This window comes from Clarias gariepinus, chromosome 23 (assembly GCF_024256425.1).
Source record: "Clarias gariepinus isolate MV-2021 ecotype Netherlands chromosome 23, CGAR_prim_01v2, whole genome shotgun sequence".
NCBI classification, from domain to species: domain Eukaryota; kingdom Metazoa; phylum Chordata; class Actinopteri; order Siluriformes; family Clariidae; genus Clarias; species Clarias gariepinus.
In genome coordinates, this window is record NC_071122.1 from 4311097 (window position 1) to 4364093 (window position 52997).

The 52997-nt window shown below is 37.8% G+C and overlaps 3 protein-coding genes across 4 annotated transcripts; 1 reads left to right on the forward strand and 2 right to left on the reverse strand.

The window, feature by feature from the left end:
- Positions 1-10488: 10488 nt before the first annotated feature.
- LOC128511557 (probable nuclear hormone receptor HR38) lies at positions 10489-15980 on the reverse strand. Of its 2 annotated transcripts, XM_053484471.1 has the most exons (7): positions 15825-15980; positions 13005-13834; positions 12645-12774; positions 12066-12220; positions 11753-11955; positions 11482-11660; positions 10489-11155 (listed from the first exon to the last, which is right to left on the reverse strand). In XM_053484471.1, the coding sequence occupies exons 2-7, from the start codon at positions 13824-13826 to the stop codon at positions 10896-10898; spliced, it is 1749 nt and encodes a 582-aa protein (XP_053340446.1). In that variant the 5' UTR covers positions 13827-13834; positions 15825-15980; the 3' UTR covers positions 10489-10895. The 2 variants fall into 2 exon arrangements, with proteins under 2 accessions (XP_053340446.1, XP_053340445.1); XM_053484470.1 differs by lacking the exon at positions 15825-15980 and having other exon boundaries at positions 13005-14384.
- Positions 15981-21398: 5418 nt separating this feature from the next.
- On the forward strand, positions 21399-26487 carry nabp2 (nucleic acid binding protein 2). The gene is made up of 6 exons (XM_053483509.1): positions 21399-21739; positions 22681-22819; positions 23381-23452; positions 23958-24033; positions 24138-24195; positions 24299-26487. The coding sequence occupies exons 1-6, from the start codon at positions 21661-21663 to the stop codon at positions 24442-24444; spliced, it is 570 nt and encodes a 189-aa protein (XP_053339484.1). The 5' UTR covers positions 21399-21660; the 3' UTR covers positions 24445-26487.
- A 5069-nt stretch (positions 26488-31556) lies between these two features.
- Positions 31557-49515, reverse strand: ankrd52b (ankyrin repeat domain 52b). Its single transcript, XM_053483966.1, has 28 exons — positions 49400-49515; positions 48489-48572; positions 48315-48393; positions 47105-47175; positions 46817-47020; positions 46649-46736; positions 46320-46462; positions 44189-44401; positions 43619-43697; positions 42864-42978; positions 42670-42752; positions 42317-42434; positions 42134-42202; positions 41699-41839; positions 39932-39982; positions 39567-39678; positions 39076-39147; positions 38574-38775; positions 38165-38252; positions 37939-38056; positions 37472-37691; positions 37141-37228; positions 36970-37053; positions 36634-36779; positions 36463-36545; positions 36264-36346; positions 36070-36161; positions 31557-35772 (listed from the first exon to the last, which is right to left on the reverse strand). Exons 1-28 carry the CDS (start codon positions 49424-49426, stop codon positions 35579-35581), a joined length of 3147 nt encoding a protein of 1048 aa, XP_053339941.1. The 5' UTR covers positions 49427-49515; the 3' UTR covers positions 31557-35578.
- Between the last annotated feature and the right edge of the window lie 3482 nt (positions 49516-52997).

Genomic DNA, 52997 nt, shown 5'->3' on the forward strand with positions numbered 1-52997 from the left:
ATAATTTATACATATTTCATAATTTTGTAATTTGTTTCTATAATGTTCTTTTTTATTCTGTTAAGAAGTTTTTTGACAATTATATATGTTATTAGGATTTACCAATTACCTATTGTTACATAGAGTTTGTGTTCCCCTTATGCCACTGGAGCAGCTCTGGCCGCTTGGGGTGTGGCTCCGCAGGATGTCTATGAGTGTGCTGTGGTGTCTGGCAACAAATCTTTTTGGATGTTGTGAGTTGAGGGTGGGGACTTTGGGGATCAGACTTGTTTATCCATCACATACCAAGGGTGATTGATTGGATTGAGATCTTTGGAGTTTGGACTGGCCTTTGCTCTTTGCTGGCTGGTCCTTATTTGTGGTGGGCTGTGGTGCACTGGGTGTTTAGGTGCCTTTCTGTCATGACCAGGATTTACTTTCTTGCCGATTTATACTGCATTGGCTTTTCTATGGGATCAGATTGGAAAAGGCCTGGCCTTTGGTCCCTGAGTGCATGGTGAGCCTTGGGTCCCCATGACCCTTTCACCAGTTTACTGGTGTATAATTGATAGTCAGTCAATTCACCTGGTTAAATTATGGCTGGTTTAACCAATTCACCTGGTTAAATTATGGGTTAAATAAATGTGGATTAAATATTGGTTTAGCATGGCTAGCATGTTACATATTATCTGTCAGGTTGTGTGTTAATTCTTCTGACTTGAAATACTGAAATGGAACGCATCACATCATACCAAAAATAGCTCCACGTGTTCAAAATTTGGTTATCTCAAACTGTATTTTCCTTAATACATTTGACAATAGGTTAAAAACAGTGGTCTAGTTTTTATAGTCTTTATCATCTAAGATTCTTTACAATTAAACAGCAAACGCTTTTGTATGTGTTCATACAACAACACTGACTTGCCCCTGACTGATCCCTGCTTCAGTGCCAGTTCAATTGGGAAGTGACTGAAGTTCATGTTGTCTTGTCTCACTGATCTGGCATGTAAGTGGGCGTGGCCCTAATCGCCTCAAGTAACTTCCAACAGTACAGACGTGCTTAGTCATGTTCTGGTACAAGCTGATCTGAGACCTTTTTGCGGAGAGAGGGGCATTAATATACAGTAGTAAATCAGATAGAGAGTTGACAGCAGTGCCAGATTATTCAGCTTGACCTGTTACATGCTATCTCCTTCCTTTGCACCATGGCATCTCAAACCTCATAGTTTAAAGACATCATGGTAACACAACCTGCTGGCATTGAGGATGTCATACTGGGCTGGCCTGCCAAATTTGCTCTCACTGCCTCCAAGTTTTGAAGACTTTTTCTTCTTTTGATGGCTCATGAGGCAGACTTTCCTGTCTAGAGTTCCTGTTTATGTGCACCAAGAGCCAAACCGACGGCCATGCCAGGATGGCTCCATTGCCACGTACTGGCCCAGCTGCCTTTACCAATCCAAGCCCAGTCTCATGACAAGTCCTGCCCTAGAGCCCATGCCCTGTTCAGTCCCAGTATGAAGCACCATTACAGCCCCCAAACCTGGTACTGGTCCAGTGCCTGCGCCATGCTTCTGCTATCTTAGGTCTCAGGGTAAACTCTAACTGTAAATTATATTATTCTGAATAGTTTAGCATTATATTGCTTGACAAATTAAATATTCACAACAGTTTTTGCGAACAGTTATTTAGGTTCTAAGGAAAAATCCGTAAAGTGAGACCGCAAACTCTGAACCGACTGTATGGTACATAATTCACTTTGTATTCGATGGTTTTGTCATCATGCTTATTCATCTGGGAGTCAAACCTCTTGTTAAAAGATTTGGTAAGTGTTACAGGAGTGGCATGAGTGCCATAGACCCTATTCCCCAAATTCTGTCACTATAGGGAATTAAGTTCTGTATTGATGTATATTGTTATGAATTGAAAGGCCTTTAATGAATCCAGACTGGGTTTCACAAATTATTTGTAAGAGCCCCTGTTTAAAGCAGTAGTTAAAAGTGTAAGCGAATAGTTTATAATCGCTTATAATTATAAGAAATTGGTTAAAGATTATACAAGATTTGACAGTCCTTTTTTTTTTTTTGGTTTGGGAATCCGAATAATTGTTGCTTGTTTCATAGTGATTAAAAGGCCTCTTTGAAAACTTAAAATAAAATTTCTCTTCATAAGCTTCAGAAATCTTTATAAAGGCCCCAAAGTGGCACAGTGGGTAGTCCAGGTACTGGAGAAGCAGATGCGTCTGGAGTCGTTTTTTCTTCCCCATTTTGTAATACTTAATATTTTTACTAAAGCTCATTACTAAAGTTTCTTATTTTCTATTTAATACTGTATATTCTTACTTTTAGGTTTCTGATATAATTCATTTTTTGCCTTCACAGAATTTTTCATTATTTAAGAAGCTGACGTTAAATTTCCAATAGCCTTTATTACGTATGCATTTGTTTCCTTCGTCAAGCTGTAAACCGATAAGACAATGATCTGTAAGAGGAGTGAGTGATATAGTGGAATAAGTTGATAGAGGCTGAGAGACTAACCAAAAATCAATTCCGAATTTAATAGCGCCATCAGGTTGAAACTAAGAGTATTGTTTACAGTGCAGATTAATGTCCCTCCAAGCATCAGAAATATTTTGATAATTGCAAAACTATACCAGGGTAGGGTCAAAATAGATTTAAAAATGTTGTAGGTGATTCATCCATCCATTCATCTTTTACTGTGTTAAAATCACTAGATCACTACATCTCAAGATGATACAGTACACTATAATAATGTCATACTTTGCTTGTGACTATTGCAACCATAAACGTTCCCTAAGCTTGTAAACAGGTAATCTCTCTGTAGAACATTATTATCATTCTTATGAAGTATTAAGTCATTTGTAAAAGAGAAGGGCGACATCTGCTGATCTTGATTTGCCATGTGAAGATAAAGTCTTATCACCCCACTGATTGAACCTGAATCTCTCATTATTTACCAGTAAGTGAGTCTCAATGGTAAGACAACAGTGTGCTTTCTGGTTTTTACAGAATATGAACATAGTCTTTCTTTTGATATTGTCTCTAAGACCTCTGGCATTGAGGGAAACAACAGAACAAAATCAGTTTTTAAAGAACACATAAAGATATAACAGTGGAAAAAATTATTTTAGGAAATTCTCATTATTTAAGAATTTGTCATTATTTAAGAGGCTGAGTGTAAATATCCCATAAACAAACAAAGATATCAATTAGAATCTTTTTTTATTATTTTGGTGACCCATTGCTTTCAAACCCTACAGACAAATCAGAACGTGAAAACAGTATTTTAGAACAATTTTATTTTTGGTGACAGGTGAGAACGAGACCATCAGTAGGAAAAAAAAACAGTTCCCACTTTACTTATAACCAGACCAGCTTATTAATGTTCATGTTTTTTCTCCCCTGGTGGTGAATTTCCATGAGGGTAAGTCTAAAACTTACTGAAAGTTTTGCTTATTTTGAAATTTGCCAGCCACATTTTCCTTGACATTTTCCGTGAAGTCCATCCGTGTATCCCTGGAAGTCAGTTTGTTCACTGTTCACAATATCTCTCAAAATATTTGCAATGTGAGTTTTTTTCCCCCCACACAATTTTTGATTCTTTTTTTTTAAGGTAGGTTATGTATGTTAAGGCTCTGTGTTGTTTGTAGAATGCTTTTAAGATGAAATCAACTTACTGTTTTCCCAAGAGGGGGTTTGGAGCTGTTGAGAAAGCCTCTGGGCTGAACGCCAAAGCTAGCTTGACTGGTTGCTGAAACCCAATCTATCCCTTCCCTAGTCGTGGAAATGTCTCACTCTCATATTCCCTGTCTGGACAGGAGGGAAGTTTCCAATACAACCATACTTGTGCAACTGTGTGTGTGTGTGTGTGTGTGTCATATCGTTGGTGTTCTTGAAGGTGTAGAGATTATTGTAACATTATCTTACCTACTGACACGGCTCAGTGTGAGAAGCCATAACAGTAAAGTTTACTGTGTGCCAATTATATGTAATATTTGTAGTTTGCAAATGTAAAGGTCATGAATACCTCCATTACTCCTCAATGCTCACAAATGGCATGTCTTGACACTCCTCAGTTTAAACGTGTCACGGATAGGAGAAAAGGGATAGCCGATTTGGTGTACAGTGCACCGGTGGGTCAGGCAGCTGGTGAAGGTGTGTGCCAGCCTATTTATCAAGCGATCTGTGAAAGCAGTACTCAGGTTACTGAGGTTTCCAGGCCTTGACAATAGCCAGGACTAAAAATATCACTCCAGACAGAGGGTTTTCCACTTGCCTATGGCGCAGCCTGAGCGATCAAGCGTATGAGCATGCATGCCGACATGCACGTATGAACGTAATGTCAAGGATGATATGCGACCCGCGAAGTCATGCTGTGCAATAATAAAATGCAACAATGTGTCATACACACATAAACACCGACATCAAACGAGACTGATTCTTTTGCTTCATGGAGACGTGACATGTTTGTAGAAGTAAAAACCAGGTGTTATAAATAGTTATGCATGACATTAAACAAACATGTGAGACTGGGTGCAATAATATACATTACCCCAAGTGATCAGTGTTACATTTTATACATATGTTCAATTTTAAAGATGACTAACTGTGTGGTGGTGTTAAAGAGCTGAGGATGGAAGAGATAGATTTTTTATATATAAAAATATATATATATGGCATATATATTTATATGCCAAACAGCAAAAATAGCATTATTAATATTACATTACAAGTCAAATATAAAGATTTAACATCTGGAAGATCGATGGTGTTGCAAAGTCAAAGCGAAAGTGTTTTATTCGGCAGCGGCCAACATGTCTACCTTCAGGCAGTTTGCTAGGACATGCTTCCCACTTGTGTCTGAGCTCCTGGTATTACAGGCTAAGCGCCATCCAGATTTACCTTTACTTTGACAGACAACATTTCACCCTATTAAAAACTACAAATACACCAGTGATCCTGTTTCCTTTTGTGTCCCTCTGGGCTCTCCTCAAGGACTTATATTACAGCATTTATTTAGCATTGTTAGTCTTTTTCATGAATAACATACAAAGACGCAGAGCAAAATGACTTCCAGTAAGCCTTTCCAGTTGTTATGTATAATATGTTATACCTGAACACGTTATGATTTGGATCTGCAATTAAGGATTCCACGCTAGAGGATATAGATTCTATAGTAAATTCATTCCCAGGTATGAACTGATGATCAGTATCTAGACATGAATTTCCTTGTGGCCAGTTTACCAGCCACATTCATCACCTTTACAAAGTGGTAAGGTTGTGGGTGATTTTAAAGAAAAATATGAAAATTAAAGAAAAATATGAAAAGTTAAAATAATCTCAATGGTAATGCATGTTCTAATCAAACCTATAGGCGATCTTTCTGCGTTAGCACCAGTCAGCGTAAATGAACATCTTTGTCTATTTAGAAGTCTTCTAGTTCGGTTCGATGTGTGCTCTAGGCCATTGTTTAGTGTTAATAGTGCATTTTTTTTATTCACTACCACATAATATCTAACAAATATATAGAAAATAACTTAAAAGTTATTTGTCCTACAGGTTGAATGGAAGATGAATTGTAAAGTAAATTGAGAATAGCACACATGGCACTTCTTTGTTTACAAAAACACAAATCATGTAGACAAGTATCTCCTTAAGAAAAAGTCATTATTCAGGTCAGACTATACATGTGTATCCTGATGATGTTCCTGTGCAGTTGTGTTCTTACTAACGGCACAAAGGGACACTCATGTTCTTATCTTCCTCGTGCACTTTGTCCACATTCTGAGAATAAATAAACATCTAAAATTGGAGACCTGGCTTAATCAGACTTGATATCCAAGCATAAATGTGAATGTCTCAGATTCACTTAATTTGGTCACACTTACAATTCTATTTAATCATTGCAAGCTTACAGCCTGTACGAGGGGCATTCAAGTCAAAGCGGGATTTCTGATTGTGCAGGAAACCAGTAAAAACTCCCTGTATTTCTCTATATAATCCCCTGCTACACTAATTCACTAATCCCAGCGTTTCACTAGTGCTTGAATATCATCAAGGTAGAAAGTTTTCTCAGTATATTTTTTTCCATTTAAATGTAAATTTAACTACAAAAAATGACTATATTATATACATGTAGATATAAATATGTATAAATATTATATTAATTTTTTTATTTGTATAGCACTTTTAACAATTGGCATTGTCCCAAAGCAGCTTTACACAATCAAAAGAATTATTTAAGTTTGTATGGAATTTGAATGTGTATGAATCAAAATGGTCAGTTTGTCCCTGGTGAGCAAGCCGAGGGCGACAGTGGCAAGGAAAAACTCCCTGAGATGGTAATAGGAAGAAACCTTGAGAGGAACCAGACTCAACAGGGAACCCATCCTCATCTGGGTGAAACAGAAAGCAGTAAATGATCTGCATTTATACAGTGTGTTAGTTGGCAGGCAGTTCAGCATAACAGTTGATGTTAATTGATGTTAATATGGAGTCCAGGTAGTTATTGAAGACCCAGGTAGACTTGTATAAAGTTCCAGTTCTGAACTATCGAACTGTCAAGTCCTCAGAGAAACAGTTGCCAACACCAGTCAAGGCCAGAACCATTTTCTAGGTAGAGAGAATCATCCCCAGACACCAGACGCATCCCAGAGAGACACACGGGGCATCCATGTGACGAGATCTTCAGCCAGAAGCGGGGCACCAGGATGGGTCAGACAGGTCCGGAGGGCAGAGGGAGTCTGGATCACTGGCAGCTCAGGAACGACATGTGTAGCTCGACAGAGAGAGAGAAAGAGTGAAAGGGGGAGACAGGAGGAGAGAGGAAAGAGAAAGAGGGGGGGGAAGAGAAGAAGAGGAGAGATGGCAGTTAGGTATGGTCACAGTCACACAATGTATAATGTGAATGTATATTAACTGTAGAGTGCAAGCAGAGACTCCGGCAGGACTAACTATGACAGCATAACTAAAAGGGAGAGCCAGAAGGAAACACAAACATGAGGGCTTCCTGAGATGTAAAGCAAACAATCACCTCACCGTCAGCAAACCTGAGTGATCAATGAGAGTGAGGAAGACAGCATCCAAACATTCCAGTTCACCATAATACTCTACGTCCATGAGTCCTCCAGATCTGCTCCTTTACCTATGGCAAATCTATTTATAAAAATGCTTGGCTAAATAAATAGGTTTTTAGCCTGGACTTAAACACTGAGACTGTGTCTGAGTCCCGAACACTATTTGGAAGACTATTCCATAATTTTCGGGCTTTGTAAGAAAAAGTTCCGCCACCAGCTGTATTTTTCATAATACGCGGTACTGACAAGCAGTCTGCATCCTTTGATCGAAGTAGGCGTGGCGGTTCGTAAGACACTAGCAGTTCGCTCAGGTACTGCGGCGCGAGACCATTTAATGCTTTATATGTCAAGAGTAGTATTTTAAAATCAATGCGAAATTTATATAACTTTATGTATATAAATGTACATATTATATAAATGAATATCTATCTATATTTCTATCTATATATCTATCTTAGTATATCTATCTATCTATCTATCTATATCTATCTATCTATCTATCTATCTATCTATCTATCTATCTATATATATATATATATTTATCTATCTATCTATCTATCTATCTATCTATCTATCTATCTATCTATCTATCTACGACAGCTGGACAGTTGTTTTAACCTTTTGGAAAAATGAGAAGATTTGCATAACTTAGTTAGCTACTGCCTTTTCATGTCTCTTCTTCACTGGTACCATCCAAGGCAGAAATAAGTGTTGGGGATTTATTACTTTGATTTTTAAGAAGCTTGTCTATTCTGGGACATGACATGAATAGTCAAGGACATGAGTGATCACTGTCAGAATGGCTTTAGATCTGTACGGTACCTTGATACGTTGCTAACCATTGATACTGTTTCTCATGGCATGGTAGCAATATATAACGCAATGAATGCAAAATAACAGACACGGCAGTACAATAAGGTTTCTAGAACGAGGGTGACCTGAGACGATCAGTGTTCCAGGGATGATTCCTAACTGGTTAGACATGTGAATTGAAAATTATCTGAATGGTTCCCTGTTTCTGTAGGCTTTCTCCTTGGTCTTGTGTGGATAATGAAAAAATCTTTCTTACAGTTTTTTTAAATAATTAAATATTTAACAACCTCATTAAAAAGCTTTGAATAACATTTGCTTTGCTTCACCTTAAAGGGTAAGGATCCTTCTCTTCTTCTGTTCAATAAAAATGCATTTCTATAATCCATCTGTTGGACTCCTTGGTTTTCTCCAGGGAAGGACTGTCTGGTGTCAGTGCTTTAGAAACAAAGTTGTAACATTAAGCTTTCCCACATCTTTAGGACAGAATTGAAGCTTCTTTACAGTTTCTTGACAAGCTCAATTTCAATGTAATCTGTGTAGAACCCTACACTTAATTGGTTACATTCTGAGCAGCTTTTAAGCAGAAGCTAAGATTTATAATTTCTCAAACACTCCTTAGTTCCAGATTGAATAGTGTTCGTGTTCACAGATTAACAGATTTTGACGTGAAACTTTACCATCTGTCCCCGTTTTATAAAAAATCCCAGCATTTAGTTAACACCTGCCCTGTTGATTTAACTGTTTATTTCGTGTCCAACAGAGTGAATATAAACACTCCAGGTGTTAATGGAGCATTGCTCTGTCCATCGTGCAGACGTATGCAGCCTCTCAGCCATGAAGCCTAACTCAGCACAGCACCCTGCCAGAGCTGCTTCAGCTATTCAGGAGCTGATATTGAATTTTATATCTGCGTGTTCTTCCAAGTTTACAGATTAAGTGGAGCAGGGGGATCATTTACCGCGGAGCTCACACTTGCTCGGATAACTCCTCCTGCTCTTATGTTTTTTTTTCCATTGTGCCTGCCAAACCAGCTCAGAAAAAGAATGTAGATGACTTCAGTGTGTTCTGGCTGGCACTGTGATTTTGATCAGATTTTCGAACAACACTGCAATTTATTGACGTCAACCAAAACCTGTTTTTTTAGGGTTCTCCCTTTGACAAACGGAAATGGGAGGAGTAACGCAAGAGGGCTTTATTTGGGCAAAACCAAAAAAATGAGACGAGGAAATGACGCCAAAATGTAAAGGTTAGAATCGCATGGTTGGACTTTTGACAGGGTGCAGACAAAACAATCAAACCAAGAACTGATGAGAAACAGGTGTACACACAGGTGTCAAAGAATGACGAGACAGAAACAAAAGCAATATAATGCGAAAACCACAAAGAGGAATCTGCGATACTACTGAACTTACATAAGTGAAAATGTGGAATCAGCGTTTTCTTTGTGAAAGTAAAAATTTGCCATGAAATGCAGAAAAATCCTAAATTGATGCACACCACACATGAGCTTGAGGACATTTTGGGCCAAGGTGAGCTATAATTCTGCATATCATGAAGCTTGTTAGCATCTAACATAAACAGCACATGCTGGTGGTCCCTGTATCAGGTCTTGATGTGGGATGTTAATGTAATGTAGAGGTTCTGTTTATGCCAGTGAGTTTAAACAGATTCAGCACTACCCATTCGGAAAAAATTGCCAGATTTGACAAAATCTGTAGGTTTGAATGAGTCTTCTGCAAAGAAACAAAAGCTACATTACTACATTACAAGCTTTTGAAAGATTTTTAGGTCAAGGCCAGTTTACGATTACCGTGTATACGGTTATGATTTCTAGTATCTCCGGTGACTGAAAAGTGTTATTTGATCTGGTTATTATATTTAGATCTGTTATTTTTCTATAGTCTATAAATGCTGTAACTGTTTGGAGAATTGGCCCATAAAAAATTTGCCAAAAAATTTGCCTAGAACTTTATTAATATCAAGCTTATCTAGAATTTAACAGATTAATCGATAAATTTGTTTTGCAATATATTTTTCTGTAGCTCATGTCTCCATTAACTTGTACACCACAGGAGGGCGCACTTGCATTTCTGGGATGTGCAGTATTAAACAGCGTATTTTGATCAGCCTTGTTTTCAACAGCCTTAATTTAAAAAATTTTGATTGTTTAAACTATTTGGGCTTCATTCATTTGTTGGGATTGTGCCACTTAACATTTTAAATAAAATTGAAAAAGTGCTTTATTTATTGTTAATTATTGATGATTACTTTAAATTGATAACGTTAAGGTAAGAAAAATTCTCAAAATTTGCCACCCTAGTGTGGGGTGCTATTACAGCAAAAATAATCAATGATGAAGGTGGCATTATTGTTATAGCAACACCACAAAGTTCAACTTAAATAGTTTTAAAAACATTAAAAGTATTCATAATTTTTAATCCATTTGTAGGAACATTTAAAATTACAGCTTAGCGCAAATGTGTAAACTTTTATGTCCTGAAAATGAGCATAAAAATCTTAAAGTGCTAATCAAAACAATGCTTTTATAGTAATCACTGTTCTGACATTTAAAACTAAAATAAGTTTCAGTCTTTTAAAGAAAGGTAGAGAAAGGTGTTTACTTTTTTGCTTTGGGGGAAAATAGTTAATAATAATGAATATAAAATCAGCATCACATATTGACAACGAAGCTGTGTATAAAATCCTGCTAATGCTAAAAATCTACATCAAATATATAAAGATATTTGCATAGCAATAGAGTCAAACCCTAAACACAGACAAACACACCCACACACGCACAATAATTAAAGTATAGAAAATACCCTCTAATAAAAAAAACAATACAGTATTTATTCATTGTGTAAGGAAGGATGTGTTTTCCTTAGTGTTCTCGATAGAACACTATTAAAGTCACATTAATTAGAACAGCAGTCTGTAACTGTGCATCTTTCAGAAATGTTGTGGATTTCTGTCATGTCAAGTATTCCTGTTTTACATGCAATTTTCCTGCTTAGAACGGAAGCGTGTCCATGAAGATTTTCTCCACGATGGGCGGAGGAGGAACCAGGTCCTCCAGCTTGAGGTAGAAGATCCGCTGCAGACCTTGCGTGCATAAAGTCCTCAGTTCTGGCAATTTGCTCAGTAATCGAGAGAGACATGGCTGAGATCTGCTCTGGTCTGCGCTGCTGCTGGTGATGTGGGTTCTCAGACAGGAGATCAAGCGGTTCTGAAGTTCTTCCACACGTTTGGGTTCCTTTAAACCGTGCCGATCTAAATAGAACATAAGATTACCAGATGTTAAGTAACGCAAGTAAAATTACCACTGAACAGTGACTTTTTGGAGGGGGAAGCTCTATAGACGGTTTTATTTGTCGGTTTTGCATGGGTTTCCCCTAATGAGCAGAAAAACCTTTAAGGTTTAAGAGGGCCTTTTCTTAATACCCTATGGTTGTGATTAGCTTTACAAAGTTTTTTTTTTTTAAGAAACTAGAAACTGATTATTCAAGGAACTCATAAAGAACCTATTAATGAGCATAGGTTGACCAAATATCTGACCAAAGTATTTTCTGGTCATGGTTTCCTAATATTACCCTCACCTGTGATGATGACAAGTGCTGCTAAGCAGGAGAATGATGTTTCGTCCAGACGCATGCGATGGAGACTCTGGGAGAAATCCATGATAGAATCAATCCAATCCCCAAACCCCCGTACACACTGTGAGCGGTGTAACACTACACCATTACAGAAGATCAGTCTGTGGTCCTTGGGATTCGATCTAAAAAACACAATGAGATGAGAACATTGTCTGTCCAATTCTCCTCTCACAAGCCAAAATAATCTTCAGGGTACCTTCACATGGATCCCTACCTGTACGCTAGTCTCAGAATGAAGAGCTCAACGAATGCGGCCTCCAGCAGGAGCTCCCGGTCCTCACAACAGAAGGCGCAGAACCCAGGAATAGCTTCTGCCCATTTCTGGAGAACCTCCATGGTCCCAGTGAGGAGATCATAAAACTGCTTGATGTCATCGGCATCCACCTTTTCAGACACATTCTTCACATTTTCCTGATACTGTATATAGAAAAGAAAAAACATGTGTGAGAAAACTAATGGTGAAAGCGTTGCTTTAGAGTCTGTGAGTCTGAAGTTCTTAAAGATATCAAAGATATTAATTTTCTTACTTTGGAGTAATCCAGTTTTGGCAGAGCGGGATTGGAATTAATGTGAGCCCTAACAAGCGAGGCAGTAATATTTCCAGGAGTCACGTTTTCAGGAAGGTTTTTAGCCTTTGATGGAAGACGTCCTCTTCGACCTTTAAGACTGTCAGTTCTCACAACTAAGAACATAGACGATACAGAAGGTTATTAGCATGAAATCTTTCCACATGTTCTCATGCTTAAAAAAAAAGGAGTGTTCTTTGGATCTTGTTGAACCTAAAGTTGTGTCCATAAGTATTTGGACAGTGACACCATTTCCACCTTGCCTTTGTACAAAACCACAATGTATTTAAACTGAAGCAGTTACTATGTGATTGAAGTGTATCCTTCCAGCATTGCAAAGTCCCTCCATTGTCACGGGCTCAAAAGTAATTGAACAAACTTTCAATATGAATCTCTCAATATGAGAAAGTGAATGTCACTTTAGGGTTTTGAACAGGGTTTTCTTTTTTTCTTAATAGCATACTGTATATTGTGGTTGTTTTTTTTAATGGCTCTATTTGGAATATTTTCTTAAAGTTGGCATGCTTCACCCTTATTTACCTTCTTTGACCATTCCTACTGCAAGACACTTCTGAAAACGGCAAAACTGGCAACGGTTCCGCCGTCGCTTGTCAACCGGACAGTCCTTACTGGCAAGGCAGACATATTTCGCATTTTTCTGAACAGTACGCTGTAAAAGAACAAAATAACAATTAGGCTTTAAAGTATGTATGAGCCAATAAAACATACAGGAAAAACAAAACCACAAATGCAGCTAAGAAAACCTGGAGGCATTTTTTTTTTCACTTTTCTAGACACCTGGCTTCTCTATTTACCCTAACCGACCCAGCTAATTTTTTTATAGTACCCTTATGGAGAACAGTGTCTTGTCAATTCATTAACGGTTATTGAGTAGCTTACCTTGAAGAAGCCTTTGCACCCTTCACAGGTGCGAACCCCATAGTGCTGACAGGATGCATTGTCTCCGCACACTGCACAATGTCCTTCATTGGGACTTCGTGGTTTTGCAGTAGGGTGAGCTTCAGCCCTTTCAACCTTTAGTACCGGATTGTCCAAGCACCTGTGCTCAAGGTCCAGTGATGGGAAATGCAATGGAGATGATTGAAGTTGACCAAAAACGTCCTTGTCTCCAAGTTGCAGTTGGTGCTCCTGGATTGGGGACTGCTGAGTGTTGAATGTAAAGAAAGAAGGCTGCTGGTGTAAAGCCGTGACCTCTGAAGGCCAAGAAATGGAAGAAAATGGACTGAAGGCACTTTCCCAGGTTGAACCGGGATGGCTTTGGAAGGCTGGGGTGGAAGGCGCGGAAGTTGCTGAAAGCGGGCTTCCATAATACTCAGATCCACAAGAGGACAAACTTTCATCCAAACAACCAAAGGTGAAGGTTCCCGGGTAGCAGCCATACACCTGGATATCGTCTAGTCTGAAAGGAGACTGAACACCACATGGACTTGAACCTTCAACTAACGCATTGTGGAGGTCACCGGCTGAATTTGTGCTCATGTCGGCTGAGACTGAAGCGGTGAACTGGCAAGAGAAGGTATCAATCTCACCAGCGTGTCCCACTAGCGTGTTGAAGCTGGGCAGTGACGGTGGAGAAAGCTGCTCCCTCTGAATGCTGAGGTCCATGCTGGGCTTGTTGATGAGTCCTGAACTTGAAAACTCTGGGGTGAAATAGTTGCTTTCGTAAGGCAGGGCTCCATACTGGGTCTCAACGCAGGGCATAGCTGTGGCTGCAGATAGAGAATAATCGTTAGGGTCAAGAGTCATAATAAACACATGCAAACATCTGCTTCCACTATCTGTCAGCACCTCTCCGTTTCACAGGCGCACGAGACCATAACTCATGTCCGAGTGTTACTTCGAAGGTGTCTTAGCACCTCTAAGTGGCAGTGATCTTAAACCTGTGACTCCCTAAAAACCTCACCTAAACTTTAGAGAGGGTGAGTTCTGCGTAAACGATCACCTTGTTGAAAGACGGTCCATTACCAAGTCGTTAATGCACATGCTCCTGGTCGTGTAGGAAGCGTGACATTTAGGAGTATTTGAGAATTGGGTTTCAGATACAGACAGCATTGCAAGCCAACACAGAGAAGGTGTGAAGGCCATCGCAGTCTCAAGAAAACGTCTTCAGACTTCGCTAAAAACAGACTTCGCTGTTCTGTTGGTCTATGAATCTTTTATGGATAACAACTTGTAGAGAGTTAATAAACAACTTGTAGAGAGGTTTATCTTTAATTTTAACTGTACAGTAGATCAAAACAGCATTCCCCAGGGCCTTTGGTGGAACGTAACAGTGTGTGGTTTCTACAAAAAACATTTAGTGCTAAAATTTGAAAAGATTTGTTGAATGAGTCGATAATAAAAATACAAACAGAAGTGGAAAAAAAGCAGTTGAATGCATTTCAGTTCAGTTGAAAATATTTTTAATCAAGATCAAAATGACCTTTTTCAACTAATTTCTCATGGATTATTTTTTTCCTGCCTATTCAATGTTGAAATATTTAACTTTTATTTAAAGCCAACATTAAATTTAAAGGTTTTCAATGCAATGCATTTTAGTACAATATCTTGAAAACTTCAAAACATTAAAACTTCTAACATTTATTTGGAAACAAAATAAAAAAACAAGACATGACAATAAGTTTTCAGAATAACATACAAATGGTATAATTTATGTAATATTTATCTGCAATAAATAGAGTCTCTTTAATCCCATCTGTTTGCTATTTTAGGCCACCAATGTAGACGGTCATGACCTCTGAAATCAACCGAGCTGTCTGACCTCTAAGGAGGACGCTCACATCACACTTTGTGCACTTTGTATAGAACATATATGTTGTCTGATAATAAATCACGCAATAAATTGTGCACAAGTATGATGCTATAAGGACACACGATACCCCTTTGCTGCCATCTTTAGCGTCAACGATCATCAGGAATATCTGGAAAGGGGGTGGGGTTGTATGGGCAGATGAGTTACAGTAACACTAAAGAGATAAGTATTTCTCTACCGTGACTCTGGGAGGCTATGAAATGAATTATAGAAGCGTTTGTGTTCATACACAAGATATTATAACAACCACCTAACTGAACTGAAGTCATAACTGTAACAGCAAGTATTGTTATACATTTGATGCTGATATAAATAATAGTGTGAATGAATTAAAGGCTTTAGTTTTGTAATAGAAGACACTCATTTATTACGATTATGTGTAAAGTGTTTAGCCTAATCACTGCAAGATTTTACTATTATTATTATTATTATTATTATTATTAATAATAATAATAATAATAGAAAATGTTTTTACAGCTAACTCATCTCATAACTGTAGTTCAACATGTTTTATATGAAAAGAATAAAAATAAAATTGTTGTCCTGCAAAATTTCTACTACAGTAAACTTATATATATATATATATATATATAAAGAAGAATGTAGGAACTAAACTAACTGAAATGTAAACAGAGGTGTTAAAGAACTTTCCCATAGCCTATATAAGGCAATAATCTTACTAACTGTTCAAATGAGCTAAAAGAAAGTAATAATATCCAAGAAATAATAAATAAATAATATAAATTATTACTAGTTGTGACAAAATAAAATTTTAAAAAATTAGTTAGTAGTTTTACTTTAGTTAAAGAAATTCAAACTGACACACCCACTCGAGTCTTTCAAAACAAACTCTTTAAACCTAGCAATAATAATAATAATAATCCTACCTTTGTATATATATATATATATCCGTGCTGTATGTGTATAACTCAGTGTTTAATTCCACACAGAACAGCAAGACTGAGTGTTACAGCTCCTTTCGCATCTCCAAATCCACGAACATACATATACTGTATACACACACACACACACACACACACTCCCTGTGCGCTTCTCCAGCACACCTGACCAATATAGTAAGCCGTGACGTCGCCCTGGAGGCGTGGCATCACCATATTAGGACTGTAAGCTCCAAAGGGTTTCCGGATAAAGAGCCAATCCGGCGCGCCGCGTCGTGCGTAGGCGCACGCGCTCTTTGACGCACAGGCGCTGCCGGGATTCCATTGACGCAATACAGGGAGCGGAACCTCGCGCGCGCGCACGCGTTAAAAATAGACGCTGCTTTTTCACTGGCTGCGAACTCAACAAAAGGCGGAGTGACGTCAGCGCGCAAAGACGCGCCGGAAATAGAGGACTCGGACGCTTTTTAATCGCATCCACGATTTTCATTTCTATTTATAGCAGCATTGTTTACTCTATATAAATGCTTCCTTTATATATATATATATATATATATATATATCTGCCCAATTACAAACTTTTAAAACTTGTAATATATATAAATTGTTTACTTATTTATTAAAATTAGTTATATATTTCTATCCAGTGTCAGATATTATGTTTATATATTATTAGTTATAAGATCAGAAGACTGAAGAAATATTTACAGTGCAATATTCAACTCAATAAATTTAGAATGCAGTAGTATTTTTATTGTATTTTACAAGTTTTAAAAGTTTGTAATGCATAAAACCTGCAATAAAGCTAGTTGTGCAAAGAGGAAACTCAGTTTAAAGCTTTGATCTACAGTTCAGGCTGTGAGTTCTAATCCCTACACTGCCAAACTGTCACCTGCCCTCAGCTGCTCACATGTCACACGTCAAACAATCAATCAAGTGGAGTGTAACATATTTTAAATATACAGCATAAAGTAATATATACTTTACAGCACATGCCCTATAAATGTACACTATCCGGACACAAGTTTTTGGCCAAGCATGTTAATTATTGAAATAAGGTGTTTCTATCTGGCCTAAAACTATAGTAACCATCCACAGTGTACGGCAATCTTAATGCTTTTGACATGTTGAACAATACTATGCTTACAACTTTGTGGAACAGTTAAGGAAAGGCCATTTTCTACTCCATAATGACTTTGCCCCAGTGGACAAGGCAAAGACTATAAAGACATGGTTCGATAAGTTCGGTGTGGAGGAACTTGACTGGCCCGCACAGAGCCCTGATCCTTGGGATGAACTGGAACTGAGATTGTGAGCAAGGCCTTCTCGTCCAACATCGGTGCCTTACTTTATTAATGCTCTACAGAATGAATGGGTATGAATTCCCACAAAAATACTCCAAAATCCTGTAGACAGCCTTCAAGTATGAGTAGAAGCTGTTATAGCTTCAAAAATGGGATCAACTCCATATTTAAGTATATGTACAAGTATATGTATATGCCAAATACATTTGTGCATATAATGTAGCTATTACAATACTAACACTGAAAATATCATTTACAGTACCAGTTTACTAGTTTATAATGTGTTAATGATGATCATTGTACAGTATGTATGTATATACTGTATGTGTCGGTTTGTAAGTGTTTTTTCTTCCGCACTGGTCTAGGTGTAAATTTTTCCTTTTGCATTAGAAACATAAAGTAAATTTATAATAAATTAATAAATTGTAAACATTCACTAGTGTTGATGAAATTATGAATTATGGCACTTGAATATGATTGTAGTATAAAGAGCCATAAAATTACAGAATTAGACGACATAAAAGTGATCCTGGCAAAAAAATGTGCAAATTATAAATTTTTCTTTTCTCAAAACCTTTCTAAACTTTTTAAAAACTATTTGTTTAACCAATGTTAGGTAAAAGCATATATTTTTAAATAAATGGAAAATAATCTATTAATTGTATGCAGGAAAAAATAAGATTCATTATCCTGACTTATATATATTTTTTGTCTTATCAACTACAAGGAGAATGAAGAGAGGCTGGTGAGGGAACATCTGGTTTTATAATGCGACAATTTCTCACTTTACTGAGATGTAACTCTAGGTGTATGAAAATATAACACGTTGCAAATTGCTTTGCTATAAGAGGACACTGTACAAAACACTCTGTGGAGTGCTGTTATCAGAAACTAATCAACCCCCAGGGTGGTATCAGTAACTCTTCACAGACATGTGATCATATGAGTCACGCAGAGATATTTTTGGCATGTGTTCTTTCAGGAATGATGTTTTCATTTAGGATACCTAGAGAACTCGTGATCTTCAGCCAGCTTCAGCAATCGTCTGCTCTCCTGAGCATTTCAGAGTTCTCCTCCTGGCAGATATACACAGATCCTATGTCCCCTGTACTAATTACCCCTTTCAATACTTCACAGGGCATCTCCACACTGGGACATGGAGGTGATGGAGGTGTGTGTGTGTGTGTGTGTGTGTGTGTTGGGGGGTGGGGGGGGGGGGTGTTTATGGTGTTATTTTTAAAGTGCAGTGAGAAAACCCAGGGGAGATTTAATGTAATCACACTTTACAGACACACATACAAAAGTTTACTTGGTAGCTCACGGGTTTCAGGTGGTCTTTTAAACAGAGCTGGTCAGCTGCTCGCTCTCTGAACAGCCATTACACTGACGAGCTCCAGATATCTAGAGACGAGGCGCTCTCCATGACTTGATCTCATCAGGGTATGAGAGCTACACAGTACTGTTTGCATTGAGCTGTCAGCACTTTCCTAAGCATGCATGCCAATAGAAGTGGGTGTGTGCATGTGTGTGTGTTCGTGTGTGTATGTGTGGCACAGCACCTGTCAGAGACAAGCAAGTTGTTTATACTGTATGGTTCAGACAACTGCAAAGTCAATCAAACTTTAGATATTTTTAATCAGGAACTTTTACAGAAAATAGGCTGGAATAAAATATTGCATTGAGGGAAAAGATCTATATGACCCTATCAACACCACTAATACATACACATATGCATATACGTATGACCACCACCATCTCAGAACTGACAAAGAGACTAGGACACAATTTCTAGTAACATGTAAAGTGCATCTATTCTATAAAAATCTGGTTAAAATGATTTTCTTCCTCACCTCTGTTTGTTTTTCATCACCCATACCAGCACACACTTTGATGATTTGCATAATAAAAAATGTTCCAACTTTTTTGCACAGGTCTATGAAATTACACTCCAGGTATTCTGTTGCAGTAATTACAGTCAAGCCATTATTAAAGCTCTCATTCTGCTGCTTTTCTGGTTTACAGAAACAATGCAGGTGCCACATGCAATATTGACACACACACTTGGTTTACAGTGACATGGTGTGATCTAGACAATGGGAACACAGCATGCTGAGTGGTGTAAATAATTACACACAGTTGTCAGAACAATGATGCTGAAAGATGAGACAAAATACAGAGGGAGCAAATACACTGCGACACTGATGTTAAAGTGGGAAATTGTATGTAAAATTTAATTTAGAAATTATTTTATTCAGTGTTTTTTTTGTTTTGTTTTTTGATAACAATACACAGGCTGGTAATGAGGCACTGACTGACTAACACACAAATATTAGCAAATTATTTCATTTCATATTTCATTATGTATTTTTAATAGGTGTGAAATACAGTTGTAATATACTTTTGACACTAAACACTATCACAAAGCAAATTTACAGAAATCCAAGCCAAACTGTGGATTTTAACTCATAGATGCCTTGACTAAAAAATAAAAAACATACATTTAAAAAAATAATAGCTGATAATAGATAATAGCTGATTTAATCAGGCATTGGGCTTAATTCACATCATGGCACAGAAAATGCTGTGTACTATATATATAAATATTATCCAATATTATTTCACTGTCTGATAAAGGTGTTTCCATAAATAAATAAATAATAAATACATTTAAAAAGTTCTGTAATGTCTTGCATTACAAAAACTAATCGAATTATATAAAATATTACCCTTGTCCAACTATGATACATAAAACTATATTTTATGTAAAATAATTGTAAATATACTGTAGATTAATGTTGAGATTTCATCGATTAACAGACCTTGTGAATGTTTAAATTACATTTTAGGCAGTATAATGCCTCCTTCTCATCATCATCATCATTAAAATTTCAAATTCAAATTTTATTTGTCACGTACACAGTCATACACAGTACGATATGCAGTGAAATGCTTATACGACCGCCAGTGACCTTAAAAAAACAACAACTTATACGTTAGAAATAAATAAGAATAAAAAGAAATACTAAAGAAAAATAAATGTAACTAGTAAAATAAATTGTACAAAGAAGGGCATAATAAAAATATCATAAAATATAGAAATATAAAAATAAAGAAGAATAAAAGTATATATATAAAAATTTAAAAGTGACAGTGGTTGTGCAAATATGCATGAAAAGTGATTTATTAAAGTGTCTTGTGCAATGGTCCAGATGTATAAATATGTATTGCAAGTGTGTATAAATGTGTCCATGATTGTCCATGATTGTCCAGTCAATGTTGGAAGTTTAAAAGATGTTATTAGTCTTGTGTGGTGGTGTGATTGAGAGACTGTATCGCCTGCGGGAAGAAGCTCCTCCTCAGTCTCTCTGTGTTGGCCTTCAGGGAGCGGAATCGCTTCCCAGACCGCAACAGTGAAAACAGTCCATTGTTGGGATGGCTGAGGTCCTTCACAATCTTCCTGGCCTTGGTCCAGCACCGCTTGCTGTAGATCAAGTGCAGGTCAGGGAGCTCGGTGAGGATGATGCGCTTAGCTAATCTCACCACCCTCTGTAGAGCTCGTTTGTCCTGCATGGTGCTGTTTCCAAACCAGGTCGTGATGTTTCCCGTCAGGATGCTCTCTATGGTACAGGAGTAGAAATTCCTGAATTTGAAAGTAGGATGATTTGTGATGAGAACTCACAAACAGCTGTGTGTCCACGAGACAAGCACTTGTTAGTGAGACTAAGACTGAACTTGGAGCAATGGAAAAAGCTTATGTGGTCTGAGGGGTTCAGATTGACCCTCTTCCAGAGCGATGGGTAAGAAGGAAAAGGGAAATTTCTACTCCTGCGCCATAGAGAGCATCCTGACGGGAAACATTTTTATATATACTTTTTTCTTCCCCCCCCCCCCCCCCCCCCCCCCATATTCCTATATTTCTATATTTTGTAATATTTTTATTATGCCCTTATTTGTAATTTATTTTACTAGTTAAATTTATTTTCTTTCGTATTTCTTTTTATTAATATTTATTCCTTATATATAGTTTTGGCAGTAGGAAGGCACTTATGAGGTAAATGTAGCAGAAAAGCTCACAACTTGGTTTGTATTGTTATTTTCTGTTGATGTAAAAGCAATTTGGGACGTTTCCTAACATGTGCATGGAAATAAGGGCGCGCGTTAAATACGACGTCTGAAAACAACTTCCGCCCAGCCCGGCACGTCACGCACGTCACGCACGTCATCCCCCGCGTGTGGGTTACGTCGTGACGTACGGAAGCGGAGCAAAACAAACGTTAGCCGTTAGCATAGCTGTGTATGCTAACACTCTATCCGCTGTGTTAACAAGCTGTTTATTACTCAGCGTGTTTCTATTATTACTTTAGCTTTATCCAGCCGAAATGAGCATCGGTTTACGACAGTAGCCCAGCCTCGGCATGGTGTCCATACGCGTGTGTGTGTGTGTGTGTGTGTGAGAGCCATGTGTGTTCCTACTGTTTTTAACTAAAATCTTCATAATAACAATAAAAACACACTGAGAAATGACAACAGAGACGTGCGTGAAGGACATTAAACCTGGTCTGAAGAATTTAAATGTCATTTTCATCGTCCTGGAGACAGGTTCAGTTTATCTTCTTTACATTTAATATGAACTGAGTGATTATATATAAATAATATGCATGTACATGTAATAGCAGTTCTCATAAAATGTGTAATAAATCCATTCCTAAATGTGTTTTTGGATATAATAGTGTTATAAATCTAACAGACCATGGCCAGAAGTTTTGAGAATGACACAAATATTAATTTTCCAAACTGTTGGTTGGGTTTGTTTTTGTACCATTTTTTCATTCATGGCTGTGTTCTTAGGCAAAACTGGCTGAGAAGCAACCCCACACATGAATGGTCTCAGGATGCTTTACTGTTGGCATAACACAGGGCTGTGTGAATGGTAGAGCTCACCTAAATATGTTTCAAAAAGGGCAGCAAAGAATCCACAGGAAAAAAAAAAATCTCAAGGACAGACTGATTTCCTGCAAAAGGTACATCGTCTTCTGAGGGCTGAGATAAAAGAAATTCCTCTGATGAATCCCCTTCCGATTGTTTGCGGTATTCATACAAAAGCTTGTCCGGAGAAGAAAAGATGAGCGCTACTATCGGTCCAGTGTCCTGCCAACAGTAAAGCGTCCTGAGACCATTCATGTTTAAGGCTGCTTGCATCCTTGGGTACATCTCATTTAAGGATGTGGATTAGCTGACAATTTTGCCTAAGAACACAGCCATGAATAAAGAATGGTACAACAACATACTCAGAGAACTTTTTCAACCATTCAAGAACCGTTTAGGTGACTAACAAACCCAGGGCATGATGGAGCACCTTGCCATACAAAACTTGTAAATTTTGGTTCCATGGCTAGGAAACTGCCCAGACCATAATCCCCATTCTCGAGAGGTTGATCATAATTGTCTGACTGCTTTATTGAACTGATCTTGAATTACCTTCTTATGATGCACATAATGATACAGTAATTACCAGTCTGTCTGTCTGTTTATCCATCCAGGAAGGGTCACCAAAACCAAAGATGGGCATGAGGTGCGCACCTGTAAGGTCGCTGATAAGACGGGCAGCATTAGCATATCGGTGTGGGATGAAGTCGGAGCCCTGATTCAGACTGGAGACATTCTCCGCCTGACCAAAGGGTGAGATTTCTCTCCAAATGCTGCAACGTCACACTGCACATTGTTGCATGTTCAGGAGCGCACACTGAGCATCTCCTCTGCTTCTCCAGTGGATTTCTCATTAATATCACTTTAAATCTGACCTCAATGGAAGATGAAACATGATTGAGAAATGATTTTGTTTACATCATTGTTTGAGACACAAACTTACGAAAACTAGCACAGCAGTGACTAAAGCCATCTCAAAAGTTAGCACTCTAGGGTCAAGGGTTTAATTCCCACTTCAGGTCTATGTGCATGGAGTTTGCATGTTCTCCCCTGGTGGGTTTTCTTTGGGTACTTTAGTTTCCTCCCACAGTCCAAAGACATGCAGATTAGGTTATTTGCCGTTCTCAAATTGCCTGTAGTGTGTGTATCCTGCAATGGATTGGGACCTCATCCAGGGTGGAGCCTCCAGACTCCAAGTTAAACGGTATAGACGATAAATCAGTGTTTAATGTGTTTCAGAATGACTCTTGTCTTTAACGAATTATGTAATTTAACCTTCTCGTCTTTGTTTTTTTTTTTTTTTTCTCCTTACAGCTATGCATCGATATTTAAAGGCTGTCTCACTCTGTACACAGGAAGAGGAGGAGAGCTGCAGAAAATCGGAGAGTAAGACTAGCATCTGATTGCCTGAAGCATTCAGTGTTCAGCAGAGACATTGGTTTAGTTTTCAGCACTACTTAAGTTTTATTACATCCAATGTTTATAAATGTCACTTTACTCATTTAGGATTGCTGTGTACACTTTATATAAGAGCAGGTCTGTTTGCTCTGGTAGTAGCTCATTATGTCAGGAGTACAACATAGATATAGTGCAGTTACAGGAAGGAGTGAGGAGGAATTGCTTCCACCAACCTTCACTTTCTCTCTCTCCTGCACCCCACATGCACACACATACAATATAACAGACTTTAGACATTTTATACCGTACATTTACTTACATACTGAAAATACTGTATATCATTGTAAATATTGAAATCTGGTGCACTGCACTGTCTATTTTTTGTACAATACATGTGAGCTACCTGCAATCTAAATGTGAGACTATGTGACTATATTTTGGAGATGAAGGATTTGTATTCTTGATACATAAAGATGTATTTTTTATGTTGCAGGTTTTGCATGGTGTACTCTGAAGTGCCAAACTTCAGTGAGCCAAATCCGGAGTATTTGGCCCTGATGAACAAAACAGTACGCTTTAATTTTCTTCAAAAGTTAAACATTGAAAAGTGCGTTTAATAATAATAATTAAGTGTTTAAGTAATGATGAAGTGTTCATGTTGCATCAATCACAGGGACCTAATGAACAAGGAAGCAACACAAATAGCAACAACGGCTCCTCGAGTACAGCCAGTAAGTTTCTGTTCCTCTTCTGTTTTTAATTTAACTTAATCCAGCTCAGCTAGCTCATTTCAAAGACAGTATTAATAACTCGCGCATTCCAAACTGTATTTAGGCAGCGACGCGACTAATGGTAATGGAGTGAGCTGTCAGAGCTCAGGAAGCACGCCACCCAGTGGCCGAGGGAACGCCAGCAGAAGCTCTGCCTCTGGAAGCGCAGTGAGTAACGGGAAAGAGACACGACGCTCCGCTAAAAGATGATCCGAGCTGCGAGTGTTCCATTCTCTTTAGTCAAGAACCAAATGATTTACAAGTCGTTTTTTTCTGAACGACTGTGTCCGGGATGTGAACAGCGTCTCCTAAAGGCTCTTTTTTATTAATGTCTTATTTTTGTTTGGTCCTGCACCACAAGACAGCCGAGTGGACCCAGTTACCATAACAGTTCTGAGCCTCAATATTAAATAGAAATTATACTGTTATATATTTAATTAATATAAAATTTTACGACTGATACTCTACATAAATCTTTGTGTTGCCTCCGAGTGGCCCAGTGTTAAAGTCCCCGGGTGATGCTGTTACCCCTCACAGCCGGAGGTCTAGAGAGAGCTGATTGGCCGAGCTCTCTCTGGGCGGAGGGATGAGAGGTACTTGCGCTCCCACATTAATCACGGCTCTACAGCCAATCAGGGGCGTCTGTGAGCTCGCGCACGCGGAAGGAGCGGATAGCGCTTTTCCTCCGAGTGTGTTACTCCTGTGTTACTCCGCCCCTAAGCAGTTCGAAAAGATGCGGTCGGCTGGCGTCACGCGGTTCGGAGGAAACACGTGATAGACGTAGTAGTAGTAGCCTTAATGTGGAAGCCCCCTAGTGACAGGGAGGAATTGGCCACGACTAAAATTAGGGAGAAAATCGGGAAACCCCCCACCTCTCTCGATTGCTCTTTCACACACACACACTTCATTTTTTTATTAATAGACCATCCCATTTTTTTCTGCAAATCAGTAGTTTGTCGTCGGTTTATTTCACCAATTTTTTGAGAATTAATATTTTTAACCCAATTTGAGGGGTTTTAGTTTCTTTTGCCTCTAATATAACCAACATTTTATTAATGTAATGATTCTTTTTAACTTTTTTTGTTGTTGAGGGAATTATTTTTTATTTCTCCTTCATTTTTACACTGTCATCCACTAAAATACAAAGGTCAGAATCAAAAAGTTTGTTTAATAATAAAATGTTCGGTTTTCCTTTATGTGATAACTTTTTTCTTCACAAATAATTTTTCTAAAGCTTTTTTTTTGGCATTTTAAATAACAACATGTCAGATTTTTTATAATGTTTATTTAAACAAATAAACCTTTAAATCTTCATTTCATTTATTTTAAACATAAATAAAGTCAAATGTTAACAAAAATTAAATTGACGATTTTTGTTTTGAGTTTACTAACATAATAGCAGAATTAGAGATATTTTATTAATAAAACATTTGATTTAATGTAATGCATCATTTTAGGCTTTCTTGTTTAAGACTTAATGTTTTTAAATGTGTTTGAGCGTTAAAGCATGTAATCTTTTTTAATTCTGATAAATACATATTAATTAATATAATGTGTAGATGTTATAATGTAAGTTCAGTATCTTTTAATGTCATGACTCAGCAGTGTGTTAGCGAAAAAGCTTTTTCTAAAAACTTCAAGCGATGAAATAAAAAACGTTTACACAGATAATGTACTTTACTTACACATTGTTCCTGCAGGTTCTCTACTGTGTGGAACGCCAATATAATTGGTTTAAGAGAACTTTTTTCTGTTTGTTCACGGCCTCTTCATATAATATACGACATGTTTTGTAATGAAATGTTTGTTTATGGAATCTAAATAACACTGTTATCAAGAAAAACTAATGTTTAACTGTTCGAATTAATTGTTAGCCTGTTTTATAAAATGTATTATTAATATTTAAATCAATTATTACCTACTGTTATTACTTTTTTTTGAGGTTGCCTGATTGTATCAGCTCACACTAAATTCGAACTTGTAACAGAAATAAATGCAATAATCACAGTTCCTGTGTCATAACTATAAACAAAAAATAACTCTAACTATGACTTTAACTATAATATAAATTATAATATATTTATACAGTATAGATAAAGCAGCAAGTGTGTGAGTGGCTTCAATCTGGCAATGCATTAAAACTGTTTTTGTGTTGCTGTTTTCTCATTGTGTTCACATTCACATTTAAAAAATGTCCTGAAAGCTGTATAAAATGTTCATGCGGAATAAAATAAGAAGGAAATATATTTTATAACTTATTGTCAACCTTGTGTGTTGTTTACATACAAAACTGCATTTACCAATATGACTTGACACAAAAGGAAAAATATTCTGCAAACCTTGTGTCATGGAGAAAACAGCTGAAGTTAACGACTAATAAATATAATTTTTGCCAAATTAAAATGTAATTTTTTAAATATTGAAAAAATAATTCGTAGGCATTGGGTTTCCAGAGGTTCTCCCAGAGTCCAAAGATATGCAGATTAGGCTAATTGGTATTCCCAAATTGCCCATAGTGTGTGTGTACGTCTGTGTGCCTTGTGATGGACTGGCACCCTTTTCAGGGTCTACCATGCCTCGTGCCCTACGTCTCCTGGGATAGGCTCCAGGCATAAAACTCTCCTGGGAAGGATTAAATTTTTAGAATATTTAGCAAAAAGTAAGTAAATGTACCTATTTAACCCTGCTGATCAGACACGTACAATTTGTTGAAGTGATGAGAACAAAACACAAGAACTTCACATCAATTACGCATCAGCTCTTTTATTTAAATCAGTTCCGAACCACAGAACAAAAACCTTCAGGGTGTAGTGTTGAGAGAGAGAGTGTGTGTGTGTGTGTGAACTAAACCCTGGGGTTATCTGTTCCTCTATGCCGTTGTTTAATCGGGTGAGAATGTTCTCTGGGTGATCATGCTCGGGTACGAGTGCATCTGAGCGAGACGGTCTCGAGTGAACCTTAGTAAGAAAGTGATTCGACTCTGAATTGTGTCACCTGCAGGAAGTAAATCAACATGGCGTGTACGGAGACAAAAAATATCGATGATGTGACATTAAATGTTCGAAAGTTATTAATTATGCAATTATCTCATTTTTAATTGAGCTCTGGCATTGTGATTTTTTTGCAGGTTCTACACTCACTTTCATTTATAAAGCTTTATCTTTTCCCATCACTGTATTTCTTAGACTAATTTTATGAGGTTGCGAACCCAATGCTAAACTAACCTGAATATCAAATGAAACCATGAATCACTTTAACTCTGATTCTGACTTCTTATGATTGGCTGTCCTTGCTTCAGTGGTACCGAGCCTACAATTGCCTGTGCTCCTCTGGAGACAGCACTGAACCTTGGAATTTGCTGTACTTTCTTAAACAATTTGCTGTACTTTCTTACAATTTGTTTTAACTTTCCTGCATCAGTGTTGCTAGTTTCAGATTAAAGGTTCAAATAGCTTTTTAAAGAATTTTATCCAAACTATAAAGCAAGATGTTTAATTGCCTTATTGCAATGTTTTCAAGTGTAAGTGGGACACAACCTGTGAACGAAGGTAAAGAATTATTTCCTAAAAAATTACTGCTTTTTCTGCAATTCTTTAAAGACAGTACACGTACATCACACCACCACAAATCAGACTGCACAATACTGTGTGCCTGTGTTCAGTCCTGATCATTTCGGAAATCAAGTGTTCACGGGACACTTTTTCATTTGTAAACTTTATCTGCTTCCTTATAGCCATGTCTGTCGGCTTTTTATTTTCCTTTACAATCTGTAAACAGTACATTTCAAAGTACACAGGGGAGCAGTGTCTCTTCCTCTCTGTGAAATAATATTTCTGACAGGTACCACTAAAGAAACTGGAGCAGCTACTAAAAATAACTACAAAAATTGTTCGTTCTTAATTTACATGCTCGTGTGTTATAGGGCAAAAGACAATTTCAGACAGATTAAATAAAACCAATTAAACACAGTACATGTGGCTTCTTTAAAAAAAAAAATCAGTAAGTATTCAATTAATAATGCCAATCCTCTGGAGACTTTTTAAATTGATGCACTAATCAGAAACAAGCCCCAGTAATGCTCAGCCTCCAAAATCATCACACCCTGTGAGATATTCCTATAGCAACAGTCATATACGGGTTTCCTATTAATAGGAAATACAGTGAAACCTCGGATTACGAGTAACGCGGTTTGCGAGCATTCCGCAAGACGTGCAAAGATTTTTGATCAATTTTGAGCACCGAGTATCATTCAGCGAGGGTGTGCTTCACACACACACTCTCTCTCGCGCGCGCACGCACGCATTTAGAGAGTGTGTGTGTGTTTGTGTGCTTCACACACACACACAAACACACACACACTTTCTGTTCTACACAAAAACACTGCTCTGTCGCGATTCTTTTTAAAGGTAAAGTGCAGGTTAATTTGTTTTTGTTTTACTTTACAGCAGTGATTCTGTTATATTAATATACAACTAATATAGAGTAACTTGGTCTGCAAGCATTTTGCAAGTTGAGCAAATTATTTAAAAAAATTTACTTAATAAACGAGCGAGGGCTTGATATATGAGTTTCTATTATTTCTTTTGGAGAAATTTTTATATACGAGTGCTTTAATATATAAGCACGCTTCTGGAATGAATTATGCTCGCAGTCCAAGGTTTAAATGTATTAAATAACTATATAATCACTCTACATTAGATATTATGCTACTACACTGGACATAAAGAGAGGCACATCCTGAGCTTGACTTTTAAACATTATGTTCTGCACTGAGGCCTGTTTAGCTAATCACTGAACTACAGTTCCCATTCCAGTGCATGTGAACTCACTTCACGTCAGATGTTTCTGTATGAAAGTGGCTCAGTGGTCCAGACAGCTACAGCTCTACACATGAACTTCCTCTACACCATTCCTATGTCTTTTTTTCTTTAAAAGACTTGCCACAAATCACATCATACCACCACAAATCAGACTAGTACTGTGTTCGTGTTTCTAAGTGTCGAGCTATACTGTATTTTATTTATTCACACCCAGAATAAAAACATGATCAAGATCTGTCTTCTTTTTGACCTCTTCAAAGAATTTAACACAGAGACATATTGATATGCAGTGGATCTAAAAAAAAAAAAAAGAATTTGGTAAAAAAAAAAAGCTTTTTAATTTAAAAAGTGAAACTCATATGTAACATCAAATATTCCAAATGTTTTCTTTTATAATTACAGTTTAGAGCTCATAAAAGTAATAAAAAAATCTTTTTATATTTATAAATTATTAAAATATTTAAAACATAATTTTTAAAAAGTAAATTACTATACAATGGCTTTCTCTGTGGGTATGACTGCTGGGTATGACTGCTGACTTGACAATTTTACATTAGTTGATCATGTAGTAGGAAAAAGATGCGCAAACAACAGGGATGACCGCAGCCTTAAAAAGATTGTCAAACAAAGCCATTTCATAAACTTGAAAGAGCTTCACAAGGACTGGAGTGAGGCTGGAGTCAGTCCATCAAAAGCCACCACACACAGATTCTTTCAGGAAATGGGCAACGATTGTTGCATTCCTAGTATTAAGGCACTCCTGAACCAGAGACAAGGTCAGAAGCGTCTTATCTGAGTTAAGGAGAAAAAAAACTGGACCTTTACTTGGTGGTCCAAAGTCCTCTTTTCAGATGAAAGTAAATTTTGCATTTTATTTGGTAATCAAGCTCCCACGGTCTTCAGAATAAGCGGAAAGGCACAGAATCCAAGCTGCCCAAATTTCAGTTTGATGTTTCCATGGTCGGTAATGATTTGGGGTGCCATGTCACCTGCTGGTGTTGGTCCACTGTGTTTAATCAAGTCCAAAGCAAATCAGATGTTTCAAATTAAAAGTTTCACTTTTTAAATTAAGTTACAAAAAGAAAATGTTTTGAAGATCTTTTGAGATGTGCTTGCAAAGTTAAATAAGTGAAATGGTGGAGCTGAAGTCACTCAACAAGGTAATACCGTTCTTTACTTACAAAGGACTAATCACTTGAATCTTAATTGAGTTACCTGATATTTAATTTCTTCATTATAGTGCTCATTACAAGAGAAAGTGTAACTTATGTTATGCTGTGATTGTTGTTAAAGTGTTTCCATGTATTCACAAAAAATGTAATATGATGTGTATAACGTGTCATTTAAAGGGTTAATAGATAATTGTTGTGTAACCTGCAAAGCTGTCAGACAGAAGAATAAAAAATGATTCCAGAGTTGATTTCCATGTCCCCTGTAGTTGACTATGGCTTTTTTCAAGTTTGAAGCGGAGGCTGATTCGCAAATTCCCAGATATCTCGACAGTGCTCTATAATAAAGATTCAATATCAAAGTGCCCTTAAAATTATTTTTAATGTTTGTGAGGCTTTTACATATGACATTTTATTTTAGACCTTTTTGCTTATTTGAAAAAGCAGAAGCTCCTCACACATCGACTCTAAACTGTGACTTGGGATTGGTCAGGATTTTCTGATGCTTAATGTGACTCACTGCTCTCCAATTCCACCTTTTGGAATAACACTAATTAATTTTTTGGTTTCAGAGTTTTATAATATCTGTGTGCATGCTGTTACACTGTAGGAGGACTGAGCCTATAACGATTGGCTGCTCTTCCTTGGGGCAGCATGAAGCCTATTACGGTAGGTAGCTGTGTGCAAACTTCATAAATATTTGTCAGATCTCTCTTTAATAGTTAGAGATTGCTACATGGCATTAGTTTTATTCAGACGATTGTGTAGGAGTAACAATTGTGTAATCGTTTCAGCCACAACCCCCCCCCCCCCCCCACCATCACCACCACCCCCACCAAACTCACAAATAACTGTTTGTTTCCTATTAAAAGGCTTAACTAGACATCTCCTTAAATTAATTATTTCTATTTATAAAAATTTGGCACAAAAATATCTCAACCTGCTTTGTTAGCAAAATTCCAGTGCGATATATGCTCTGCATTTGTACTGTAGAAAGTCTGTGTAAAAAATCAGGTTTATAGCAACAGAAACAAAAAAATAAATGAACAGAAAAACACACTTAATACACTTACACCTAAGTGATACTTAATACAGCAGCTTTTCACTATTTAAAAAAAAAAAATGACAGGCCGCACCCACTTGTTTCATCAGGACGAGAAAGCAACCATGACATTTTAATATTCCACAGAGCATGGATGCATTAAATACTCCTTTGTGAGTATGACTTTGAGGTATAATGGGCTGATTATAGCTACGTCTCAAATCACGCACATACACTTAGTGCATTATTGTGATAAGTAGTGCAATATAAAGACCTCACAAAAAAATGAAAAAGGCTTAATATTTTTATTGTTGTTGTTGATTTGTATAGTGAGGAAAAGATCAGGGCAAAGAGAGGATGCTTTATTTTTACAACACCTAATTAAACCTGTGCTACAGTACTTCAAAGGCTGTTTCTTGTTACAAATGCTTGGACACAATCATTTTAAAAAAATTGATACGCAACAAAAAAGAAAGAAAGAATAAATAAATAAATCTTAACAATTTGGCAAAAAAAGTTACTTATGTATCGGGCAGTCTTGGGTTGCCCCCTTGTGGTGTGATTGGAATAAAATAGAAACTTCACTTTATGTAGCTAAATTGGTTAACTCATGGAGAGGATCAGGAAAAATCAGCAATTATGATGCGCTTGTTTCGTTCCGGGTTGAAAATTGCAACTGGCAAAAAGGCAGCAGAATGGAAAAAACAAGAACAAAAGAAATGAACGTTTACAGTATTCTTTAAATTAGTTGGCTTTTTATGTGTAAACTACGTGTAAATTCTTTATGTGGTAATTCTTCAAATAAGTCCTGTTTAGTGCAAAATCTTTGTTTGAGATGTGTAGACTCAAAAGTGTAGTGTGTAGAGAACATAGTGAGTGCATGTGTATTTAAAACACAAAGAAAGGATGTCAGTTTTTGAGAAGCCCTTGAGTATATAAATGAGTGTAGTATGTTGTTGGAGCATTCAGTCGTACTGTAATGAGAGGAAAAACACCAAAGCGCACACACGCATAAACAGATACACAAATGCATACTAACATTTCTATTAAAATCCCGTTAACTAATGACTAAATGACTAAACAATAAACAATGTATAATTTAAGTCAGACAATCTAAAGAACTATTGGTAATTGCCTAATAAAAGAAGACAGGTCTTGTGCTTCTTTAAAATGCGAAGGAAAACTTTAAGCGTATTAATTTAGACTCACTGAGTGAACATTTCCGTGGTGAGGCTGAGAGTAAAAACGTCCATCTTTATTGTGCAACACCAGTCTCAGGCTCAGTCTCCGTGCGGTTGGGAATTTATCCTTCAGGAGTTTATCTAAAACTCCTGATGTTAAGATGCAGGTTTGTGTAAGATATACACGCATTTAAGTTCTTCACAATAACTAACACTAACACACTTGCACACTGGCTTTGCTACCCTTATGAGGTATTTACATAGATGTGTGTAATTGCACATAGCTGAAGATAAATAATAGCATTCCTAACTCTATATAAAGAGGAATAACAAGACGACACAAAATTTACATGGAGGGGGAAAAAACGATAGAAAAATAACACACACTACACTTTCAATATAGTATTTTTTCTCAAATAACTGGTGTAAAAGCACCTTTTTAAACTGGTTAATGTTTGGACACACAGATACACAAACACTATACACTGCCCAGAGCTGTCCAACACATTATTAAATCCTGGATAGATAGTGCTGATCCCTCAACTTCACAGAAAAAATGAAAAAATGTGATCGGAAAAACATCCCAAATGAGCACGATGGGAGATCACTTAAACACTTGGTGAAGTTGCGTGGTAAAAAAGAAATCTGAGCTGTATTTAATAGTAAAAGTAAGAGCATTTCCATACACACACACACAATATGAAAAGAACTCACAAGATTGGCACTAAACAGATTGAATTCAGATTAAACCTATTCCAGATTAATGTGCACGTCAAGATAAGAGAGGGAAGTACATGAAGCGACGCCTCCATCATGCATAATGGCCACTGTACAAGCCTCTGGAGGCAGTGTTATGATCTGGAGTTGCTTTAGTTGCTCAGGTCTAGGCTCAGCAACGTTACGTGGCAATAAAATGAAGTCAGCTGATGACCTGAATGTACTAAATGACCAGGTTATCACATCTATAGGGTTTTTCTTCTTCTGTGATGGCACGGCCATATTCCACGACTCAGAGAGTGAAACAGTGGTTCTGAGAGAATAAGGAATCATTTTACACACGAGCTAGACACCACATTGTGCACTGTAATCAAAGCTAAAGGCACTCAAACTAAGTCAATCTCCAAAATAGATTTTCTTGTACATTAATGAACTTAAATAATTCTGCATTCCCTCTGACGACTCATACTTATAAATGTAAAAGTCAATTTGAGACAAGATCGCCTGATGCAATATTTAATTATTGTGAGATGCGGAAGGAGTCGGGGCTTCCAAAGGGGTCTTAAAACAACTGTCACCCACTTCAGATTCACATTAATCTGTTTTTGGTACAATCTCGTGCTCTTACACAAAATTTATGTCATTTCTTTTTTACCACAAGTGTAAGCATAAGTTATGGCTCAAGGCTTCTTCTTATAGCAGCTTGTTTTTCTAAAGATGGCAGAGAAGTTATTACTGTACTTATGCTGTTAGCATAGATCTGTCTGTTACAGCACTACAGTATTTTGATAATTTCATAATTTCGATTTGTTTTTTTAATTAAAAACTTGACTTCGGATGTGTGCAAGCAGTTTCTCTGTGCAAATACAGTTTTTCTGATCCGATATGCAGAAAAGCTGTTCAGGAATATGAGGTAATGTCTCATCACTTGGACGATTATTGCTCAAGAAAAAACAAACAAAAACAAACCAGCAAAACAAAATTTAAACAAAGGCAGTGTGATTATAGCAGCAATGCTGTAACACTTATCGTCTAGTGTCAGCGACTCATGAGTGACTGAACACCTTCACACCAGGGCTGGCTACTTAATCTTAGCTTAAGTAGTCATTTATTATGTTTTATACAGTGTTGGTTTGATTATTTAATGCCTCTTAAAACTAAAACTAAATAAACTTCACTAATGATTATAGACACGTGTGTTGATGTGTATCCCTGAATCTAATACAAATGTCATATAATATTATAACAATAATAATATTGTTGTACAATAATAATATTGTAATAATAATATTGTTTTTAAACCAAATCAAATGTATTGTTGCGTAAAAATGGCACTTGTAAATATACTATATTTTAAAGGATAATTTTAAGTTTTACATAAAAAGGTGTTTGTTGATATGTTTTAGTTAAAGAACCATTTATATATCACACCGTCTGTCATTAATGGTTTTTGTGTAATAATAAAAAAAATATGTAATAATAATATCTTCAGGTGGGATTTCAGTTCGTGTGCTAATACACATACGTCATAACCCTACTGGATAGATTTTGAACTGCAGCATGTCTAAACTATTGTATGTCTTACTGTAACATAAGTAAAATACTGTTGGGCCAGCCCTACCTCACAAACACTCCTGGACAGAAAAAAGTGCAAACCATGGCATTGACAAGTAAATAAATAAATTAATAATGAGGCCACGTGATTCTAATGAACAGTGTGTCCGTCCGTGTGTGCATTGATGTTTTCCTCTCATTTCGTTAGAAAGATTGTAGAAGATTAACGTTTAAGTTTAGGAGGTTACAGAAAAGTGTAAAATAAAAAAAAAATAAAGTAAGGACTCGATCGTCATTAGTGGAGGCACTGGACATCGCTAAAAAGTCTGGAGATATTTAGAAAAATAATAATAATAAAAAAAAAATTAAATTAAACAGTCGTTAACCTTCTGAGGTCGCAGCGATTAGCGTCAGATATCAAACAAAATTCAGCAGAGTTTGCTTGAGGTAAATGCTCTACTCTACTATGTAAACCTCAGCTGCATGAGCCAATAGAAAATGAGAGAAGGCGGAGCTATGAGCTGGTCCACTCCTCACAGCATGATTTCCTTGCTATTTATTTTTTTAATTGCGTTACTTTTATTCGGAGAAAGTATTTGAGACTCCAGCTAAAGATGGCTGCAATTTCAGAATAGTTGTGTTTGTAGAAACGTATACAGAACCCATCATTCTTTCATCTACACTGTGCTGAGGTGAAAAATGGGCAAGGATTTGCATATGCACAGCTATATCAAATAAAATATAACCCCACACACAAACAGTGGTACATTCCTGGCTTTTTACCATGGTTGTAGGGTATATAGATGGTACAGTATATCTGGAGGTGTAAGAAAGCTTTGCATGTGTATGCATGTGTGTATCTCAGCTGTCGAGGCCTACAGTGCCCTGGCGCTCCTTGGCGTAGCCATTCGGTAAAGGATGATGGTTAGCCGCGATGCTGCAGTGCTTGAACACGCTGACATCTTTAAGGGGGAATGGCTTCATGGTGGAGAGGATCAGCGCCAGGCACTCGGCCACGTCTTTGTTTGGAGCGCACGCCAACGCTGGTGTCCGACCTGACACAGGTGCACATTACGTTAATGAGAGACAAAAAGGAAAACTACAACTTGTCATGTTACTGAGAAAAAGTATACAGTGTAAACTAATGATGTCAGAGCGGATCAGGGCATGCCAACTAGTTTCTTGTTTCCTGATCGGTACCTGTTCTTCTCGCTTAGCTTATGACTTTTTTAATATATGACTTTGATGAAGACTCACTTTACAAATTAACTAGTATGTTATTTTACTCATACACTAATGTTTTCCATATAGTTTTACTTTCAACAGCAAAAGATTAATTAGAAAGTACTAACCTTCCTCGTCTACAGCCAGTACTGTAGCTCCTCGACTCAGGAGCACCTCCACAACGGTGGCCAGTCCATTGCGTGCTGCGATGTGCAGCGGCCTAGTGCAAGGGATAAAAGGAAGAAAAGATCAATAATACTGTGTAGTCGGGATTCTGACAAACGTCTGATGCTGACTGAGTTCGCATCTCATGAGAGCTCACATCTGTAGTGCACTGTTTGTAGCATTGATGAGGGAAGGATCGTCAATCTCAGTCAGAATCAGCAGTGCACACATCTCATGTCTCTGCAAGAAGTAAGACAACACACTGTAGAGCTCTACAGTATTTATATATGTCTGATCGATAAACTTAACTGTTCATCTCTATCTCTATAAAAAGATATATATAAAAGCTGTGTTACCCTGCTGCAGGCGAGGTGCAGTGCTGTGTTGTTGTTGATGTCCTTCAGAGAAGGGTCTGCTTTGGCCTGCTGGAGGAGGACTTCTACAAAACACATACACACACACACAATAAAAGCTGCACTCCGAACAGAGATGTACTCTGTGATATGAGTTATGGAGGATCTCCGTACCGACAGAAGATGTCTGTCCGTTTTCAGCAGCCACCATCAAAGGTGAGCGTCCTTCATAATCCACCAAGTTGACCTCTGACCCCCAGAACAGAGCCAGTTGCAAGCCGGACACTTCCTCTGAATGAGCAGCTGCATGCAGCGGAGTTCTGCATTAAAAACACACACATGAACAAGCACACAAATGATACTTATAATATATATGATATATGATATAATTTAAATATAAATAATAATAATATCTGCACCACGGCTTTGTTTCTACAAATGTATATTTTTGACTTGTTATAAAATTTTAATAAAACTTAACATGTTTCCATAAACACAACATCTCCTCACCTTCCTTTGGCGTCTCTGAGATTGATGATTTCGGTGCCCAGTGTTCTTATCAGAAGCTCAGCAGCAGCATCGTGGCCTTTGATTCTGCACAAACAAACCTCAAACTGTTTACTTTGGTGTTTAAATTTTTTTTTTAAATACATACAGGCTAAAGAGATGTGAAATACTCACAGTGCACAGTGCAGGGGGGTGTAGGGATTCCCTTCCTGGATACTTAAGGGTTTATATTCAAGTAACATTTTTAAACAGTTGTTGTGCCCTGAAAATAAAGTGAATAAAAAATATACAGTATATATATAACGAATGACAGAGACACGTGCTGCTGCTCTGTTAAATGGTAAACTCTTGTATTTTGGTAAGGTAGCAACGTTAAATGCTTCGCTAGGCTTTTATGTGAGAAAAATAATACTTACATAAACGCAATTTTATTGGGATCAGTACCAAGGTATTGTGATAATACCGTATTGAGAGGTGACTGGTGATTCCCAGCCATATTACGCACCGTGGTAAGCAGCCCAGTGAGCAGGTGTGTATCTGCTGTAGTCCAGTAGAGAGTCCAGTGGGTCAGACTGAACCGCGGCGCTGAGAAGGAGCTGCAGAACCTCAGCGTGACCACGCGAGGCAGCAAAGTGCAGAGAGCTCCGTCCACGAACGTCCCGACACAGCGGGGAGGCGGAGTGATCCAATAACGCTGACACACACTCCACATTGCCCAATGCCGCCTTATACACAAACACACACGCATCTTTGAATGAGCTCAAGTGGATAAGACACACTGGACATTGTTTTTTTTTTATCTTTCTTCTTAAAATCTGCACCAGAAAAACTAGCATCGCATGACACCTCACACACGGGTGCCATTTTTTTGTTGGATTGCTCGGTTTCAAATGCAAGTTAGTGAGAAATTAACCAGCTGCCCCTGTGTTTGGCGTAGTTATAAATGTAAACACATACAGTACACATACTCACCGCTCTGTGCAGAGCGGTGCGGCTGCGTCTGTCTCCTGTGTCAGGGTTACTTCCTCTCTCGAGCAGCATGTGCACGCAGTCGATGTGACCGCCCAGCGTGGCCAGCATCAGCGCCGTCCTGCACACAAACCACGTCACGTTCATAATAAACACAATACACTTCAGAGAGTTGGACTGTGTACAATCTGGCAACCTCTGTGCTGTTGTACTGGCGCGTGGTACTTACTCCCCCTGTTCGTCCATGAGGTCGATGAGGTCATTTCTGTCCGCTCGGGTCAGCAGCGCGTATAAACAGTCAGTGTGTCCTCTGGCCGCTTTGACACGAAACAGGACAGAAATACAACAGTGTTACACACGTACACGCACATGCAAAGGATCTGGACTGAAAAAACACAATGCACCATTACACAATAATTCAATCCTACAAACTGAGAAGAAATGCCTCCATAAAGCCAAATCTAAATCCTATTCTGTCCCAATGTGTTTTTTTCTCTTTTCCTGCTAAGCCCCCAAGTTATAACCTTTATAAATTCTAACATTGCTCTGCATTTTCCTAAAATATTTTTCCAACTTTGAAAGCTCATTAATTAAAAACGTTTTCCCTTAAACACATGCAGTCGGTCAAGAGCTCAGACCTGCTCCAAGAAGTGGCGTCCACCTTCTGGTGTGCTCTCGGACGCAGCTCGAGGCTCCGTGAGACAGTAGAACCTCCACGCAAGACACAAAACCTTCCAGAGCAGCCAGGTACAGGGGTGTGTGTCCCGCACTGTCTCGGACGTCTACACACACCAGAGTCTCGGCAAGGAGCTGCACCGCCTCACACTGACTGTTACACACCTCCACCACACAGATCAGACATCCAATAATAAGTGGCATAAGATCAATAGTGTAATGTTAATATGAGAGATAAATAAATAAATAAATACATACATTTTAAAAACTAAACTAATTGATTAATTAAAAAATCTTATTTAAAGCAAGTTCCAGCATAAAGGCCATTAAATTGCTGTTCTAAACCAGTTTAGAAAAACAAATGGGAAAAAAAAAAAGTGCTCATTTACACTCTTTATAGTGATGACTTCAAAAATGTTTGTGTCTATGGGTGTGTGTGAGTGTGTGTTATAGACAGACACTTACAGCTAAGTGCAGAGGGCTCAGAGGAAAGCTGCTCTCCACATCGCCCACACAGTTAAAGGACATTTCTAAGAGCTGCGATAAAGAAAAGCAAAACTTAAGCAAAAGATTAATACTCATTACTAATAAATCAAATAAAGATTTGACACAGAGTCTGATGTATTTAAATTTATACACATTTGGCAAAACTTTATTCCTGAACATTAGGTTAATTTTGGGTAAATATAAAAAAGTGTGAAAATATCTCAAATAAATAAACGGAAATCTCAATGTCCTTAACCTACAGAACAGATTATTCATTTTAACTCCAGTGAGTGTTTTATTGCTGAGAAATATGACATATATATAACTTTTAGTATCATGATACATTGCAACATGCTTTTCTAAAACAAACAGCGGATGTGTTCGAATTCTGTACTGACTCTTGTGTGTACGTGTTGTGACAGTATAAAAGTTATGTCATTATATATTTGCCCCTCGCATGTAAAACACACCAGTTCCAGGTTGTGTTTGTTGCCATAGGCGGCTGCATAGTGAACAGGACTGAAGCCTTTAGTGTCTCTGAGCCCTGGATCAGCTCCATTATCCAGCAGATACTCCAAACACCTGAAGGCGCACACACAAGTTTTCTTTTAACTTATGATTTATAGACATTATTTATAATGCTTTTTTATATCTTGTAGTTTTTTTTGTTGTTTTTACCATTGCACTACTACTGTAAATTCTGGTCAATTCTCACATTACACTGTGTATACTGAGGACATATAAGACACCATGAGCAAACTAACTAACTAACTATCTATCTATCTGCGTACTACAGTAATTATGTTATACATTAAGGGTAAAATCTGTCACGTACAGCAGTGCCTCCTTATCCCGCATGTCACTTTGGTGCTCGTCCGCGTCGACCCTGGAGAGAAAAACATACACAAATACAATCTATGTACCTATGCTAAACAATTTACAGCTGCAGAACAGAACCTGTACAAAAGAGTGTGAAGGAAATTAAGCTGGAAATTTCTTAGAATCTTTAATTCCCTTTATACAAAAAAAATCAAAAACACACAAACAAGCAAACTACATGAATCTACACGAAATGCCCTTTTTAAATTTGTATGTTATTATAGCCGTGTATACTGAACATTAGCCCTTTTAGAGCTTTTGAAGCTTTTAATGTACTTGAAAAGCTCTAAAGGGGCCTTCAGTGCCTGAAGTTTAACCTGCACTGTAAGTGAAATCAAAACGTTAAGTTGATTACCCATAATCCCATTGCGTGCGAGAGAGAAAAACCATTGTCTTACTTGCGATTATGTGACGTTTGGCAGACAAAGCGAATTGCGAAATACTTGTATATCAAGACCATGCTCGTGTATTAATGTGTACTCTCACACAGACACACATACAAGTGAATCTAAAAAAATTAGAATATCGTGCAAGTTCATTTATTTTAGTAATGCAAATTAAAAGGTGAAACTAATATATGAGATAGACTCATTACATGCAAAGCAAGATAGTTCAAGTCGTGATTTGTCATAATTGAGATGATTATGGCATACAGCTTTGGGGTTTTCATGAAATAAAAATTATTCGTTCCACAGCCCCAAAAAATAAATACATTAAAATAATAAAAATATACCAAATTAACCTGCACGTTACCTTTAAAAAAAAAGTAAAAATAAATCCAGACAGATAGGTGTTTCCATTTATGTGCACAGGCGCTCTGTGCGTGTGTGTTTTTCTCTCTCTTGCGCTGCGGAGTGTGTGTGTTATGTGTGTGTGTGTGTGTGCATAATTTGACACTGTGCTGGTTGTGTGTGAGTGAAGCACCCCTCTCTGCTTCACACACACAAACACACATTAGAGGTGAGAGAGAGAGAGAGAGATCGTGATACACGCATGATACATGATAAGCCATGCGCCGTAAACCAAGGCAATGCTCATTTTCCAAGTCAAAATTTATTAAAAATAAAATATATTTTTCAGAGGTCCGATATGTTCTATGTACAATCCTTGTTTTATTGATTGCATGTAATATTCTAATTTTCTGAGATTGTGGATTTGGGGTTTTCATGAGCTGTAAGCCATAATCACCTCAATTATGACAAATCATGGCTTGAACTATATTGCTTTGCATATTATCAGTCTATTTCACGTATCGGTTTCACCTTTAATTTTTCGAGTTTCACCTGTATATGTGTGTGTGTATGTGATTTCATTATAAATAAATTATTTGTGCATTTGCTTGTTGCTGTTGTTGCTATACTCTTCCCGTTGAGACAAATAAAAAAAAAAAATTAAGGCTTTTAAGAAATCTGAATTAAGATCTTTTTGAAGTCGTTCTTTAAAAAAAAACACTATGATGTACAGTAATATAAAATAAATAAGATAAAATACAAACACTTATATTTTATTAAAAAAAAAAAGAAAAACCTTTACAGTCCAAATAAATGTCACAAGTTTAACCCTTTCTCTTTTAACTCTTAATATCTACAATTCAGTGACTCCATACTTTAACATGACCCAGACTGTGTAACAATAAAAGACAGACTGGAGGATATTAATAAACTAAAGCTTGTTTTGTATGTGTGTGTGTGTGTGTGTGTGTGTGTGTGTGTGTGTGTGGTACCTGCGGAAGGTGTGTGAGGCAGCAGCGAAGTGCAGAGGGCTGCAGCCATTCAGGTCGAGCTCGTTGACCTGGGCTCCGGCACTCACTAGCGCTACAGTGCATTGGTACGTCCCGTTAGCCGCTGCGTAGTGCAAAGGAGATCTGAAGAGACACAAAAAACGCTACTATGGTTATAAAACACACACTACTAATTATGTACATGTTCTAATCTTTAATACTTTTAACTGTAAAATTAATTTCACAAATGATCATGATTTCATGGTATATGGTACATTTTAATGCACCGTTTTTATACTATCAGCATATTTTAATTGGGACTACAGAAATAAATTAAAAGTGCAGTAAGCAAGATTTGTCAACATTATTTATATTCCGCAGTTTCTTGTCAGTATTTCCTTTAGAAGCAGAGTAGTGTTTTGTTTGCAGGTAATTTACCTTCCCATTATGTCCATCTTTGTCAAGTCAGCACCGCTGCTCAACAGCAAGTTAAGACATTCCACGTTTCTGCCAGACGAAGCAAACTGTTAGCATCATTACATGAATAAATCTTTTTTTTTTAAACAAAAATGTAAAAGTGTGTCAGTTGCAACTGAGTGTTGTGACATTGTGATGTCGCACCCTCCCGAGGCAGCAGCGTGTAAACAGGTCCTCCCCAAACTGTCCGGGGTGTCTATATCAAACCCCGCAGACAGGACGTGTTCATTACTCAAAGAAGAAACAATACTGTACAGCTGACCTGCATCACACAAACACACACACACACACTTAAATACAACAAACATTTAATTAAAAATTCAACATGCTCCTAAAGTATACACATCACCAGACACAGTGTGTCAAAATTTTATTTCCACACTGTCTAATCTGAATACACTTAATTATTCATAAGTATAATGAGTTTAATTACATGCATTTGACATGCATTTACACATGCATTTAACATGAATCTGTGCTCATGTTTAGGAGTTTACCTGAGGAGAGTAACTTTCGACAGCAGTCTGAAAACCCGTAGAGCATGGCTAAGTGCAGCGCAAACATGCCAGAAATCCCCTGTCTAAAATCGACAGACACAGAAAAAATCAGTGTTCCACTGTATTTGTGTCACGTGTGTTATTGCTAAACTGAGCACTGTGTGTGTCTGTCTGTCTGTGCGCGTGTGTGTTACCTGGCCGTGTCAGCACCGTTAGTCATCAGTGTGCTGATGAGCAGCTCATGGCCGTGTTTAGCAGCAATGTGAAGAGGAGTATTGCCATAATTATCCACACAGTCTATATCGGCACCTAACACACACACACACACACACACACACACACACACACACACACACACACACACCCCTTAAAAAAATCTTACAGTAAAAAATTAGTTTGGTTTTTCGTCTTCACACTACAGGAAAAGTGTCCCATATCTGCTTTACTGATCAAGTGTGATTTATTTTTTTATTTTGGTTCATACTATGTTTTCATCATGACCTTTATCTGACATTACTGTACTTTAAACAGATCACACTTCCAAACTACCCTGTAAGCGCAAAGTGCAACGCATCACAGTGGCAGGAAAAAAACAGCACTTTATTCTCTCACATCTTTGCTTTGTGCCCTCAGTTTTGTTACATTTCTCTTTTAAAACGTTTAATAGCACTGATGTCACATTCTCCTCTGGCTGTGTTCAGAGAGGTTCTTTTGAGATCTGTTCTTCCTTTTAATTAAGTAACATCACAAAAGAAGGAGTGCTGTTGTGATTATATACTGAAAATAGTTGTGTGAACAGCAGTTCCTCTTGCGTGATATTGATTTTCTTGTCATGAGTCTCTTCAGTGTTTTTGGGAGAAAGCTATGAGTATGTTAGAAGGAAACCTGGGACATTTCTATGGGTTTATGTGTGGAAGGGGTTTAAGAGTATGTGCATGAGTGCTCGTACCATTTTGAATAAGGATCTGGGATCGAGTGAAGCGGCCGTGAACGGCGGCCATGTGCAACGGGCTCTTCCCCTCCTTCGTCTGAGAAACAGAAATAGTCAAAAGGAAGCTTAATATGTTATACATGAGGAACCTTTGAGAAATGCATAATTAATTATTAATCTAAAAGATCTTTAAATGGAACTGGGTGAAGATATGTATTACTATTAATTAATATTGTAATATTGTAGGGAGAAAAGTACAGAGCAACTTACCAGCAGAAGATTTTTACTCAAATCAATTAAAAAATAATCAGGATTTTTTAAATACTATTTAATTAATAGCATTAATGTTAAGCGTTAACTAGTCAACCAAAAAAAAAACATTTGTTGGTATATTTCATAATAAATTAAAGCACACTATTATATATACAGGAATAAAGTTTGTATTAACAGATAAAACTGTTTAAATACAATAACTACTCTCTAGTTTTAACAGCTCAGTACAGTACATAAGTGCGTTGCATGACATCCAATCAGGCCAACATGCATACATCCATGCTAACATTAGGATAGAATAAATACAAAACTGACCTGCACGTTGACATCAGCGCCATTGTTGACAAGCAGCTCGAGACACAGCGCGCCATTGGTAGACACGGCAGCCAGATGAAGTGGAGTGAAGCCCCTGGCATTAGTCTGATTAACGTTAGCACCGCGGTTCACTAGCTCGTTAGCCACAGCCTCCTGACCGTTATAACATGCCATGTGAAGAGACGTGTTCCCGAACGCGTTCACCTCGTCCATCTGGTGGAGGGGAAAGTCAATAAAAAAAAATACAATCAAATGTGTAAAAAAAAAAATCCAAAAAACATAACCTAGCTTCTGAAACTAAATATGGTTTATGCTAAGTTGTCTTGTGATTAACAACACAGAAGGCGGAGTTAATTTCAGTGTCAGAAAAATGCAAACAAAAGCCTTGAATAGGGAAATTACTATTTATCTTCACTTCCTACATCCTCCTTCTTACTGAAGGATCACAACTAATATCCTGTAAATAACATTAGATTAAAGGAGAACCAACATAATAACTAAGCAATGCCACAAGAGAAATAGTGCGGCTGTGACAGAACAAAACAGTTTCACAAACACCATTTATTATCAGTAGATTTGTTTTCTTTATTTAACCAACACATATCATTTCACGCCTGGTAGAACCAACCATGACTGGTGAAGCTGTCGACCGACAGTTAGCGAGCAACAGTGCAATTAGTAGGGGCAAAGGTAGTCTTAAATTCTTACTTGTACCATGTAGCCAAAAGGTAAAGAAAATAAATGATGGAGGTGGTGGAAAGTCCTGAGAAAATGACTAAATTTCCATTATTAGCTCTGTTAACTTCTGGGTTCCGAGCTTGAATCTCGAATAGCGTTAAATGGAAAGCTAGTGCGCTATGTAGGGTACAAAATATCTTGTTCCGCCCACCATGTAGTGCCCTATAACAAGGGTTAAAGAGGGATTTGGAGATCAGCCTTGTGTTGTTCGCTAGTTAACTTTGTAGCTTACGTTATGCGTGAATAAAACAACACAGACGAGTGATTACTAGAAGTGTGTACAATTGTTTAAGCTGACAGAACGTTATCATGAGTGTTTTCTTGCTAAAAGTGCATCTCTGACTGGTTTTGAATGTGGGTTTTGGTAGACAGCTGCTCTCTCCTCAGTACTACGGACCTACTTTCCCCATTGCTGTGACCGACAGTTAGACTGACAAAGAATCTTGTCCAATCAGATTGGTTGTATAAAGCAGTCATGATGCAGCAGTTATAACATATCTAGCTCCTGGTAGAAAGCCGAGGAAAGGCTTACCTCGCAGTTACCCTTAAAATCATACTGCTTTAAAAAATCAGCTACCAGTGCATGTATTTAATATTGTGCTGTTATGTTTTTAATACTGTGTGCTTTAGGCCATGTCCACGCGTAGCGGGTATTTTTGAAAAATGAGATTTTTCTTTGCAGTTTGCGTCTTTCGTCCACACGGAACCGCAGTTTTGGTCATTGAAAACTGAGCTTTTGGAAAACTCCATCCAAAGTGAAAATTTTTCAAAACTCCATTTTCAGTGGTGTTGTGTGGACAGGGGAAACAGAGATTTTGGCTTGTTGTAACGTCACCTTGTGCAGATGATGTAATTGTCTGTGTGCTAGTCTCCTTGATTTGACGTTAGCTTTGTTTATAAATATATTTTGTGCAATGGTGGACGTACGTACAGTAAACTAGTGACTGTGTTAACGTTGCATACTGGACTACATGCGTGTATATACATGGGCAGTTACTCACACATTACGATCATTAACAGGGTGCCTGAATGTACTATGAAGTTCACTGCTGCTACACACTTTACAAAACTCACACTCGACACAGACCGTGCAGACAGCGATGGCGGTTTCAGACGAGACCCGTTGGACAGGTAATGACGTTTTGACTAGATGGCTTCTGATTGGCCCCCTGTTGATTAAGGAGGCTCCTAACAGCACTTAACAGAGAGTTTTGCGTTTTTATTTGGACAAAGATATTTTTAAAACATAAGTCGTTCTTCGTTTAAAAACGAAGAAAAAAAATCTCCGTTTAAAAAAAATCCGGCTAGGTATGGACATGGCCTTAAATAGTGTGATGGATATTAGCACACTATGTAGAGTAAAAACATCAGTAGATGATCTTTGTTTTTTTACCTCAGCGCAGAAGCGGAGCAGGTGTTTGACGATGTCAATGTGGCCGCTGAGAGCAGCTACGTGAAGAGGTGTGTAACCCTGTTTATCTCTGCATGCCACATTAGCACCACAAGACAGCAAAAGCTTCACAATCTCCAAATATCCTGCAAAAAAACACAACGAGGCATAACACTGAAGCTCTTCAATTTTTAATTCATGTGCTTCAGCAACACTGAAGAATGACAATGGTCAGAATTACACTAAGCTAGATAAGTAACTATACTAGTTATTTGGCTAGTTACGCTAGTAAGAGTAGTGTGGATATCACGTGAGTTAGTGAGGAAGTTTACCGAGGTACGCAGCCCAGTGCAGAGGTTGTCGCTCCTTATTATCTCTCAGACTTGGGTTGGCACCTTTACTGAGGAGTAACGTCACCATCTGAGAAACAAACAAACACATAGAATGGTGGACTACACCTAGAAAGATTTTAAAAATCCTAAATGATTTAGTTGCATGACCTCCGTGTCCCCGCTGTAGGCTGCGTGGTGTAGCGGCGTTCTCAAATTTTGATCCATGACATCCACGCTGCTCATTACAGCCAACAAAGCTTCAGCGCACCTCACCCCTCGGTTTGAGGCGGCCATGTGCAGTGGCGTCTGCCCGCCGAGCCGACTCCTGGATTCGACCTCTGATCCCTGATTCAGCAGCAACCCCACTGCCCTCTAAATAGAACAACATGCAGAAAAAAATTAAACAAAGATACAAGAAATATGGGTAATCAAAATTAAGGTATTAACTGTTCTCACGTCATTCCTGGAAGCTGCGGCACGATGAAGTGGAGTTAGACCCGCTTGGTCCTTAGCGTTAACGCGAGCACCTAAAACAAGACGAGAACTTTATAGGCGCTTTATCAGAACATTTTAAACCCATGCGCCAATCATGGGTCATTGCCATAGAATGTGTCGTTGCAAATCACTGCCATAAAATCATGCACAGGTAATTCGCTAAACATTTACATCAAACTTCAGAATGAAGGCAACATCTCAATAATCTCATGGTGTTATGGGCACTCGTGTCAGGTTTTTAAAAAATGATGCCAAATTCATCCAGTGATGGAAGCTCTGCAATGATGGATGCTCCTTGTTAAAGGCCACAAGAAGTCAATAACTCTTTACAACAGTGGTGAGTTACACGAGCAGAAGGACACCTCCAGCTTCACTCATCCAGGAGATAAACCTGGACAGGTGAAGACTGAAAAAATGTCTTCTGGGCGTCTTTTCAAAGACACACACACACACTAACAGAAACACTACTCATTACTACGCAATTATTTTCAAAGGTAAAGTGCAGGTTACTTTTTGTTTTATTTTTACTTTACAGCAATGATTCCGTTAGTGTGCGCGCGCGATCGAGTGTCATTAAAGAGGTTTCTTATTAAAGAAGATTCCCAACAGAGCAGTGTTTCCGTAAGTGTGTCTGTGTGTGTATATATGTGTGATATGTGTCAAATAGGAGAGCAGGGAGAAGGTACTTGGTAAGACAAGAAAAAGTAGCCACCTGTCTCTTCTCACCCTACTTCAGCTTGACACACGCAGGCGTGCAAGCACAAACACACATACACATACACTAATGAAAACACTGCTTTGTCGGTTTTCTTTTAAAGGTGAAGTGCAAAAAAAATTTTTTTTTATATTTTGTATTTATTATTTTTATTTGAATATCTTTGGATTATGAAACGAATCATCCGAGTTTCCATTATTTCTTATGAGGAAATTTCCTTTGATAAACGAGTGTTTTGATATAAACGCATGCTTCCGGAATAAATTAGGCTCGCAATTCAAGATTTGACTGTATTTTATTGTACTTAGTGGTTAGCACTGTGGCCTTACTATTTTTTCCAATCTTTCCTTTTTAGGTCACGGATAGTTGTATAAGCATTTCACTGCATATCATTCTGTGTATGTTTGTGTACGTGACAATGTAAATTTCAAGTGGACTATTGTGTTGGAATCGTACCTGATTTGATGAGAAGGTCCATGATGCGTACATCTCCCAAAAAAGCAGCCGCATGCAGAGGGGAACGAAGGTCTTGGTCCTACAATAAAGTCATTCTTGTGTTCAAAGACCTGTTCGTGATTATTATTACGTTATTATGCGATATATTATTGGAATTATCATATGTTCACCTACCAGTGCATTCACATCTTCATTTTTGTGCAATAAAAACTTCAAATCTTCTACATTTCGGCTGAAAATCGCCTGGATTAATGGGGTCTGGGAGAAAAAGAAAATAAAAAAGGTGCATTTTAAATCCAACATTATTTAGATAAGATTATATAAAATAATAAAAAAATCTAACAGTTACATTTTTGTATAAACATATTATAAATAACCACTGAAAATTATTATAAATTAACAGACAAGTCCTTATTTCTTATATAAAATACACCCATGTACGTTAGCATTATACAACAAAACAAAAATAGTTTCCTGTTTTATTTTAGCATTTTTAATAACAAACTGAAAATAATAATAATAATAATAAAGCCAGACAAATAAATGACATAAACTAGTAAAAATTGTAACCACAATCATGTTATATTAATTTAAAATATTTTTTTTTTCATTTATTTAGCTTAATAAATAAATATAAGGTTATCTAGACTATATGCTAGCTAGCATGTTTATATGGTGTAACAGTGTTTTTGCAGATAATAAAAGAACAGTATTTAGATGTAGAAACTAACAAGGGAACGTTATAACACTCTAATAATAGCATAGCATTAGCTTAGCGCAGCTAGCGGTATAATAACGGGAGCTACATGAATGCTAGGTGTTTAGCCTAGCCTAGCTTCACAGCTTTCACCGAGAGGGTTATCATACCACGCTAAAAAATTAAATAAAAAAAACTGCACGATAAACAGAATTCGTTTTTAAGAAAGAAATAAGAAGATAATAATAAAAGCCTGCAGTGAAGTCGGGTTTAAAGACCACGGCGTGTGTAATATTCATGCTAAATGCTGGCTGAAAGCTAAGCTAACGCTGTTTTTAAAGGTCCGTTAAAAGTTCGTTTGATGTTTATTAAACGTTTTCTTCCATACCTGCTGCGTGATGTTTAAAATCCCCATCTCCCTCTCTCTCTCTCTCCCTCTTTCTTCTGAATCAAACTCCTTCAACACACACACATACACACACACACCAGGGGTCCGCCTACTGCTTTGTGCCATTTAATAAGAACTGTGATTTATACCATTCTTATAAAACTATATAAAATATAATATGGAATATGGCCAAAAGTATGTGCACCATGACCATCACATGGACATCTGGTTCTTCTCCAACCCTTTGCCACAAAATCTGAAGCTCACAGTTTTTAGCATAGAATATCTTTATGCATTACAGTTTCTCGTAGGTTTTTTCTTTCTTTCAAGAGACACAAACTCAAATCCAGAGTGACGATGCTCTTGTGAGATCCACCTCCATGAATAGAAGGTGTTAAAGCTGCAGAGGAGGATCTCAAGTGTCCTGAGCCCTGACTGAACTCAACCACACTGACCCATCACTTTTGTGCTGTATGTCGAGGCAGATTTAACTGATAATATAAATCCATTTATCCATCTAGTAGTACAAGTAGGGACCGTGGAGGCCAGTAGTGTTTACTATTGTATCCCATTTTATGACCGTGCTAGGACCCCTGATCAACATCCATACACTCATTTACACACTACAGGTGACTTGGGAACACCAATTAGCCTAATGTGCATGTCTTTGGACTGTGTGAGAAAACTGGAGGGCCCGGAGGAAACCCAACAAGCACTGGGGTAACATGTAAATTCCACAGACCCCGAGGAGGAAGTCGAACCCAGACCCTGGAGGTATAAGGAAACAATGCTAACCACTAAGCCACCATGCTGGCAATAATATAAATGCATTTCAAATACAACCTAAGCATAATTCATTTTAATTTTTACAGATAAATTACACAGGTGTCATAGCACAGCTGAAGTCTGCCTCGAACTCCAATGCCCATAACAGCCCACATCACAGTCTACAGTCTACAGCAACTGCCACCATGGACTATAGTCAAGCACACACAAACACACACACACACACATCTAAGTTCTGTTGTTTAAAAAGGCTGCATTGCATACTATAGTGTACTTTAAACTTTTACGCTGCCTGCGCAGGATATGTTGATTAAGGGAACACACTGGAACATTAAACATTTAAATGACATTTAAATATAATATGATGTTGTTGGTCTTTCGGCTGCTCCTGGTAAGGGGTCGCCACAGCAGAATACCCAGTCCACACTACAACTTGGCACAGGTTTTACGCCGGATGCCCTTCCTGACGCAACCCTCCTATTTTTTTTCCGGGCTTGGGACCGGCACTGCATCCAGTGGCTGGGGTTTGGGCACTGGCTAGAAATCGAACCTGGGCCTTCCGAATGGCAGACGAAACATCAACCAAACTTCTGCCTGTCCCTGTTTATGATTCTGTCCTACATTTTAGATGTAAATGTCTGCCCTGTACTAAGTAAAAAAACACTAATCTGTCTGGGAGCCACTGTCTTCGTTTCTTCATCAGAATTGAATCTTCGTCTTCATAGGGCTGCTTAAGGGGACTAAACAGGTGAAAGTCAGATGGAGCAGGATCAGGACTGTGGGAATATGCTTTATCACCTCAAAATGAAGTTTTTGCAAAGGGTCAACATTATGTCATGTGAGATCACAAAGCCCTTGGATAGCAGTCCTTTAAGCATTGATGAATGTTCCAGCTGATGGTTGACTTTTAAACTGTTGCTTGTTCAGCGACTGAAGATGTTTCCGTTCCATACTTTGCCATTTACTCTCAGGTTCGTAGAAATAAAATCCATATCTTGTCACCAGTAATGACTTCACCTTCCTTGGAGTAGCTAAACTATTTATGACTTCATAAATTCTCTACAGAATGAATGGGTACAGTCTCGGACTGGCTATAAAAATGGATAATAATATTATATATATTATTAATAATTATAATATTGCATTGCTTTTCTACTCAGGTAAATGAGTTGATCGGCGATGTGTGCACTCCGTAATATGTTTGTGTCCCTCCGTAATAATTAGTTTGGTCTATACCATACGTGTCCTGAAACATGCCCCCTTTTACTTCTAATTTAAAGAGTGAGAAATATGGATCCTTTCTTGATATAGCAAATTTCTCTAAGCAAATAAATAAGAAGTAGATGCTGTGAAATGCTTTAAATTAACAGATTATACCTTTGGCATGAGGGGAAGTTACAGCTCTAACATTACGGTCAGGGACAGCAAAGCTGGATCCACAGGGTCAGGGATGATGAACCAGTCCATGCATTAGCTCGCGCTAGTAAACTATTTACTCATTTGAATTATTATGGTAGTCAATAGTAATTAATAGCACGAGCTAATGCTGATACTGATTCTATTCCAGCTTACCTGTTCAGTTTGATTGGCATCCCTTTCACTCGGCTCAGGTAGAGAAGGGGAGAGGTGTTGATGTCTTACACTGGATCCAGATGACCCCCCCCCCCCCCCCCCCCGACCAGCTAAAATATTGTCTTTATAGTTTTATACGTTGTTTGTTTTAATGTTCTTTCCTTTGTTTCTTTGTTTTACAAATATGACCTAAAATATGTTTATTGATACTTCAAATAATTTATATAAATTATAATTAAATATAATAATAAAATAAAATAAGCTGGTGTTAAAATAAAAAAAATCTCCACATTAATTAGTCAATGTATTTTGATGTGGGCTGCTGTGGGCCAGTCGACCCCTGATTGGGTACAAATTTTCCGACAAACACAAATCTTGTGGACAGTCATCCAAGAATAGTGGAAGGTATTAGAGCAAAACAGGGACCTTGCTGCTTTTTTGTTCAGCTCCGTATTAAAGTATATGTATTTGGATACAATGTCTTTGCAAAATTCTTTTCAAAAAATTCAATGTGTTTGGCCAAATTCTTTTGTCCATAAAGTGTATGTTATAATTTTCCTCTGCAGTACAGTGTAACCTCGGATTACGAGTAACACGGTTTACGAGTGTTCCGCAAAACGAGCAAAGATTTTAAATTAAATTTAACTTGAAAAACAAGCATTTTCTTGGTTTATGAGCACCGAGTATCATGTTTCACGCAGGCGCTTCTTGTTTTGACGCCGAGCGTCCAGTGATCACAACTGAGCCAACAGTTTTTCTCTCTCTTGCGCTGCGGAATCGTCTCCCCTGCTGGGTCTTAGTGCTTGTCTCTTACTGGTATAACCAACATCTGTGCACGTGTGTACTGTTTACTATAACACTGTGACTACGTGTGTGTGTGAAACATATTTTATTATGTGTTCGGAAGCGCGTGTGTACAGCGCGTCTGCTGTTTTTTATAAGACACGTGTGTGCGCGCGAGTAAGGCAAAAGAAAATCTCAATACAGGGGTTAAAAATTTATTTTATTCCTCATCGCGGTGTGTTTGTGTGTGTGTGTGTGTGTGCGTGTGCGCGCGAGCGTAATTAGACACTGTGTGAAACCCTCATTCACAAACACACACACGCGCGCACAGAAATGAAGGCAAGAGACACACTCTGCTCTCCGAAGAAACTCTGTCGCAAATCTTTTCAGAGGTAAGGTGCTGGGTCATTTGTTTGTTTGTTTCACTTTACAGCAGTAATTCTGTTAGTTTGCGCTC

Coding starts and splice junctions, on each gene's coding strand:
- nabp2 (XM_053483509.1), top strand. CDS start 21,661: ATGACAACAGAGACGTGCGTGAAGGACATTAAACCTGGTCTGAAGAAT. Junction 24,034..24,137: donor TGGCCCTGATGAACAAAACA/GTACGCTTTAAT, acceptor CATCAATCACAG/GGACCTAATGAACAAGGAAG. Junction 24,196..24,298: donor CGGCTCCTCGAGTACAGCCA/GTAAGTTTCTGT, acceptor AACTGTATTTAG/GCAGCGACGCGACTAATGGT.
- ankrd52b (XM_053483966.1), bottom strand. CDS start 49,426: ATGGGGATTTTAAACATCACGCAGCAG. Junction 41,840..42,133: donor AAGATGGACATAATGGGAAG/GTAAATTACCTG, acceptor GTGTCTCTTCAG/ATCTCCTTTGCACTACGCAG. Junction 37,229..37,471: donor TCACTGGGCTGCTTACCACG/GTGCGTAATATG, acceptor CTTTATTTTCAG/GGCACAACAACTGTTTAAAA.
- LOC128511557 (XM_053484470.1), bottom strand. CDS start 13,871: ATGACTCTTGACCCTAACGATTATTCTCTATCTGCAGCCACAGCTATG. Junction 12,775..13,004: donor GGTGCAAAGGCTTCTTCAAG/GTAAGCTACTCA, acceptor GTTCTTTTACAG/CGTACTGTTCAGAAAAATGC. Junction 12,221..12,644: donor AGTAGGAATGGTCAAAGAAG/GTAAATAAGGGT, acceptor CTATGTTCTTAG/TTGTGAGAACTGACAGTCTT.